A 72089-nucleotide genomic window follows, 5' to 3' on the forward strand; every position below is an offset into this window, starting at 1 on the left:
AAATTAAATTGTCTTATACCAAAAAAAAAAAAAGAAATTAAATTGTCATGTAGTTATACCAAAAATAAAAAAAAATCTTTTCTTTATCTCAACTGTCTCAAGTGCACCTAGTTAGCAAGATCATTAAGTTAAATAATAAATTTTTGTTAAACAAAGTTAATTGTTAAATGAGCTTTTGATCATATAAATAGTTTAAATTTTATTTTTGGTTCTTGTAAAATTTCAAAAAAAAAAAAATATTTTGTCGGTCAGATAGCCTAGTGGTTAGAAAATCCACCTTAAAGGTGAATAAGTGGAGTGTCCCGGGTTCAACCCGAGCTCCTGAGTGCGATGTTCCTACCAACTTAGCTAAGTTAACGGGGACAATTTCTAACAAGTTTCCGTTATAACTTTTATTACCGCTTTTAAATGATCAACTCATAATCCTCTTCGCATTTAGAATAAAGGTCTTCATAGTTCATACTCCCTCCGTCCCAAATCTTTAGTCTTTTTATTTTTTAGTTTTGTCACAAAACTTTAGTCATTTTAAGAAATCAATGCACATTTAGTCATATTTTATCATTTATACCATTACAAAAATTAAAACATTAATTAAATATATTTTCTCTTTCATAATAAAGTAATGATAAAAATGACTTTACTTATCATTTTTTATCATTTTATAATCTCCGTGCAAAACTCCAAAAAAGACTAAAGTTTTGGGACGGAGGAAGTATACCCTTTTTATACTAAAAAATATCAATCTTACATTATTTTTTTTTTAACCCCTCATGTCACATCTTTATACAATTTTTGCCATAATCTATTAAGAACAAGGTCTTCATATTCCCTTACACTAATAAAATAATGTTAAATGTATTTGGTATACATTTAACCTACTTAATGTACTGAAAATTAAAATATTTAATTTTTTAGATAAATAATTTTTTAAAATGGAATTCTTTCCTCAAAAACACTCCTCAGAAACACAAATTTAGGGGTGTATTGAATTGAGATTTCAAAGGATTTTAAAAGATTTTTTCTAATAAAAAAATCAGGTGGTATTCAATCAAGACTTTTATAAAATCTAAATAAATCTAGTGGTATTCAATCAAGACAATCATGATTTTTTTTTCCAGGGTAATGAAATATGCTGTTATTCGATCGAGATCTGTCAAGACTTATAAAATGTCTCTTGGTATTCAAAAATTCATAGATTTTAGTGGATTTTTGTATGTAATGGATTTTGTGAGACATTTTAGTTAAAAATACACTTGATAGACTTTTCCAACGATCTCACCAATAGCCTTGAGACTTTTTTGAACTCTTCACAACTTTTTACTTTCATCAGCATTGTATCAGGTTTCTTCTTCTTCTTCTTCTTCTTCTTCTTCTTCTTCTTCTTTTCTTTGTTCACTTATTCAACAAACTGACCAACATTTGAACTCTCCAAGATTTTTTTACTTTCATCATCACTGTACTAGTCCTTCTTCTTCTTCTTCTTCTTCTTCTTCTTCTTCTTCTTCTTCTTCTTCTTCTATCAAACATGTTTTTTATTTGCAATTTTAACAAATTCTACATCTTTTTTACAAACTTTTGATTTATTACAACTTTTGTACTCCCTAGTCCCAATTTGATTGACACATTTGACTGTTTCACGCATGCCGATGCATAACTTTGACGATTAATATTTTTAATTGTATAATAGTAAAAACTATAAAAATTTGATATTTTGACAATACTCATCGAGACGAATCAAACAACATATTATATGCTAATATTTATTTTTTTTATTAGTAGAAAAATAAGGTCAAAGCAATATGTGTGAAAAGTGCACAACAATCAACCATGTCAATCAAATTGGGACGGAGGGAGTACCTTTTTTTTTTTTTTTAACAAAGTAAATTTTGTTTCTTCAATTGTTTTTTTTACGGCAAACAGTTTTTTTTCTTCACATTCATCTGCTTTTGTTTCCCTTCAATGGTGGTGGTGATAACTTTTCCATTTTATTGGTGATTAGGAACATATACCTTAAAAAAAAGGGACATAGAGTTTTTCTATCGTAGGGTTTTTTTAAAAAATATTTGGATTCCCAAAAAAATATAATTTCTTTTATTAAAATTTATTGAGTTTTTTAAAATTTTCATAATATACAAAAGTTTCCTAATATATAAAGTATTATGAAATCTTGATTGTAAAAAGTCGTTCAAAAAAATCTCAAAATTCATTCAAATCATGTGATAAAAACTTTGATTGGAAAAAGTCTTTTGAAAAAAATTTCTTAAAATCAATATAATCTCACAAATTCATTTAAAATTTTCAAGATTTGTTTTATCAAAATAATCCATTGAAATCTTAGTCAATACTCCCCGTAAATTTAGTGGATTTGACTCTCTTTTTTTGGAGGGATCGGTAAGAGTCACTATGTTTTAATTTATGTGAATTTAACTCGATTGATAAAAATATTATATTTTATATATAAATATATAAAAGTCGGAATTTAAACTATAAATTTACATTCTATTTATTTACTTAAAATAAAATTATTTAACCACTAATTTACCCAAAAAAAAAAGTAGTCAGTACGTTATACATTTGACTCATGCTCTGGTCATCTTTCAAAAATAAATTGTCAACAATTCAATTCAAACATTGGGAATACTTGGAATGGAATATATAAAGAATAACACCAATGGAATAAAGACTACTAGTACTGTAAGAATTATCCCATTAATTACCGGTACATTGCATACTACCAAAATAAAAAGTGAAAATCCCACCACATTGAATGAATTTAAACTATAGAAAATTTTACACATTGTTTTCATCACAAATTTTTAAATTCACATGCAACCTCCCAATACATCACGTGGTCCAACTTTGTTGTCTAGAGACACTTCACAACGCGTAACAAAGAATTTAACGAACATCATCACTGCTATCGTCACCGTACACGTGTTACTCAAGTTTATCCAATTTTATGATCACACGTCTTAGAATTTACAAGTGTTGACTCAAATTTCTTTCACTCGTTTTTTCACACACACACTCTCACTAATATATATTCTCTTCTCACTCTCAAACGCAGCCAAAAAATAAACGACATAGATTCCTCTTAAAAAAAAAAACTTTGGTCTTTCGATTCTAACAACAAACGACACAACAATAAAAAAGAAACATCATCGTATTAAAAATATTTTAGTACATTACATTTTGGAGATTTTAAGAATGGTGAAAACAAATTCGGAGAAACCTACGGCGGAACGAAGTGATGCTTCATTATTCCGAGGAGTGAGGAAGAGAAAATGGGGAAAATATGTATCGGAAATTCGGCTGCCAAACAGCCGCCAAAGAATTTGGTTAGGTTCTTATGATTCCGCCGAGAAGGCGGCGCGTGCTTTCGACGCGGCGACGTATTGCTTACGTGGCAGTGGTGCTAAGTTTAATTTCCCCGGTGATCCGCCGAGTATTGCCGGAGGAAGGTCAATGACACCTTCTCAGATTCAAGAAGCTGCAGCCCGTTTTGCTAATTCGGATATCCATAATGAGAAATCGGGTCGACCCGATAATGTGAAAGTGGAATCTGAGTCGTCGGAGGAGGGGACTTTAATGTTGCCTATGGAATCACCGTCTCCGGCACTGTCAGATGCGACGGTTCAGACTGATTTTGACTCTAAGCAAAATGGGTTGTTTTCAGATTTGGTTGGTGTAAATGGGTCGGGTTATAGTGGACCCGATTACAATGTTTTTCCGGGTTTTGATGATTTTGGTGGAGATTTCTATGTGCCACCAAGTTATGATTATGGAGAAGAGAACATGGATGGGTTGATAATTCATGATTCCTTTTTGTGGAATTTCTAAGGGTTGATTAATGGGTTTAGAAGTGGCTCGGGTTGTGGATGATTTTATTATATCCAAAAGCTAATTCCGGATCAAGAAATTCGGGTTTGGGTTGGTCAATTTTTTTATAGGACCATGCCTTTTGCTAATTTAGTGGCCAAAGTAAAAAAAAAAATTACCGAGTGACTGACAAGGTTTAATTTAGTGGATATGATTTATGATTATATTAGGACCAAATTATATGAATCACTTGTAACTAAAAAACTTATGTAATTGTTTTGCCTTTCATTGAATCATAATCATTTTTCTTATTTTGTTTGGTAACTAGTTTTTAACCCGTGCTGTCGCACGGCCCACTGGATTTTTTTTTAACAATGGTCCATATAAATTTAAAAAATAGTTAATAATTTTTATTTTCTAGCCCAAAAGCACAACAAACCACCACTAATATATGTGTTTAACAAATACACTTAAGAGAATGGTTATAAATTTCATAGATAGGACATGTAACCGATATCTCATAAACACCATAGTGTTAAAAAAACAGCTATTATTATCCTTTTCATCAACTTAATTTTCAACAATGTCATCCTCTTCAAACAACTTTAATAACATGACTCATTAACATTTTCAACCGAGCCAAACCCAAAAATACCAATCAAAAGCTATAGCCACACAATCAAAACAGAAATAGTTTTAAAACATAGATGATGATTTTTATTTTTTGTTCCGCTAAGATTTTTTTTCTGCACACATTAGAAAATGAACCAAACAATGCCATGTAGATTTCCATAAGAGTCATTCTGGACTAAATGGGTGAAGAAATAAAAGGGTAAAAGACCAAATAAATTTAGTTATAATTTATAAAGACTAAAATAATTAAAACCCAATCAGAAACTAAAACGAATAAGATAGACTTAAGTTTAAGATTTAAAAACCGATTCAAGATTCACGATAACAATTAATCAATTCGTTTTTTTAGTGTCTTTTTAAAATAGTAATACCAATTTAATAAAGTGTATTTTTGCACCTTATCTTCCTATTATACCCTTATCTTAATTTTCCTATTTTTCTGCACACACTTTTTCTTTCCAATAAATTTAATATATTATGTATAAAAAAACAAAAATTTAATATGTTATTTACAAAAAAATACAACTTTAATTTTTCAAATATATAGCAATAATTAGTTTTATTGAAAAAAATATGAGTAATTGACAATGGATATAATTGACAAATAATACCCTTATAATATCAAAAAGGCAATTAAATAGGAACCCCGACGTTAAAAGACCATTAAAAAAACGAAGGAGTAATATTTAAATAACTTTTTTATTTTTAATAAATTTGGAGAAATATTTTTGCCGGAGGCATTTTGAAAATTAAGTGACATTAACTATAGGTTTAAATTTGTTTTTTTTTTTTTTACAAAAAATGGGGAAAAAATTGTATGGTTAAATTTAACAAAAATGCAATGTTAGACTTAATACTATTCACACCAGTGTTTTAGGAATACACCACTATATACAAAAGAATTGGCTCAAGCCCAATATTATTACTCACTTCAGTAACCCACAACATTCTCCTCCTATTTTATTTTCTTCATCATTCGGTAATGTGACGCTCTCCAATCTCTCCCTCTCCCTTCGTCGCCGCCGCCAGATTTCGTCTTACAACCACCGCAAGCCAATCCTCCTTTGACCAATTTTTTTTCGTTTTTTTCATCTTCTCAACTGTCTATCTATCTATCGGAACAAAATCACCAAATGAATATTCTTCTTTCTCACCTAACCATCACTGTCAAAAGCTCCATTTTTTAACATATTGGAGCTATTCCGCAGAGTTAATTATCGGATCTGTAATCCTCCTCATAAGTACTCTCTGTTGGACTGCATTATTTCACGATGTAGACACCGTTGTCGATGACCACCGTGTCGGAAGTCATCATCGCCGCCGCGAGGGTTATTTTTTACCTCATTTTTTCATATAAGATCGATGCATCATGAATCTTCCGAGGGTAAGTGTTACACCTTCATTTATATCATGCATCATGGATATCTTGTGATTCCAACAATTTTTCTTGTTAATTTTTCTACTTACCAAATTATCTTTTGATGAAACTTTTTAAATAAATCAAAGGATTTTTATTTTTATTTTTTTTGAAAAATTGCATAAAATCTTTTTTACTTCTAAATTAGTATTTAATGTTGTATATGTTGCACTATAAAACATGAAAATAATTCTGATTTTTCTTCTCTATTATTGTTTTGTTGCGCGATTCACTTAAGACGCGAAGCAAAGAATGAGTTAAAACAGTTGTAAAGCGGAGGCAGTTCAAGATTTTCTCCTCAAAGGTACTGCAAATTTAGATTCAAATCATACAATATTTTAAAAGAAAATTTTCAATATAAAAGACATAAATTTCAAAGAGAAAAGTTATCTTTTAATTTTTTCAGTTAGTTAACATTATCAAATGATTCGATATATGTCTACAATAGTTCTTTCTGAACATCTTTACATTATATGCATATGATATTATTAATTTTTATGCTGTGGTATACATTTTGGTATGTATGTGATCACAACTTTAGTGTGGAATTCCAAGGTTTATAGGTTTATGTCTTTTGAGTTAAGGGGAATGGAAGTCCATAGTTAGAAACCCTTTTTCTGATATTAATGCAAACACCAAAAGAATTTGATAACATAACTTCAACAGACCTTGGAGGTTACCTTGATTCCTTATTTTAAAATTATTTGTTTTCAAAACATAGAAGAGTTTCAAGTGTATTTATATTGGCATTTAGTGTTTATAACATATGGACTTTATATGACTTTGTAAATATATCACCAATCAAAGAATGGGGAATTTTAGAAGTATGAGAATGTCAAATGAGTGAGTAGTAAGGAGTTCAAGGATATTCGAATAAATAGTGTGCATATCTTTCTGCTCAAGTTTAAATAATTAAGGATGTTCCCAATAATTAAGGATATTCCAATAGCCTTTGAACTTTGTTCTCTTTTACAACACTTCTTCTTTTTGTGGGTTTTAACTTCCTCTGGTCCAATACCTTATGGATTTACATCTTTCTATAGAGTAGGACAACCTTTGAAGAAGGGCTTCTTATTTTTATCTTCAAATGTACCTGCAAAATCAATTCTATAGCATGAATTATAATTTTTGAAATCAAAAATCTCCATAGAAAAGGATATTTTGTTTAAAAAAATTCTGTTTTTTTGGACAGATTATATAAAAAATCTTATTTACTTCCAAATTAGGGAGGAAGTGATAACATACTTCAAGTAGTCTCATGAGAATTGCAACTGATCATGAAATGTCTATGTTAGGCCTTAGTTTTTGTCTTTCTTTTGTATTTTATAAATTGAACTTAATAGAAACTATATGTAATTAAGGGTAAATTCAATGAACTTTCTGACATTACTTAAAGTTTAGAACTAACAAAATACCATACCTGGATAAACCCTATCCTGGATACATGCAAAATGTGGGTGTAAAGTAGTAACATCAAACTTGCAAATTGACCAGATACAATGCATAATCTGATCCCTAACCTTAGCTGAGAAGAGTCTACTAACTTATAGCCCCACATATACAACCAGGGTGTAAAGTAGTATATAAGACAAAAAAAATTCTTCAAAATTGACAACTTTAAAATAAATAAGTAATTAAATAAAACGATATTCTGTTTATAAAAAGTTGTTATCCATGTGCAATATTTCTTCTCTGTGACCCTAATATTTGCAGATGTATATGGTTAGTTCTCTATGAATTCTAATCTCATTTATGTCACTTTTTAAATGGTTTACACATGTTATTGTTGTTTCAATGTATAGAATCTGGAGATTTGGTTCTAATTAATCAAAGTTCTAAACAATAAAAAAGAGTATAAATTTGTTCATTGTATGCAATTTGTTGGAATTAGAAAGGCACAAAGTGTGTAGTTTTAAAGTAAAACTGTTTAGGATAATGACCCAAATTTACATCTCCAAAATTTGGTTTTGCTTTTCTAGTTTGAATACCAATATTCTCTCATTATCGAATTCAAAAATGCCATTTTTTGTGATATTGATTGGATTGTTGTTTTGTTTCAAAGATTGGATTCGGTTTAAGTCTCAATATCAAAAGCTATAATTTTTATTTGATGTTCAAACACCTTTTTATTGTATAAATATAAAACTAACCACCTTGAACTCTTGAAGCATATATTGAAGCTTATAGTATTGGTTAAACTAATTTTATATTTTTTATTTCGAACAATGCAGACCCAACTTTCAAGATCAGTATTTGATGTTGATAATAGCCCGAAATCTTTGCTGCTTTTAAGTGGAATAACAATGTGCCTGGTTTATATGAATTAAAGGTAATTTAAGCTTCCTATCCAATTTTAATATTTCATTGAGCAAATGTAGTTTTAGATTTTATACCTGTGATGAGTTTTGAAGTAATATTCTTTTACTCTTAACTCATGATTTAAACAAAAAGATAATAATCAAATATTACGACTTTATTATTAACAATGGAAGAAAACATTATGAATTGAAGTAGTTACCTTTCTTTGGGTAGTAGTGAGCCTTATTTAGAAGAGAGTTAGATTGATTGTACCACAATTTTTATGTAACTGCAATTTCATTCATTAATGACATATTCATGTAATTATGCTTTTATAGAAAAACAACAATCCAAAATAAATACCAAACTTGAATTGATAGAAAAATATTGTTTTACCTTTGTGAATCACAAGCAAGATCCTTGAAAGAAGTATTACCTATAATAAAACACAGATCAAAATTAATCACAAAACTTAAGTCTCAAACAAAGTACCATAATAAATTGCACAAAGAAATAGTCCATGGCTTCATGCATGACTAAAATATTGATTGTGGATGAGATCTAATCATTTGAATTTATCATTTTCAGGCTCTAGAAATCATTGCAAAGATGTAACAAAAAAAAATCAATGCAAAGGAAGAGAATGGCAAGAGGAAATGAAGATTGGTCATTGAGTTCTCTGCCTAATGGTGAAGGAAAGAGGGCAAGAGAATTGAGTGAAATTGAAAGGAATGAAGGGCAATTTATATTGTTTAGATTTTGTACAAATAAGACCAAATTGTCCTTCTACTTGCTCTCCAAGTTTTGTATTAACATAATTTATTTATTAATTTTAAGTAATACATTGAATCTGGACAATATATGAGACTGCAAATTCAAAATTCAAAAACCATGTCCCTTTGATTGGGAGGGAAAAAATTAAACATTAGTTAAATCCTACCCAAGATAAAAGGAAAAAATAAACACCAGTTAAACCTGCACCAGTTGGGATTCAATGCATAAAGGACACAAAAAAAAAAGGCCAAGATACAATATTTGGGCCCCACACTTGATGCTGACGTGGCATGGCTGAATGAAATCTACAGTGCCCAAAAACCGTATTCTTTGTGTCAAGTATATGGATATATCATATTTTATTTTTTAGACAAATTACGTTTTTAGTTTTTTAACTTAATTTCAGCAGTTGGTTCAAAAAAAAAAAAAAACTTAATTTCAGTTAATATTTTAGTTCTTTATTTTTTTATATAATATTTTAGTCTTTTATCATGTTTAGATATCAATTTTAAGTTTCAAATTTATAGTTTTCTTTCTTTGCTCGCTTTTAATTATAAATATATTTTATTTTATAAAAGAAAATCATAAATTTAAAACCTGAAAAATCATACAAAAACATGATGAAATATCTAAAAGGGGAAAAAATGACATAAATAGTAATAAATTTTCATCTGAAATTAAGTTAAAGAGTAAAAAAATTTTGATAAGCAATTAAAGATTAAATATGTAATCTTGCATAGAGTTGTTAAAATGGGCCAGTCTACCGGGGCGGTCAATTAGCTCTGTATTTTAAAGAGCGTGCGGCCTCAAAAAGCGCCCAAAAAATGACAATGTCTTTTTGGACCGGCCCACCGGGCCTACATTTTTCATGGGTCCGTCTGAAGTGACCCACAGGCTTTTGCGCCAGCCCATTAAAAAACTAGTAATAAAATAGATGTTTTTGTAAGATAATTTTTTTTAAAATTAATTTTATTTTGGCCGAACAATTTTATAAAAGAAAGCCCAAGTCAACCAACCTAAACTTAAGCGACTCTCTCAAATTTCACAAAATTCGAAAAACAAAGAGGTCTCACTATTTTGTGGTTGATATCAGCGGGACATCAAATCCTTCTGTTTTATTTGCAATTTGCATTTGTTTTTCGGTTGTTGACTTATCAAGTTATCGTATATTATGAATTGCAGATATACCAGAAATAGAAAAGATATAATTGTATGCAAAATCAAGTGTTCAAGAGACTTAGGCCGATAAGTTACCTATAATTTATATTTTACTTTGTTATGTATTTTGAATTGTTAGGTTGAAAATTTAGTTTGTGATGTAAGTTTGAAATTTATTATCTTCGAGAGTGCACTTTGTGATTCATCATCCACGAATATATTCTTCTTTTGTATGTATGTTTTATAATATTTATTATCTCTCATCAAATCAAGACACCGACGTTTTTGAAGGATACTAATTTGTGTGATATGTACGTAGTTTTATTATTCATTAAAAAATTGTGAAAATTAGTCGGACTGGCATGTAACACCCAAACCCATTAATTAAATATTTCTACCTTTAGTAAAATCTTTTTCAAAATACGCAACGGAAAATTGCAATTTAAGTTATAGAATATTAGTTCTAGGTATTACACTCCTCTTTACAAAATAATACTAACATGATTATTTAATAAAAACTCGTTTTATACAATATAAATTCCCTTATAAAAGATACATTTTTCCAATCTAAATACATGAGTCATGAATAACTCTATATACTATATACAACCCTTTTTCCCATGTCACAATCAGAGCGGAGCTTCACCGACGACTCGACATCGAATACCACAAAATCCTGTAAAATCTGGACCCCCAACGGTCCAGCACATAACACATAAAAGAGAGTTAGACAACATACTCAAAATATAAGTGTAAGAAAAGGGTACTTAAACACTTCTCAATATTCATGCATATATCATACATCTACACATATTCACCAACATCTATCATTCCATTATAATCTACCAGACAAATTATAATTCAAACATCACTTATACGTCAACAATTATCACATAATCAATCATCCACAAAATACACCAAACATATAGTTTCACGTCGTCTCGGACAATACCAAAACATCAACAAATATCACATAACTCAATTACAAATAGGATCCTAATGTAATCTAACACCACAAATACATTGTTCAGATTATGGTCATGACGGACCCTGCGTTGTTCATTTTACAGTCATGACGGACTCAGCTCCTCACATACGGATTAACAATCAACATTTACCAAGTACGTGTCAAACATCATTTATCGTAAAATGCACACATAATTCCTAATGCAATCTAATGCTTCACATTCATGCTATGTCCTCTAGACACCTCTAATGCATGTGGTACCATCTTCTTTATTAGAGTATCTCACCTCTAATATCCTTCTTTATCGGATAAATATAATCCGATATCCTTCTTTATTGGAATATCCAATATCACATATATTCATGAATGCATGTATATGTTTTTCATGAATTCACTCACAATCATTTTAATTAGCATTAAGCTCTTCCTTTACTAATGTGGAACACTATCCAACATTACTACTTTATTAAGATAACACTATACCTTAATATACGTCTTTATTAGAATAATATAATTCTAATATCCTTCTTTATTAAGTTGATTAACACCTTAATATACTTCATTTATACTTCATACATGATTAACAATCAATTAACGATTAGCAATGAACATTATAAGCATCAACATGCATCAACAATCATGTAAGAATAAGACACTGATTTGAAACTACATGCAAAGGAAGATAGCAGATGAAAATTGTGAAATCTGCAGTATTTTCGCCTGGGGAGGAAATATTTACGCCTGGGGCGGAATATTTCGCCGGAGGCGGAAATATTTATGCCTGGGGCGGAAAAACTGCTGAAAGACTAGTTACTCTCTAATGGGCTTCATATAGCGCCCCCCTCTCCTTGTGCCAAGGCCCATTGGGCCTCAAGCCCACTAACTTGTCCCAACTCGCGTTAACTCTCACTAACTCGTGCGTTAACTAAAACTCTCGATAAATAACTTAAAGTTACTATCTTACTTAAAAACCACATCACCAAATAATTAAACACTTAAATAGTGAATAATAAATTTGGGTCGTTACAACTCTCCCCTACTTAAAAGGATTTTCGCCCTCGAAAATTACGCGTCTAAAACAACTCCGGTTAACTCCTGTATCCGACCCTCCAACGAAACGCTCAAAACACTACACATTACCAAGTTTGACAAAATTAGTTTATCCCATCCAACACAATTTTTGTCCATTTATCAACAAGAGATCAAGGACGGCCAGTTCCTCAATTTGTCGATAAATATTCAACAATCATGATATCGGCATAAACCATTCTTATCAAACCGCTAAAACGTCCACTTCGTACGAAACATCCATAGACTCACATTCTACGGCCTCACAACGTTACCCTAAAACTGGTACAACCAATTGAACACACTCCGAAAAGACGTGAAATACTCCACAACTCCCCAAATCCTATAAATCTTTGATTCCCTCATGAATCACTTAACCGTGTTACATCACTTATTCATATTCGAATCTTATTCCAACTTATCACTCGATATTTCAATTCCAACAATCACTTGATGACCAACATTCTCAAACTTCATTGACACATGTTAAAAACTACCGTCTCTAACCGTCAAATTCCTTTTCTCACATATCTCCAATCATTGAGTCGAATCCAATACGACTATTCCGTTCCCGAGTAATCTCTCATCCAACCTTTGCATTCCTTAACGCAACCATTTCCTAATACCACTCCTCATTAATTCCTTAGTAATTCGCTACTTCAAAATTATACCACCGCCTAAAATTGGTTCTCCAACAATCATCACTTCTATCTCATTGGTTCCAAAATGACATCTTCAATTCGCCCACAAATCATCTTGCATTGCAACAAGCATACTATTCTCTGTTTATTCACCCATCGGTTTCTTATTCACCTCCGACCTCTACCAATCATCATCTCTCTATGGATAGATATCTTTAAACTCCTCCTTTGTACATTCGATCCCAAAATCAAACTCTTGAATTAAATCTACAAGCTCCAAATATTCGCCATACGATCTAATTCTAATATGACATCTCTAGAAAATTTCTAAAATTCTCGTCCAAAAATACATCTTAAGTTTATTCACCAAATCACTACCGTCCCATCATCCATGATGAAACAATTTAAAATCTTTTATTTCATTGTCACCGACTACGACCATACTATATCAACATCCACGATGCATCTAACAAAACTAGTCTCTACCGACTCTTCCATTCCATGAATCCAAATTCCTTAGCAAATACTTACTCACTCTTATCTTTTGGGCACTACAAAATGCTCTCCGACACTTACCTTAGGCATCGCCTTTAACTCCTTACTATATGTGCTCAAACACAACATCTACTCACATGTGCGGTAATCCTTTTTCGCAAACTCCCACCTAACACAAGTCACTTCCAACATGCCTTCCTATTACTCATTCTCACCACGTTCTTCAACGGCTAACTTTCTTATTTCTAATCATTCTAAGACGTTACTACTCACTTAGCTTCATCTCAACCTCCAAGACTCTACGTTCTCATTCAACATGCGACACTAATTGTCCGGTCATTATCCAAATCCAATTATTCTCTCTTCGACAAGTCTCTCACAAAATCCTTCGAATCGTTATCCTACCTCCATCTTCGAATAAACTCGACTACTTATACAACTCTTACTTCCAACGATTCAACAAGCATACCAATCCTATTATGATATTTCTCAATTCCATTCTCATCTACTTTAAAACCTACTTCCTTTAATTTCCTCGATTAATTAATATCAACGGTTCACTGGTCTTCACATCTATATCTCTAGCTTCTCAAACTTCTTCCAGAAATCACTTCACAGACTAAACTTAGAATTCCAAATTGTTCAACCAATTCAACCTACTACCATATGCACGAATCACGTAAAACTTCTTACTTGAACATCCGCTACAACATCCGATCCACTTGGATGACAACTTACTTCAAAATCATCACCTCTAAAGAATCCTAATCACTCCCTCTTCTTCCTATTCGACTCCTTCCGATCAAACAGGTACTTCAACCTTGGTCCACAAAAATGATGCCTTCATACTTTTAGTGCAACACACAATCTCCAACCGTTCTGAATACTCTTCATCTCACTTACCCAATCTCACTAACGCCCACGACGAAACACTTGGTCCGACAACTTCTCTTCTAGTAGTTTCTCACAACTTGTTGCTCCCATTCATTCCACTTCGAACAACGTCACCACTTCCTGAATATTCCGCTTCAAGAACATCTCTACTCATCTCATCTTCTCACGTTCGAAACATCTCGGAGGGACATAACCTTCTCCCCCACTTATCTCAAACCCACCTACACTCTTCCACTATAACTTCTGGTGCTCACACCTAACGGTTCTATCGTCTCTAAACATATTCTTCCTAAGAAGAAACTAGTATCGACATTGTTTACACGCATGTCGCATACAAGGGACAAAACCTAACCCACGATACCTAAACACTCACACAAAATCATGCAAGCATCCAAGTAACCTATACTTCCCTCACTTCTCAAAGTTAGGAAATCAAAACAACAAAAGAAAAATGAACATTGCATAGCAATAATTCATATTCACATTTATTTCCGTCCTAACAAACACAAGACAAAAATTTCACATTCAATCAACTTAGGACAAGACATCAACAAAATAAATTTCTTGTCTGGCTCCCTCGCTTAGCAAAAGCTAGCGAGCGCCCGGCGAGACAAGTCAAAAACATTCACAGGATTTAGCAAGACTTAGCGAGACTCAGCGAGGTTCATTCTTCGCCTAGCGAGCACATCCAAAGATCAGGGTGCTCTGCTACGGTTTTGAACTTACGCCCACTAGAATCTCGTTTTCTCGACTCACCGATCCACAAAATTCAAAACTTCAAGCATATAACATCATTATAGACTTGAAAGTACAATTAGAATCATGCATCAATAATCACAACATAGAATTATGAGATCTTCATGTTTTTACTCATAAAACGCATGACAATTCAAGTTCCTAGTAATCATCTAACACATGTTATAAACAAAACATATAACAAACACATACTAGGACACATTAATATCCTACTCTTCTCACCATTTTGAAAATTTAATTTTCACTTGCCCAAAAGAAAATAACTCTATATTTTCACCAAAATCTTCAACAAATAATATTAGTTTTTAAAATTATTTCAAATCATTACCACATGAAGTTTTATATCATGCCGGATCGTCACATGCAGTTTTATATCATGCCGGATTATCACATGCAGTTTTATATCATGCCGGATCGTCAACAATTAGCAAATAAGCATCAATCAATCAAGTTTAAACTACACAAAGGTTAAACTCTAAGCATATACAACTATTATAAACATAGAAGTATAGCACTCACACCACTACTCAACAAAATAATGGATCGATTAATCCAATTCACACCACTCATAGTTCCTAAATGAACAACATAAGTGATTTCACAAAACAAACACAACAAAATTGTTAGACAAACACGACTGACACACAATACTCACTTGGTCTGACTGCACAGACCTGCTCTGATCGACACATAACCCACACAGTCCGAAGACAACGGGGCTCTGATACCAATTGTAACACCCAAACCCATTAATTAAATATTTCCACATTTAGTAAAATCTTTTTCAAAATACGCAACGGAAAATTGCAATTTAAGTTATAGAATATTAGTTCTAGGTATTACACTCCTCTTTACAAAATAATACTAACATGATTATTTAATAAAAACTCATTTTATACAATATAAATTCCCTTATAAAAGATACATTTTTCCAATGTAAATACATGAGTCATGAATAACTCTATATACTATATACAACCCCTTTTCCTGTGTCACAATCAGAGCGGAGCATCACCGACGACTCGACATCGAATACCACAAAATCCTGTAAAATCTGGACCCCCAACGGTCCAGCACATAACACATAAAAGAGAGTTAGACAACATACTCAAAATATAAGTGTAAGAAAAGGGTACTTAAACACTTCTCAATATTCATGCATATATCATACATCTATACATATTCACCAACATCTATCATTCCATTATAATCTACCAGACAAATTATAATTCAAACATCAATTATACGTCAACAATTATCACATAATCAATCATCCACAAAATACACCAAACATATAGTTTCACGTCGTCTCGAACAATACCAAAACATCAACAAATATCACATAACTCAATTACAAATAGGAATATACATAAAGTTCCTAATGTAATCTAACACCACAAATACATTGTTCAGATTATGGTCATGACGGACCCTGCGTTGTTCATTTTATAGTCATGACGGACTCAGCTCCTCACATACGGATTAACAATCAACATTTACCAAGTACGTGTCAAACATCATTTATCGTAAAATGCACACATAATTCCTAATGCAATCTAATGCTTCACATTCATGCTATGTCCTCTAGACACCTCTAATGCATGTGGTACCATCTTCTTTATTAGAGTATCTCACCTCTAATATCCTTCTTTATCGGATAAATATAATCCGTTATCCTTCTTTATTGGAATATCCAATATCACATATATTCATGAATGCATGTATATGTTTTTCATGAATTCACTCACAATCATTTTAATTAGCATTAAGCTCTTCCTTTACTAATGTGGAACACTATCCAACATTACTTCTTTATTAAGATAACACTATACCTTAATATACGTCTTTATTAGAATAATATAATTCTAATATCCTTCTTTATTAAGTTGATTAACACCTTAATATACTTCATTTATACTTCATACATGATTAACAATCAATTAACGATTAGCAATGAGCATTATAAGCATCAACATGCATCAACAATCATGTAAGAATAAGACACTGATTTGAAACTACATGCAAAGGAAGATAACAGATGAAAATTGTGAAATCTGCAGTATTTTCGCCTGGGGTGGAAATATTTACGCCTGGGGCGGAATATTTCGCCTGAGGCGGAAATATTTACGCCTGGGGCGGAAAAACTGCTGAAAGACTGGTTACTCTCTGTTCTGCCGTTTCAGGCGAAAATTCTTGCGCCTGGGGCGAAATACTTGCGTTTTCTACACAAAAACGCCCAAAAATCCCATTTTTCATGTTATAAATCCCAAAAGAATTTGTATTCAAGCATAACAAACATGGATAAACACAAAAGGACAGTTCATTTCTCAGATCTACATCAAAAACATCGAAAAAGTAAAGATTGAACAGTTTTTCATCAAAACTCTCAAGAACACAAAGTTCTTGAGTTTAATCTTTCATAAACTCGTTTTTTACCATTAAATCCGTTCATTAATCATGTTAAAAGCATGTTAAACATATTAAGAACCATAGGAACGATTTCCATCAAGAAAATCCGTTCTAAGCTAAAACGAAAATGGGGTGGAGGAAGTTCGGGTGAGGAGAAATCGACATTCTCCCCTTCCTCGAGTCACCCACGAATATGAAATCTACTCTCTTACCTTGGATCGACGAACTCACGAAGATTGCTCCTCGAATCCCTCCTCCAAGCTCTTGCTCTAGCTCTCCCTTCTCTCTACTTCTCCCAAGAACAAGAAAAATGAACTCTTTCTCTCTCTAATGGGCTTCATATAGCGCCCCCCTCTCCTTGTGCCAAGGCCCATTGGGCCTCAAGCCCACTAACTTGGCCCAACTCGCGTTAACTCTCACTAACTCGCGCGTTAACTAAAACTCTCGATAAATAACTTAAAGTTACTATCTTACTTAAAAACCACATCACCAAATAATTAAACACTTAAATAGTGAATAATAAATTTGGGTCGTTACATGGCACATCTGGTCAAGTAGTCCATTGCTTAACGGGCCGGGCCCAGTTTAGCAGCCCACGAAGCTAATGGGCCAACCTACTTTTTATTATTGATAATTGAAAATTGTTTTTTAAACCCTGCTAGTTGCTCCGAAACCCCCCAAAAATTTCAAAATGCCCCTGAATTTTGGTCCCAGTTTAGTTTGGATTCTATCTACCGAATTCAAATTTGTTTCGTATTGAAAAATCCGAAAATGCATCTTCCAAAAAACACATTTGTCTGCTGCTAACTAATTAATGGCTTTCATCTTCCTATCACACCTTTTATTTTCTTTCACTTTCAACAAGATTACAAGACCTTTGTCTAATGCTTCCATCTTCATCTTCTTAACTTGTTATGTTTTTATTAGTAGCACAAATTTACTAAAAACGACAACCAAACATTATGTTTGCCGGGAGATAAGTACAAACATTGACGGCAAACCAATAATAAACAACAACCCAGACCCCTCAAACAACACTTAAATGAAACAACAAGCAAAAACAGTACAACAGAGGAACACACATGGCAAATAGGTCGTCATCTGTATTTGGTTCTATCTACCGAAAATGCTTGGATTCGGTTTCGATCTACCGAAAACGCTTGGATTCGGTTTCTAACTTCCGAAGTTGATCGAACTGCTTAGATTCGGTTTCTATCTACCGAAAACGCTTCGATTCGGTTTCTAACTTCTGAAGTTGATGAATTTTGCTTCCTGGAATTGCAATTATGCTTCCTGAATTGCAATTATGCTTCCTCGAATATCATTGACTTTTTTTTTTATCAATTATTGATTTTGCAACATGTAAGGCATCTATTTATCATCCCATATTAGTTTTACTTGAATAAGATCCAGATTTTTACAAAAAAAAAAAAAAAAAAAATTTGAGACGAGAGTGTTGTAGCTGCAAACTGAAACGCAAGAGAGACACGAAAATATAGAATTGCAAAATGCTCATTTGTTCTGACAGGGATGAAAATATGTTGATGCTATTTCTTTGGTAATTTGTGCAATTATCGAATTCGTTTTAATGGCAAACTGGTCAAGATGGGGGCCTGAAGTATTATAAGGGGGCCTAAAAAGGGGCCTAAAAAGCAATTTTCTTGATAATTAAAGTATGGTTTAATTAGTAAAATAGTCCCTTAAAGATATTTTTGGTTTTAGATTGGTCCCTTAAAGAAAAAAAAGGTCCAAATAGGTCCCTTATATAAAAAAAAGTCCGAATAGATCCCTTAAAGACATCTCCGTTAATCAGTTTGGTCCTATTTAGACCTCTTTTTAGGAAAAAATATGCACCATAGATTAAGCATTATTCTAGATTGTTGCAAGTGGAGTGTGTGAGCAAATAAAGAATGAATGATTGAGGATATTTCTTATCCAAATTTGTTGTTTTTGTGATTTAGAGTGATGCAACAACATCAGCATCACTCTTTTCACGTGTTCCAAATCTTTTGTCTCCAGTGCCGCGTATGCAACATCATCACAACTCTCCTCCTGAGTCTCCTCATCTTCTTACACCTGTACAACCAAACACGCCTTCCAACTACGTTGACTCTTCAAAACCAGTCAAATTTCTTCACTCGCTACACTCCATACTAACACAACATATAAATTCAGCCGCAAAACAAAAACACTATCAACTCATTTCCAAAACATCATACAACAACAGAGATCATATTCCTCTTAAAAAAACAAAACCTTTTAAATTGTTTCTGTACTAATACTAACTTAGTACTTTGTCTGAGACCATAAATAAGGAGTAAATATGGTGAAATCAAACGTGGAAAAAACTGCGGCGGAAAGAAGTGATTCTTCATTATACAGAGGAGTAAGAAAGAGGAAGTGGGGAAAATATGTTTCTGAAATTAGATTACCAAACAGCCGCCAAAGAATATGGTTGGGATCATTTGACACAGCCGAAAAAGCGGCGCGTGCATTCGACGCTGCTACTTTCTGCTTACGTGGCAGTGGTGCTAAGTTTAATTTCCCTAGTAATCCGCCGGATATTCCCGGGACAAGCTCCATGACCCATTCTGAGATTCAAGCTGCTGCAACCCGTTTTGCATATTCGGAGCCCCGTAATGAGAATTCGGGTCGACCCGATAATGAAATTATTGAAACACCGTCCTCGTCTGAGGTAACTGCATTGTTGCCTATGGAGATGCCGTCTCCTGCTCTCTCCGAGACAACGGTTCAGACGGAGAGTGACGTTACAGATAATGGGTTGTTCAAGGACCTGTTTTCAGAAACTGGGTCGGGTTACTCAATGTTTCCGGGTTTTGATGATTTTTGTGGTGAATTCTATTTGCCTGAGATGACAAATTTTGATTACGAAGAAGAGAACATGGATGGGGTGATAGTTTTGGATACCTTCTTATGGGATTTCTAAGTAATTCCATACGGTTGCGGGTTGTTTTAGTATACCCGAAACTATGAAACGTTGTCAAGTTTTTATACAGAGATTAAGGTTTTAATTTTTGTGGATATCTTTGAGGATATATATATGAATCATGAAACAATGTAAAGTGGTCTGATGATGTAATTTTTTTTTGTTCCATTCTTTGATTTATAAAGGGGCTGCTAACTTAGACCCAGTTGGGTCTAACACTATGTTTGGATGTCAAAGAGATAGGGAAGAGAGAAATAGTGAAGAGAGAAATAAGTGAGAAGAGAGATAGAAGAGAAATTGGATAGAAATTTTATATGGTTTGGATGAATAGAAAAGTGAGAAGAGAGAAATTAATAAAAATGAGAAAATAACAAATTTACCCTTTTCTACAAGAAAATAAATTAGTTGAATGAGGGTATTATTGTAAAATTGTTTATTTCACTTCTTGTCACACAAATCTCTCCTAATATGGAGAGATTTATTTTTGGCAGTTATTAACCATTATATTTCTCTCTTTCCTTATTTCTCTCATCATCCAAACCATAGAAATAGCTAATTTCTTTGCTATCTCTCTCTTTCTTATTTCTCTCTTTCGTAAATCTACCTAAACAAACACAGTGTAAGTTAGCAAGGTGCACCTTTTCAGTTGGACCAAAATACCCATTCTTTTTAATTAATTAACCAAATTACCATCAATGGACGCGGATCCAGTGTCGCGCGCGTACCGCAGTACCATGGTTACAGGCCGTTGATTTCCATCAGACAGCCAAGAACTGATCTCATCAAGACAGTCTGATCAATCAGACAGCCCAGATCATCCGAATCCATCAGATTCCAGCGCGTGCACCACACTGGATTACACCCTGGAGAGAGAAGAATCTACTTTTTAAAAGCAGGACACGTGTCGCTGTCTGATTGGCTGAGCGTGATTTTTTTTCCATTTAATACTTTGAACTCAATTATTTCGTTGTAAATTAATTTTTTATTTATTTTTTTTATACCAAAATTCATAATTTTTTTTTCTCTACAAATAGAGACTTGGTTCGTTTGATTTGGACACAGAAAAAAAAACCCAATTTTTCACTACCTTAATCTCATTTTTCACTACCTTACATCAACTCACTGAAACCATTCTACCAGCAAAATGGTTTCAGATTACAACTCTCTGAAACCATTGTACCAGATAAATGGTTTCAGAAGCAAACACAATTAATAAATTACTCACTGAAACCATTCTACCAGTAAAATGGTTTCAGAATACAACTATGTGCAACCATTCTACAAGCTAAATGGTTTCAGAAGCAAATAACTAATAATCAACTTACTGAAACCATTCTACCAGCAAAATGGTTTCAGATTACAACTCTCTGAAACCATTGTACCAGATAAATGGTTTCAGAAGCAAACACAATTAATAAATTACTCATTGAAACCATTCTACCAGTAAAATGGTTTCAGAATACAACTATGTGCAACCATTCTACCAGTAAAATGGTTTCAGAAGCAAACATTATTTTTTAATTACCGTTTTATCTCATTTAATTAACTAAAAATAGTTTCAGGTCTCCAAAAATTTCATAAAATATACCAAAAGTTCCAGAATATTATCAACTATTTTCCTGGTATAATGGTTTCAGTGAGTTGGTTGAGTGGTGCGTGTTAAATTACAACACACAAGTAACGTATTTAGTAGACAAAAAATGAGATTAAGGTAGTGAAAAATTGCGTTTTTTTTTCGGTGTCCAAATCAAACGAACCAAGTCTCTATTTGTAGACAAAAAAAAATTATGAATTTTGGTATAAAAATAAAAAAATAACAAATTAATTTACAACGAAATAATTGAGTTCAAAGTATTAAATGAACAAAAATCACGCCCAGCCAACCATTGTGTGACACGTGTCCTACTTTTAAAAAGCAAATTTTTCTCTCTCCAGGTTGTAATCCAGTGTGGCGCAAGCGCTGGAATCTGATGGATCAGGATGATCTGGGCTGTCTGATTGATCAGACAGTCTTGATGAGATCAGATCTTGGCTGTCTGATGGAAATCAACGGTCTGTAACCATGGTCCTTCGGTACGCGCGCGACACTGGATCTGCGTCTACTAATGGGTATTTTGGTTAATTAATTAAAAAGAATGGGTATTTTGGTCCAATTGAAAAGGTGCACCTTGCTAACTTAGACCTAACTAGGGTCTAAGTTAGAAAACCCCAAAGGATTAAAAAGATATAAAAATTTGTTCTCATATTATATTGATTTGAGTTTTTATGGTATATTGATAATTAAAGTGGATCGATATATTAAAAGTTTAATTTAATAAATTAAGGATTATTTTTTTATATATGATAAAAAATTATTTGTCAATTATTGTATTATAGAGAAAGTTATTTCTTAAGAAAAAATACAATTTAATTGTTTATAATTATTATACTAAATTCATAAAAAAATGTATAATTTAAATTGTCGAACGTACCATATAAATTATCTTATATTCAAGACATTAATTGTTTTTTAGCTCTATTTAGAGACATATTATTACTTGAATTAAGGTGTACCCAAGAGCACTTAGATAAGATGACATTGAGTTTGTCATTCATTTGGATTTTACAAGGCTTGAAGAATATTCTCAACTGTTGCGCACAAAAGATATTGATGGCAGCCAATTATATGATGTTTTTAGTAATAGGTTAGAGTAGTTTTTATAGTAATTAAATACCAAAAGCAAGCAAATATCGAGAAAAGTGAAGACACAATTATCAGAAGCAAGAAAAGTGGAAAAAGTTGCAAAAAAAGGCAAAAATGGAATAAAACAGCGCATCATCGTACCCACGATGAGTCTCAACGTGGCGCGATGAGAAGACGGATAAAATTGAAGAAAATCTGTTAAAAATCTTTACCATCGTGGCACGATGGCTTGTCATCGTGGCACGTTGATGACTTGAAAAATAAGCAGAAAATCCTGATCAAATCTTCCATATCGCACAACGATAGGATCCACCGTGGCCACGATGAAACAAAATTACACGCCATCGTGGCCACGATGGGTGCGATGGATGCGCAGAAAAGGCCCAAACCCAGCTGTAAAACTATAAATAGAGTCTTCCTCCTTCACAATTATTCTTTCAAAAATATTAAGAGTTATTCAATATTCACTCTAGAGTAGAAGTACTCTAAGGAGGAGCCAAGGAGGCCAAGGAACTCCAAGGCCAATAAAGTTCTTTTCTTTATGTCTTTGTAATTTATTTTTCCTAGGTTAAGTGGAGTCGAGAAACTCCCTTACGAATGCTTGGTTTTACTATTTATATTAGTTATTTATAAATTCAGTTATTTCTATTTCAAACTCTTTCAATTGTCTGGTATTAGTTATTTTAATATTGATCACATTAGAATAAAATTTAAGACCTAGTGGATATCGCATAGGAAACTAAGCTAGTAATCTCGAACGAAAAGGACAGTGTGCTAGGGCCTACATGAGAGCATTATATTCAGTATATGTCGTCTTAGTATAGGATTGAAAAAGAACGTTAATTTCTACCTTAAAGAGTATGTCTGTGGGTAGGTGACTAGTTTTAGGCACATGTGTCAGCTTATAATTAAGGGGTCCCCAAGGCGATGAGACCAAAGTTTTAACGAAAAAGTGGAATTCTGGATCATGGTGTGTAAATAAAGTAGGGTAACCTTTAACTGTGCTTTGTAGAAGCTTGTAATAGAAATAGACACAAATAATAAATACATCGCACCTATTTTCAATAGTCTAAATCCTAGAAGAGGGAAATAATTGAGCAACCAAGCAGGAGTAAGGGAGGGATCCGACCACGCTTAATCACCCTGTGTAGTCACACACATCTTTTATTTTCCAGTCCTTTATTTTCTGTCATTTAATTTCCTGTATTTACTGAAGTACCCGCAAAGATACCTTCTTAAACAAACGAAGCGAATGCAACTATCCATATTCTTAAGCGAAACTAGTAACCTTGGCACAATTCCTGTGGAGAACGATAAACTTATCACTTTATTACTTGGTAGCGATTCTGTGCACTTGCAGAGCCGACCGTCAGATATCCAGTTAACGACAAAAAAAATATGAATTAAGGTGTAATATTCTGTTATTCCTAATGATATTATTGATCATGCTATTTAATTTGGAGTGACTCGTTCCTTTAAAAAGAGATATTAATGTATTATTCTAGGCTATTTTTTTTTAAGAGGCTAAAATGGAATATATTTTAAAAACAACCGAATAGTCTCCTCAGCACAAGATGTACCGAGATAGACTACGACAACTTACAAATGTATCAAATCAGAAAAACAACATGAACGATAACAATTAGACGATACCCAAACATAATATACTAATAAGTTTCAGGAAAAAAAGAAAAGAAAAGAAAGAAATGATGGTGGCATGGAATCGAAGAGAGTCCCAAAGAAAATAAGCTTCGCATGCTTGTTAAAAGTAAGTAGCTATTATCTCCTTTAATGCAAGTACTTTTTGGCCATATTTTCTTCAATAAAAATAAGCTCTTCTTACTTAATTTAAAATGTGTTTGACCTAACTTATACTTAAGATTGAAAAAAAGTAGAAAAAAAGTCCGACCAAAGGGTATTTTATATGGTTAATCATGTGTGTCACATTCCACAAAGAAAAATATTATGACTATGGGCATGTCTTGCTAATTAAATTTTTTATGAAAAAAAAATTACCGACAAAAATTAAAGCACAAGACGAGAGAGAAAGAGAAAGCATTAAAATTGTGAAGATGAAGATCTAGTGCCATAAAAATGAGCGCAAATGAAGCTCAAATACTGAAACAATACATTGAAGGTGAAAGTAGGTGCAAATTGAGCCTAACAGGATAAAAGTTTTATTACTCACAAATGAACACAGTTACAATGTCCCTGAATCCGGTGAAAGAAAATCGTTGCAATGTATTAGTTGATCTATATATATAAGATTTTCACCGGATTCACACTTATATACTATGTGCGATATCAAGGATCAACTAATACATTGTAACTGCCTTTTTTTTTTCAAGGAGGATCATGAGGAAAAGAGGATCATGAGAAATGTGTAAATCCTGAAGCAAGTATTAAATCCATCAACCTTAACATGTTGCTTGTGCCAATGCGTGATATTCAGCTTCTGAGGAAGAACGAGATACCACTAATTGCTTTTTGCTTTTCCAACTAACAAGAAAGTTACCAATGTAGAAGCAAAAATCAGTTGTAGACCTCCTTGTGCCAGGACAAGAGCCCCAAACAGAATCAGAGAAGCCTTTAAGGCTTAGAGACGAAGAAGAGCTACAAAAAAAGATGTTTTCTCTTCCCACTCCCCGCGAATCTTTTATCCCCCTGAATTTCCAATTTTGCCCTTGAAAAAATTTCGGTTCGTAGAAACCAAAGTTTTTTTTTGCCTTGAAAAAAAATTTCGGTTTCTAAAAACCGAAATTTACTCTGAATTTGCACTAGTAAAAATTCGGTTTCTGCGAACCGAATTTTTCTGCAAGGGCAAAATTGAAATATTGGAGGGTATAAAAGATTCACGGGAGATTGGGAGAGAAAACATCAAAAAAAAAAAAAAAATCATTTGCAAGAGTTGTTTTTGAGATACAAGCATATATGTTCATCAGTAGGGGTTGAGATAAACTAGCTGAGCTTACTTACTGCATAAGTAAATGAAGTTACTCACTTTTTAAAAGTGACCTCAGTTTTAGCTAATTTCCACATTTTATTGATATCTCAACATGTATTAAAAAATTATCATAAATGAAATTCGTAAAAAAAAAAAAAAAAGTCAAAACATTAAGAACATACCAAGCGACATATGTAACTCCTTGTATTTGTGACAAGGATTAAAGTACTATCAAGACTATTCTATTGACAAATTAAGTGCACACATAGATCAATGTGTGTGTTTGTTCACCTCTCTAGTTTCCTACTTCTCTGGTGTCATGTACCAAATAAAAAAACTCACATTTCTTGAATTTGTTTTATGGAGAAATGTTTATGATTATTATGTTTTTAATTTTGATAATACTGTAATAATATAAATTGAATTTGAAGGAAAGGGATTATCAATGGTAATGCAAAAGTATTGATGTTTTAAGTTCTGTGTTGCGGTGACCAACGGTATTGACTGGAACACGGGGTTTGGGTGGTCTTTTGGAAGATGACAATGGTGCTGCTCTGGTATGTTCTTCGAGTTGTTCATCAAAGTTTTCTTCTAGAATAGGAAGTGTTGATGCTATTTTCAGTTCAGTGTTGCGGGTAGTACTGGTATCGAGTGGAACACGGGGGTGTTGCTGCTCTTTTGGTAGAGGAGAGTTGTGCAGCAATGGGTTCTTATTGAATATGAGGTATTGGTGGGAGCTTTGTTGGAGTAACAGTTTGATAAAATTCAGGGTCATGTTTAGAAGTAGCGGAAACACCTTCCTGTATAAAGTCATTAGAATTTAGTTAAACCGTATATAAGAATATAGTAATTGATGCAGAATATAGTAAAGAGGTAGTTACTTATGGTAATGGATGGTAGTGTTTCGAAGTGGGTTCGAAAGCGTGCAATACTTTGAATTTCATCATGACAGTCTTGGTTGTCTATGAAATTGACAAATGAATTACCTCCAACATTGAGCTGCAAGTTGATATCAATCAATGAAGTGATGATTAAACACTGGACATATAGTTTAAGAGTGAAAGTGATAAATAACATAAAAAGGAAATAAACCTCATCCTTAAGCAATTATGCTTGCAGGGTCTCAACCATGAATTTGCTATCCAAGCAAGCTAAAACAGAACATTGTTTCCAGTGAGATTGCCAATTGACACGGAAAGCAAATGTTCGTCCCATGAGATCATCGATGTCTTTACGGTAGTCAGAAGTATCTGTAAATCCTAGCTGTACATAGAAAAAAGAATAGAAATGTTACGGAAAATAGTTGGATATGAAATGATATAGGGAAATGGAAAATAAATAATGAAGTCATACATCAAGCATCTTTTGCCTCAGCTGTGACGATGTTTTACCCAATAGATCAATACAAGTATCATCCAAGAAGATAAATTTTGCTGAATCATCGCCATCGAAGATTTGAATATCGATCTTATATCTGAAAAATAATTTGAACAGACATTTGAATTTTAACAGACATAGAATAGAAAATGTTGACAATTGAAAAAAATATAATAGTTCAGATATAAAAAGGAATACAACCTTAGAATTGGTTCATCAGTTGGGTGGCCATCCTTACATTCAAACGGTGGTGTTGATCCATAGCATTGTTTAATACAATCTTTGCAACCAGGAAAGGACCAACCGTTAGCAGAAACTCGGATGTGAGGTTGTTCCAACAATGACACATATTTGGTCCTATAATAATGATGGATAATAATAAGTAAATGTGCAGGAATGGAAAAAGGCAGAGTTGAAGTAAAAATGAAACCGTATAAAACCTTTGGAAGCTTGATGATGTGTTTGATTTTTATGACTGGATGACCCAAAATGAACTTATCTTCTGCAGATCGGTTGAAACCAGAAAATGAACTTTGTGAAATCATTTCGGATGAGGATTGAATGATGTTACTTTGTATTTCATATGTGTTGTCAGCAGACAATCTATAAGTCAATAATAACGAAGGTTAATGGTATAAACATTGAAATTAAGTGCTCCCCAATTTGAAGAGAAAATGTAATCAAACCTGTTTTTGAAGTCATTGATAGGAGGTATGTCATCATTAATGAGCAAGAAAGTTCTATTCCAAGCATTAGTAGTGTATAATGAAAACATGTAATACTCAGAGACCATTAGTACAAACATATACCATGTTTTGCAGGTTTCTCAAATAAGTCTCCCATGCCAGTAAAGCAGCCAATGGATTGAACTATTCACATCATGGTACTTTAATCAAGCATATGTAATGAACTAAAAAGAGAATTATAATCAAACATAATAAGACATACATAAACATAAAAGAGAGATGAATCCAAATTCATTGTAGTCAAAAAAGTGAATGAAGTAAGTAGCTGATAAATCCAAATATCATACAAATATACATACTTGAGCAGAGGATCATTAGTCTTATGTCCCTTTTTACATTCATAGCATGATGCAGTTGCTTCAACCTTTAATGGGCATTCATGACAGCCAAGAAAATACCAACCTTGGTTTGAAACCCTAATGTGTGAAGTGGTAACAACCCTAACACAAAAAGTTTCTTGTAAAAGTATAGGCTTTAACTATATCAGTTTACTATATGATCAACTTAAAAATTAAAAAAGGCATAGTTCAAAAGTAAATGTAGATAACAAAAAAGACTTAATTTGTAAGGTTGAGAAAACATATTTACTTTCGACAAAAAAGCATTTTTGTTTAATAAATTTGTGATAATGAAAAATAGACATGAAAAGGTTAGTTGTTGGGTTAAACTTGCTCATAGACTTACAATAAGTGAACTTATACTTCCCTATGTTAGTATAAGTGAAGTATTACTTTGAAAACATAAATGTTCTTTTGGATTCTGTTATAGTTACAAATCCTGCATATGTTAATCTCTATAAAAAATGTTTAATCTTCATCTCAAAGGTAATCCGACTCATATTATAAAAAGAGTAAAAAAATAAATGAAAGGCTGCAGCACATAATGAAGCTTATACCTGTTGAACTTGTTCGGTGAAAGTTTGAGATGTTGATGAAGCTTTGACCTGTTGTGTATCAGCTTCGACAGAACATATACCAACCTTTTTCTTCATAACAAATCAAATATCACTTACTTTAACAGAAATAAACTGGATACATAAAGAAACTATGTAATCTAGGAACAAAATTGATAGAAAAAACATGTTAAAAGTAAGGAATTTGTCGCTGAAAAATTACCTTTTGATCTTTGGCCTCTATTTCGGCTAGCTTCATTCAATGAAAAAAATGTCAAAATTCAAAGTTGAACACTTTCGTACAAAATGTCAAGAAGAAAGAATAGAAAGGAGAAAAACAATGCTTACCACGTGGAGAGAAACAATGCTCACCTAATGAAGATTTTCTGCAAAATGAGGTACAATATGAGATTTAGTGGATTTATGTAAGCATAAAAAGGGTAAAGCACAAGGCATTAACTAATAAAAGTTTATAGAAATCCACTCTAATATAGTAATGTTTCAAAAGACATGTAAAAAATATAGCAAAGGGTAAAGCACGTAAATGGCCTTTCCATTCCAACCTCTGTAGTGTCATTGATTTCATTTTCATTAGCAGTAGTCTGCTTTACCTGATAGGATTTATTCTCTTATATTAGTTAAGCTTGGTATTTCAAACTTTATAGATAAACATTCCAATATACTAAATAAAAGTTTATAGAAATCGCGTCTATTATTGTTATGTCTCAAAAGACATGGAAAATTTATAGCAAAGGGACATAATGATTGCTAAACATAGTAAAGTTTATAGATAACCATTCATCTATTGCAAGATTGAAGTTTAGATAATGAAAAGTGAACATGAAAATGTTACATAAATTAAAAGACCATAAAAAGAACATCTACTGAACTTGTATTAAAAGATCAAAAGATGAAAAATCAGACCTTTTTACCACATAAACGATGGCATTGAAAGATTGTAAGTGTGAAAACATCGATTTTAAGCGTTAAAGCTAAAACACAGAATTTAATCGTCGTAAAACTTACGAAAAGATTTAAAATCAGACTTTTTTGTACCGTAAACGACGGCAATGAAATATTGTAAGCGTTAAAACATAGATTTCAATTCAGCGTCCATATCAGTGTCCATACTTATAATCAATTATGGACATAACTAAGCATTAAAAGGTAACATTTGGGTTAAAGATGTAGATAAGAAAAATGATCAGTATGGACACAATAAAGGAAGAGCTACCAAGAACTTGTATGTATCATAGTTGATTATGAGAAAGATAATCATATTTTACCTTTTGTAACTCACTTTCCATGGAGAGCTACCAAGATTCAACTTCATAGACATAATTTTTTTTTTTGTTAATGTCATATTGGAGAAAATATGTATATAAAGAACCTGCATTAAAAGCAAAGTTTGGTTAAATGTTAAACAAAAATGCATATGTAAAACAATCTCTTATCTTCTTTAGCTCCATTTGCGCAAACTTCATTCCAAAAAAAATGAAAAGTTAAATTTTCAAGGTTTAAAATGACAAAGGAAAGAAGAATGAATGAAAGGGAGAGAAAGAAACCTTACCTAGTAAATCAATTTTGCAGATTTTTTTTTTTTCAAAGATAGAATGAATGGTTAGGTAAATATACAATTAAAATGGTAAAATAAAATCATCTTTTTGCACCATAGCTTCTAATGTTGATGGGAAGTCACAACAACATTTAATCAAACACATGGTGTGCATATAGAAAATGAAAGTGATGAGTAAAATAAATAAACAAAACAGAAAAATAAAATAAATAAAGAAGAAGAACAACAACTAAACTATGTTTGATAACCCTTTTCTAAGTTCTGATTGAAAAATTGAACAATAAAAAAGAAAGAAAAATCAAATACCTAGAATGAACATTTTGTCAAACACATGGTGTGTATTCATAAAACTGAAACATGACAACATAAAATTGCTAGGTAAGTAAATTCCAACGTAAACAAATAAGAAGATTTTGTAGTAGTAGATAATTTCACATAAAGTAAGGAATGTTTTGAAAACAATAAAGAAAAAAATGTCTTCAATAAAGAAAAAATTATAGAGAAAATCACTAACCCATGTTACATTCTTCTTTCTTCCTGATATTCTTTTTCTGCTATGAATCTTCTTCTTTCTCCCTTCTTCAGCCATTGTTGTTTTCTTTCTCATCTTTGTTTGAGCGTGGAAAGGTGAGACAGGGCAAAAACAAATGAGAAATTAGAAGAAAGAGAGATTTGAGTATGAAAGAGAAAAGATAGGATTGAAAAATCTAAAATTTGAAATTCAAATTAAAGTGAATGAGTTGTTGGGAGATGAAATATTATGTTGGGTAGTGTGAATTTTCTTTTGTGAAATTCCAATATTGGTCAAAGTTTTGCTCTTGTACCAAAAAAGTGTTAGAGTAATCAGTGAAGGACAATGAGGTAAATGCGCTTTAAGGTGGGGCCAGAAGCAATGAGAAAATTTGAGTCATCTAATACCAATATTGCCCTTATTTTTAGTAGTAACAAAAACGGAAAAAAAAATGCCAAAAGGGCAATCTCGGTTTTTTGGTGGTATCTTCTTTTCTTAAATTTACTAGTTAAAAACCCGTGCGTGCGCACGGGACGCGCCTTCGGCGCGTTATATTGTGTCGGGGCGTTAGGTCGTAAGGGGTCTTCACGCGCCTTCGGCGCGTTAAGAAGTTGGTTTCAACGAAGTTAATTTTATAAATGAAAAGAATTAGTTGATTTAAATTGTTGTGCTATAATTTATTGACACAACGAACAATTTAATTATTTTATTAAAAAGTGTATCAGTGAAACAAAAATTCAAAATATTTTTGCTTTACTTATGATCATGTTAAAAATAATATTTGTCTGCAATAATACTTAGAAGAATAAAGATTAACAAAATAATTTCAGAAAACAATTTCCCATAATACAGGAAGACAGTACAATCAATTTAATTTAAAAGACAATACAACTGCGTAGTCTACATAATACATAATAAGGAAGGCAGAAAAGTTCAGTCATATCTATTATCAATTGAACTAATAGTTTTTTAAAGAGAAATCTAAATTATAGTAACCTCACAAACATTGAATCCAATCTCCTTGAATTCAACTAAGTATATCTCTCAATTCAATATTGTTGTCAAAATAGAAGTTTTTTCCATCCTCTGACAATCTTGACACTCTCCGATAGATTATTTGGATATTTTAAGTGAACTGTTGAACTATTTTTCGTTGGTACTTGTAGAATCAGATTATAAAAATTGAATCGCCTTACTTAATCGTTAAATTCATATAGTAAGGTCTACAGAAAATAGTGTTAGTTATGACATTATAAGTATAATAAAAATGTAAGTATCAGTAGAATCAACTAAGGTTTAAGAGTAATAACAACTTACAATTTGGGTAACTTTATTTAGGTCACCAAGTGTGAATTCAAAAACATGTGATCCAGGAGTGAACGATTGAATATAGAGATTATCAGTACATTGAGGTATGTTATTGTCAGGAATTAAACTGTTTTCATCTGTTATAATTGTGTCTTGACTATTATAATTGTCGTAGTTTTTAGCATAGTCATCTAGAAATTTTGCATGAAGGGGAAGGAGTGCAAATAATTCATAGTAGTAAAAATATTATTCATATTAACTTAAATAGGTCTCCCTAGTAGGCTAAAAGGCTTTTTTAATGGCCTGCAGCCTGACCTATTTAACTAAATAAACTTATAAAAATATCTCGGCATGAGCCTATGCTAGGCCATAGGCCCGTGTAGGTAAATTGAGGGCTTATATTAATTACGACATCGGCATATTATCAAATAACTTTTTATAAAATAATTCTTTCTTTTTATATTATTAACTTATGTGTATAATAGTTTTTTTAAATTGTTTTATCAAGAACAAATTTTCTGTGTATGATAAATATTATAAATTTTTTAATAGTTAAAATTATTAATTTTCTTATCGTTAAGCATGAAGGAGAATGAGTACAATGTGTTTTTTTTTAAGCAAGAAGGAGTGCGATGTTACCGGTTTTGTTTCTTCCTAATGCAGGAGAGAGGAGTAGTAGAGTGAGACTTTAACTGCAACAACTCACATCATGTGAGAATTTTTAATCTTATCATAAAAAGTTATATTTTAACTATATATGTCATCATATTTCAATTCAAGTTTATAATAATACATTTATATATGTGAAAAATTTATGTAGATTAATAAACTTAAACTACTGAAAAAGTTAATAAATTTATAATTTAATCAAAGTACAAATTTTAATATATAAATAATTATAGTAGTAAAAATATTATTCATATTAACTTAAATAGGTCGGCCTAGTAGGCTAAAAGGTTTTTTTAATGTCATGTAGCCTGACCTATTTAACTAAAATAGACTTATAAAAATATCTTGGTCTGAGCCTATGCTAGGCCATAGCCCCATGTAGGTATATCGAGGGCTTATATTAATTACGACATCGACATATCGTCAAATTTCTTTTTATATTATCAAATAAATTTTTATAAAATAATTCGTTTTTTTTTATATTATTAACTTATGTATATATTAACTCATGTGTATATTATCAAATCACTATTTTAATTGTATAAATTTTATATAATTAAAACTTTAGTTTCAATGTGTATTTGAAGATCGTAAAACTTTGCTGTTCTTTCTGGCACACCTTGTGTTAGCAGGGCTCTCTTTTGGTGTATAATTAAAAATTCATATAATATTCGATTTTGCAAGTATATTTATATAATTGTAACACTACAAGAAAAATTGAAGACAGCGACGGTCCATTTGAGGCGGTATCAAGTGAACTGCCGCCGCTCATGTCAATACTGACGTTTAATGCGGCATTCATTCAACCGCCGTTGGTCTGTGTAAATCTCGGCGGTTCCTGTGGTAAAGCGGCGGCAGTTTTATTGTGTTCCGCGGCGGCTGTATTAGAAATAAATGTTCGTTCACGATTAGGAATGAGTACCCCCCTCTCTCTTATTCTCTCGCACGAAAATTTCACAACCCAGTTTTAGTGTGTATCGCACGACCCCTTGTTTTCAAAAAAGAAAGCTTCAACACTTCTCTTCTCTTCTCTGCTTGTTCGACCCCTTGTTTTCAATTTCAGGTGATGAAATTTTTATATGAATTGAGACAAATTTCTATATTTTTTCTATTTTTTGTCTTTGATTATGATGATTTAGAGTTTTTAGTCCATTTAGGGTTTTGAATTTTATCAATTGATTGTTTAGGGTTTTTGCTAGTTATAGTCATTCACTTAGTTTTGAAATTTCAATTAGTATTATGAAGGGTTTGACGGCACATGCTATATTCCTTATGAAATAATTTATTGCTAGTTTGCTTATGAAGGGTTTGATCTGATATTGCTAGTTTGCTATTAGTTTTCTTAACATTTAAATATATTCTGATGAATATTGTTTTTGATATAGTCATATATTTTGTTGGACTGAAAGCAGTAGTAAGTGAAAGTGTGCAGCAACCACTACTCTGCTATGACAACTTGATCAGGACAATTTTTCTATTTCAAGAAGGTAACTTTATTTGCTTTCAACTAATGAGTTTGTTGGTCTGCATGCTTGGGTTTAACCCCCAACATGTGTGTTTGTGGATTGTCTTGTACATTTTTAGCATAAGTTGTTTATCCTTTGGTATTTGATTTAGAACATGATTTGAAGGTTAACTATGTTTATTTAGGATATTGTGTTTTCAAGGCTTACTGTCTTTGATTGGCGTTGATTACGGCGTTGGGAAAAGTACTCTATTGTTGTAGGTATGACTTTAGTTAGATGATTTACTTGCTTCAATTTAATATCACTATTTTGTGGACTTTTTCTATATTACCCAAAAATTAGGAAGTAATATCAACAATATATGCTCCTCAGATCTTAGGATGGACCAAAATTTCTTTAAAATATTACTATAGGAATTTAAAGTATCAATATAACCAAGAAAAGTTATGAGATAGTATTAATATTATAGTGCATTATATGTTCTAGTGTTGATGCTTCATGGATTTATTTTGTTTGGATTGTCAATTAAATTTGACTTTATCTCCTATTGTTGATTTTCATATGCAGATTCTACTCTTTTTGTGCCTGCAATTCTGCAGATAGTTGTATATATTATACATAATATTTTTTTGGCTTGCACAACTCTTAGATTTTGGTACTATCACTCAATTTTTATGTTTTAATGTGTTTTACATGAGAAAGCTTAGTTCTAGATTTTATTTTGAGTAAATGCACTGTTATAGGTGGAGACATGACAAAGTGTTATCGTTAGTTCTATGTTTGAATACATACTCTTTCTTGAGTGAATTTATAGGCCCTTTACGTGTGTTGCTCTAGTTATTGAATTATTTACAGATTCTTTACTTGTATGTGTATGTATACATGTCTATTTATTTGACGAAACATAGATGCTTTGGATGAAACAAAGATGCTTGGACCAATGAATTTAGTATGTTTGATTATCTCAACAAGAATGCTATCTTGCTAACATGTGTTTATTATGTGTTTGTTAAATGTATCTTTTGGATAAACTTTGAGATTGATTGACCTTTTGACTGCATAGTATATGTTTTCGATGCGGTCTTTATTATGTTGATTTGGTTCTTTTGAATGTTATTTTGGTTCCTATACTGCTTGTCATCAAGTGCCGGTGAAGTTTAGTGCAAGAATTATGTATTGATTTTGGTCATGATGTTTGTAGACAAGGGGTAGTAGGAAGCAAGTGCCATAGACATGATCGTGCCAGTAGGATTGAGAGAATCTTAAGCTTTTCATGCAGCTGATGGCAATGCTGAACTGGTCTTGTCAATGCAGGTAAAATCATTGTTAACTATGATAGTAACCCAACTCTCGTGAAGGAAAAAGAACTTAAGCATCTTGGTAATGGAGATGTCAATTCTCATGTTTGTAAAGTGTATTAATTCATTATATTGTGTTTCCTCACTAATAAAGTTTGATATTAGTTTTTTATGGAATTGTGGCATATAATTGATTTGAAAATAGGAACAGCAGTACATCACCAAAGGGGAGCAGCCAATTGAATTTCCATGACAGCAATGTTTCTATTCAAAGCTATTGGCCCTGCTGCTGGTGGTACAATGTGAGTCTGAATTTTTCTTTTTATCTCAAAATCTACACTACAACAGAGTAGTGAACCTTTAATAGCTCAAACTATTACATTGACTATATGGTTATATGGTATAAGGCATTGTTTATCCAATATATAAGCTTTAAGAGCCAGGGTAGTGTGGTCTCTTCCACTTTTGGTTGGCGTTCTTATTTATGCTTCATGTTAGTATTAATTTTCTGCATACTTTTAGTTTACCCTTATGTGACACTAGTGGCAGTGCAGCCTCTAGGCTCTTCAGTAACATTTTTTAGTAACATTTCTACACTTCTGTTATGTTAAGCTTTGTAATTCACTTTTCTCCAACTATAATTGTGCAGGCACAAATAACTTCAATATTGAGGATGGTCCATTATTGTGACAAAGTGCATGTGCTTAGGGAGACCATTAATATCCTGTGGAAATCGAGCATGGTCCATTATATATTTTCTTTCTTCTTGGTAATAATTCTGAATTATTGAGCAATGATTTCTGTTTCATCTCACCACACTGATATTGATATTAAATTGTGGCTAAATCATTGTGTTCAGAACTTCTCCTTTAAAAGTTTGATTTTCTGCTCAGAACTTCTCCTGTGGAAGTTTGAGGAAAGGAATCTTCATTGCTGAAGCAGTTTTCATCTTTGCAACCATGATTCTTAAAGTATACTACTACATGTACTTCACAAAGGCAACCACAACTCCACTTTCTCAGAAGACTAACAGGGTTAGTTCGTCAGTTGGAATGACTGGAGATACATGATGAATCATGGATGAATCATGAAAGGGTAACAAATTTTGAGTATTCATTCTAATGGATGTTCAACTCAAAGGCAAGTTATTGTACCATTTAAGTTTAGGTGAAGGGGATATACTAAGTTAAATTTTTGGAAGCATGTGTCATATGCAATGAGGTTTCAGATAAACTTTATATTGTATTTTTTACTATTAATTAATTATTTGTCTGAGTATTTTTTTATTGTGACTTAAATAATTTTTTTTGGCTACTTTGTATGAGTATATATATTTTATTTTTGATTTTTTTGCAGGAAACCAAAAAAAATAGCGTTTAAAAATTGCAGGAAAAAAAGCGTTTAAAAAAATTTGTGGGAAACAAAAAATAATTGTTTTTTTTTAAATATAAAAGCGAATAGCGGCGGTTACATCCGACGCTAAAAGCTTAAAAATAATTGGAAAATAATTACAAAGAGCGACGGTTTGAAACCGCCGCACAATCAATACAACCGACGCTAAGGTCCATGCGGCGGTTATTCCAACGGTTTACTGGAAACGCTGCTGTATATGCTCTAGCGACACTGCTTGTTGCGTCAGTTGTCCAACCGCTGCATTAGTCAATTAGCGACGGAAAAAACCGACGCTAATCCTTTTTTTCAGTGGTCGCCGCTTTCCAGCTTTTTTGTAGTGTAAATATTTTAGGAATTAATATAGTCAATAATTCTTTTTAAAAAAAACCATCTAGTTTAAAAAGACAAATTTGGTTATCTCCCCGTGTATAGCAGTAATTTTAAATTTTTATCTGCGATAACTTGGTTCGTCACATTAGTTTGAATCATAAATAGTCCAATGTGAATTAGTAGTATTTAGCTTGTCCAATGTATAATAGTTATTTTAAAACCATTATCAATTTGTCCTATATATAACAGTAATTTAAAAATTGGTAAGAGGTATATTTTATCTAGTGTATATATATTACTTAATTTAAAATTTTATTAGCTTCTCCCATGTATGAGAATTATTTGACAATTTTTATTAGCAATAATTTGTCTCATGTGTAATAGTTAGTCTAAAATTTGTTTCAGTAACAACCAATCACGTGTATCATAGTGTTTTTAAAATTTTATCAACGACAATTTGTCCCGTGTATAGTAGTGATAATAAAATTTTAATTATTTTAATTAGTTTATATAATCGATAATAGAAATTTGCATATTAGTTATTTTTTTTAAAAAAAACCTCAATTTGTCTTGTATATAATATTTATTTTTTGAAAAAGAATTAATATCATATTTCATCTCTTAAGTTTATTTTAGTTTTCAATTTGGTCTTTTACGTTTAAAATATTTCAAGTTAGTCATTTTAATCAAATGTCTATTAAAATCATCCACGTGGCTAATAGATTTGACTATCTACATTTTCAAGTTTTTTTTATCGGTGGATAACTCTCCATTGTAAGTGCAATAGGTGATTTGTATCGTTTTTAAACACATTGCAATCACTATTTTAATTATATAAATTTTATTTAGTAACAAACATTGCATTTTGGAGCTTTGCCCTGTTTTTGTACAAAAAAAAAAAACATTGCATTTAAAATAGTTTGGACTGATCGATTGACTATCAACATTTTCAAGAGTTTTGATTGGTGGATAACTCTCCTATGTAAGTGCAATTGATTTATTTCGAATACATACATTGTTCAATCACTATTTTAATTGTATAAATTTTATATAATTAAAACTTTAGTTTCAATGTGTATTTGAAGATCGTAAAACTTTGCTGTTCTTTCTGGCACACCTTGTGTTAGCAGGGCTCTCTTTTGGTGTATAATTAAAATTCATATAATATTCGATTTTGCAAGTATATTTATATAATTGTAAATATTTTAGGAATTAATATAGTCAATAATTCTTTTTAAAAAAACCATCTAGTTTAAAAAGATAAATTTGGTTATCTCCGCGTGTATAGCAGTAATTTTAAATTTTTATCTGCGATAACTTGTTTCGTCACATTAGTTTGAATCATAAATAGTCCAATGTGAATTAGTAGTATTTAGCTTGTCCAATGTATAATAGTTATTTTAAAACCATTATCAATTTGTCCTATATATAACAGTAATTTTAAAATTGGTAAGAGGTATATTTTATCTAGTGTATATATATTACTTAATTTAAAATTTTATAATAGTTAGTCTAAAATTTGTTTCAGTAACGACCTATCACGTGTATCATAGTGTTTTTAAAATTTTATCAACGACAATTTGTCCCGTGTATAGTAGTGATAATAAAATTTTAATTATTTTAATTAGTTTATATAATCGATAATAGAAATTTGCATATTAGTTATTTTTTAAAAAAAAAACCTCAATTTGTCTTGTATATAATATTTATTTTTTGAAAAAGAATTAATATCATATTTCATCTCTTAAGTTTATTTTAGTTTTCAATTTGGTCTTTTACGTTTAAAATATTTCAAGTTAGTCATTTTAATCAAATGTCTATTAAAATCATCCACGTGGCTAATAGATTTGACTATCTACATTTTCAAGTTTTTTTTATCGGTGGATAACTCTCCATTGTAAGTGCAATAGGTGATTTGTATCGTTTTTAAACACATTGCAATCACTATTTTAATTATATAAATTTTATTTAGTAACAAACATTGCATTTTGGAGCTTTGCCCTGTTTTTGTACAAAAAAAAAAAAAAACATTGCATTTAAAATAGTTTGGACTGATCGATTGACTATCAACATTTTCAAGAGTTTTGATTGGTGGATAACTCTCCTATGTAAGTGCAATTGATTTATTTCGAATACATACATTGTTCAATCACTATTTTAATTGTATAAATTTTATATAATTAAAACTTTAGTTTCAATGTGTATTTGAAGATCGTAAAACTTTGCTGTTCTTTCTGGCACACCTTGTGTTAGCAGGGCTCTCTTTTGGTGTATAATTAAAATTCATATAATATTCGATTTTGCAAGTATATTTATATAATTGTAAATATTTTAGGAATTAATATAGTCAATAATTCTTTTTAAAAAAACCATCTAGTTTAAAAAGATAAATTTGGTTATCTCCGCGTGTATAGCAGTAATTTTAAATTTTTATCTGCGATAACTTGTTTCGTCACATTAGTTTGAATCATAAATAGTCCAATGTGAATTAGTAGTATTTAGCTTGTCCAATGTATAATAGTTATTTTAAAACCATTATCAATTTGTCCTATATATAACAGTAATTTTAAAATTGGTAAGAGGTATATTTTATCTAGTGTATATATATTACTTAATTTAAAATTTTATAATAGTTAGTCTAAAATTTGTTTCAGTAACGACCTATCACGTGTATCATAGTTGAAATTCTGGTATCACTAGAATGATGTTGGCTAAGATGTCCCAACAACTACTTTGTGAATAATGTTGTTTTCTATTGTTGGCACATCTTATATAACATATAAAAACTGACAGAAAATAAATAAATGACACAAGTAATTGTTAACCCAGTTCAGCCAACTGCCTACTCTGGGGGATACCAATCCAGGAAGGAAATCCACTAATAGCTCTAGTTACTAAGACCTCCAGCAAACCCTAGGATTTACGCCTTACACTAAGACCTCCAGCAAACCCCTGGTTTACGCCTTATAACCTCGACACTACTTATGCAACTTCTGCCTAGGAACTTCCTAGACATGAGATCCCATCTCACTTCCACTCACACAACACAACCTGTGTTGATTATACAATGTTAAGAATGATGTGGCGACAACTTGCCAAGACAACACTTCACTTTTGCTTAAAAGCTTCAAGTGAATCACACACGGTAAACTCCGTACTTCAAAGCTTAGGAGTAACCTTAAAATAATAAACTCACTTCTTAACTCGTGTTATAGAATCCACAAGCAAGAATTACAATCAAACAATAAAAGACTCAACAAAGACTCAATATGTGAACTAATATTTTTCCAATGAGATACTTAGTCTTGAGCTTGGTCTTCGTATTTATAATGATCAGGCACGCTCCTCTTTCTTCACAAATGCTCAGACGCTCCTTGAGAATCATAAAGGATGATCTGATTCTCTTTTGATCTTTCATTAAGAATGTATAGAAACTTTCCAAAAGTGTTTAAGGACTTTATAGGATAATTGGATCATACCGTTGTACCATTAAGTCTTATCTTATCCTTAAAATACCTGATCAGATCAAATCTCCATTGAGCGTGCTCTTTAAGTGGATTTCCATATATAGCAGATGCTCTCATAAATGCGCGAGATTTCCTTGAATAAATATGATGTTGTAACATGTTTTCCAACATCTTGTTAGTATATTTGTTTTAGCAAAATTAAGCCAATTCAAATATCCAACAATCTCCCCCTTTGGCAATTTTTGGCTAAAACAATTTCGGGCCATTACCTTGAGAGATATAAAGAGCGCAATCCTTCAAATCACCATGGTCACACAAAAGAAGGAATGTTAGAGCATCATTTAAACAAAATTTCACATAGGTGAAAAGTATATGCATCAGAGGCAGCAGCAGCGGAGATATCATCAAATAGCCTCGAGCAAAAATTAAAACGTGGTATCAGAGCAAAACATATATCATATGTCATCTAAGATGTTGTGACATATGGGAGCACATCTTCTAGCACATGTTCGTCCAATCAGGGCAGCATCCTTCAGTAGCAAACTCCCCCTGACTTCATCAGCTTGTGCAACATCTCAGGGTAAAAAAAATTACTCCCCCTGAATACTTGCTTACTGCTACTTAACAACATGTCATAACAAAAGACACAACAACATGTAGCAGAAACAAATCAAAAAGTACTACTCCCCCTTTTTAGCCACAAAATGTGCCAAAACAGGAAAGTGAAGTATCCAAAGTGCAGAATTAAACAAAATACAGACCATGCACTCAGAAGGTGCTAAAATCCAGGGCACAAAACACCCACAAACCAAATAACAAAGTACAGTAAAACATTAAAACAGATTACAAGATCATTCATCATCACTACTGTCAGAGGCTTCATCCTCATCTGTAGCAGTAGCATAACCTTCATCCTCATCTGCATTGTTTTGATCACCTGTAGCAGCCACACTTGCACTAGCTTTCACAGGTACCTCATCAGCTTCCAATCCTTCAATCATCTTCAAGAACACATTCTTCCTTTCCTCAAGCTCAGCCTGCTGTTTATCAATGTCCTGACATTGAACCTTCAAACTAGCAATAATTTCCCTTTTGGTCATAACACCAGCTCCAGCAGCAGATGTCCCAACATGATCAGTGACATTATGATTACCAAAGAGCTTATGATGAAAAGTAAAACCAGATTCCCTTTTCTTGGGAGTGTCAGTCATAACCTTAATGTCTGGATACTGGGCCAAAATGATTCCACATAGTAGTGATGGAAATGCTATTGGCATCTTCACAGCAGTTGATCTAATATGCTTAATGGTTTGATCAAAAATAAAGGTCCCATAGTCATAGTCAAACTTGGTTCCTATAGCATAAATAAATCTACCCAGGTTTGTAGCAACATTGGTTGCATGCTTGGTTGGTACCCAATTGGTTGACCCTATCCTATTGAGGATGGCATATTTGACATTCAATTTACTCGTGGGAATCAGCTTCTTTGTAGGCCAGACCTTAACCTTACCACCAGTTATCTCAGCACTCACAACATCATTAGCAACCTCTAATTCAGCCTTAGGTTCTATAGATCTTCCTAAGTAATTATTAATCACAACAGGAGAAAAATTGATACATTTACCTCTGACAAAAACTTTGTGGTAGTCCTTGCTCAGTGGGTTATCACATTCCTCAGGGATGTTCACCAGAAATTCTTTCACAAGCAGCTCATAACAGGGACTGAAGTCACAGACTGTCTTCATCAGACCAGCTTCCTTGATGTAGTCAAAGATGTCTTGACATTTGAGAGCATCTTTGGTCAGTTCCCTTTCAACAGCCAATCTCCTTTGGTAAATGTAGTCCCATCTCAGTGCAAAGGCAGCACGATGGAAAGAGATGTTATCACATGGGGCTTCTTCAACACCTTGTGGAGCCTTCTTCACAGTAGTCTTCTTAGGATTGGCAGAGGAGATGTTAACAACATCTTCAGCAACATCATAGTCTGAGTCACTAGATGACTCCTTCTTTCTCTTCAGAGTTTCCTTCTTCTTGGCGTGAGGGGAGAGAACTTTGCTCCAACCCTTGACTGGTCCAACACCTTTTGTTTTCACTCTTGGTGCAGGAGTCTTGCTTGCAGTGGCCACAGCCTTCCCTGTACAGCTTCTCAACCTTTTAGTTATACCACCAGTTGATTTTTCAGCAGTCTTGGTGGTGACATAATCATCAACATCAACAACATCTTTCTCTTTCTCAGCTTCTGCAGGCTTGTCAGCTTCAACCTCTTGCTCATCTGTAGGGATGGACTGGTTGCTCTCTTCAGATTGAGTTTCCTCTTCATCAGCAGAAACTCCTTCATCAGCAATTTCAGTCTCTTCATCTGAGGTTTCAGATGTTGTGGCAGTTGTCTCAACATCCTTTTCAGCAACAGTTTCCTTCACATGTTCTTCCTCAGCAGTTGCAGTTTCAACTTCTTCATTCTCATTCAAGGATGTTTCAACATCCCTCATAACAACTTCTTCAGTAACAACAGGGGTTGATTTTTCAGCCACCATCTCAGCAATAGTTGGTGATTTCTCAGCAATATTAGGCTCACCCTCTGTAGGAGTGTCTTCCATCTCCGTATCAACAGGCATATTATTCAGATCTCTCTTCTCAGCATCAGATCCCAAATTATCTTGATTAGGGTTACCAGCAATTGAAATAAGTGTTTCAACAACTTCAGAGACAGGTTTAGGGTTCTGAGATACTCCTTCGTTGGTTTCAGATGTTTTCTCAGATGTGTTAACATTCGAATCAAACACCAAATCAGACATAGACAGAGAAAACTTAGATTTGTAATCCCTTCTTTTCCTTTTAGAACTTCCTTTACTAGATTTATTACCCAGAGGAGAGATAGCATCACTTACTTTGATGATTTCTTCCTTTTTCTCAACAGATTTTTCTTTTCCTTTCTTCTCAGCGACATTTGTTTGAGCTTTGGGTTTGGTAGCACGAACAGTCGTAACAGGAACGACGTCCTTGATGATCTTTGAGGAATCGATCTTCGCCTTTGATCGAGTAGAACGGCCAGTCTTTGTAGTTTGTGATGATTCAGACATGTTTGAACGAAGGTTTTTGAAGTTTGAGAAGTTGAATGGATGAAGGTTGTGGTGAGAAGCAGTTGAATAGGGTTCACGATCAAAAATTAGGTTTTTAATGAAAGTGTATTGATTGCGTGTACAGACACATTTAAGGGAAGTTTGTAATGATTTCCCTAAATTAGCGTGCATTGAATGATGGGAGAGAAACCGGTTTCCTTTTGCACGCCTCAACTGCTGTAACTGCTATGCTTCTTCATGCAGGCAAATTCCCAATTTGCCCCTTAAAAATTCAAATTGATTAGCATCAAGCGCCTTTGTAAAAATGTCAGCTAGCTGTTCACTTGTACCAATGTGCTTGAGTTCCACACAATTTTCTTCAACAAGGTCTCTGATGAAATGGTGCCTGATGTCTATGTGTTTGGTTCTTGAGTGTTGAACTGGATTTTTTGATATATTGATTGCACTCAAGTTGTCGCAATATAATGTCATGACATCTTGGTCGACATTATATTCTTTCAGCATCTGTTTCATCCACATTAGCTGGGAACAACTGCTACCTGCAGCAATGTATTCAGCCTCTGCAGTAGATAGAGACACACAATTCTGCTTCTTGCTGAACCATGAGATTAAATTATCACCCAAAAAGAAGCATCCTCCTGAAGTGCTCTTTCTATCATCAGCACTTCCAGCCCAATCTGCATCACAATACCCTATCAAAGTTGAGTTCTTGGTCTGGGAATACAGAATCCCATAATTACTCGTGCCCTTAATATATTTCAGAATCCTTTTGACTTGTACAAGATGGCTCATCTTTGGCTTGGCTTGATATCTTGCACAAACACCCACAGCAAAGGTGATGTCTGGTCTACTAGCTGTAAGATACAATAGACTGCCAATCATGCTCCTGTATAGGCTTTGATCAACATCAATGCCATTTTCATCTTTGGTTAGCTTTAGATGAGTAGCAGCTGGTGTTCTCTTGTGTGCTGCAGTGTCCATTCCAAACTTTTTGATCATGTTCTTCGCATATTTGCTTTGAGAGACAAATATGGTGTCTTCCATTTGTTTTACTTGCAGACCAAGGAAATATGTCAGCTCACCTACCAAACTCATTTCAAACTCTGATTGCATTTGTTGTACAAAATGTTGCACCATCTTTTCAGACATTCCACCAAATACTATGTCATCAACATAAATCTGGGCAATCATCAGCTTCTCTTCTTGTTCTTTAACAAACAAGGTTTTGTCATGGCCTCCTTTTCTGTATCCTTGACTAACAAGAAAATTTGTCAGCCTTTCATACCAGGCCCTTGGAGCCTGTTTCAGTCCATAAAGAGCCTTCTTTAGCTTGTACACATGATCAGGATTAGCAGGATCTACAAAACCTTTTGGCTGCTCCACATAAACTTCTTCATGTAAGTACCCATTAAGGAAGGCACTCTTGACATCCATTTGGTACAGCTTAAATTTGAAGATGCATGCTATACCAAGAAGTAGCCTAATAGATTCCAGTCTTGCAACTGGCGCAAATGTTTCATCAAAGTCAAGTCCTTCAACCTGAGTGTACCCTTGAGCCACTAACCTTGCCTTGTTTCTTGTTACAACACCATTTTCATCTGACTTGTTCTTGAACACCCATTTTGTGCCTATGACATTAACACCATTGGGTCTAGGAACAAGATCCCACACATCACTTCTTCTAAACTGAGTTAATTCATCTTGCATGGCTTCTATCCAGAACTCATCAGTGAGAGCCTCTTTTACATTTTTAGGCTCAACCTTTGATACAAAACATGAATTAGTAACCACTTCATTTGTCCTTCTTGTAGCAATTCCCTGGTTAGGATTTCCTATGATGAGATCCTTGGGATGGTTCTTCTGTATTCTTATTGAAGGAACTTTACTCACAGGGTGAGGTGTAGGAATGGTTGATTCATCATCTGAATCTGATTCCTTCTCTGCTACAGCTTCTTCAGATGTTGGCAAAGTTGTTGCAACATCATCTTCAGTATCAGATGTTTTAGCAGATGTCAAATCATCTATCACAACATTGATAGATTCTACTATTACCTTAGTTCTCTGGTTGTAAACTCTGTAAGCCCTGCTGTTTGTTGAGTATCCAAGAAACAATCCTTCTTCACTTTTAGGATCCATTTTTCTTCTGTGCTCCCTATCAGATAGGATATAGCACTTACTTCCAAACACATGAAAGTGTTTGACAGTTGGTTTTCTACCTTTCCACAGCTCATACAGTGTAGTAGAAGTTCCAGTTCTGAGTGTGACACGATTGTGAATATAACAAGCAGTATGCATAGCCTCAGCCCAGAATTGATATGGAAGATGTTTTGCATGCAACATCACTCTGGCTGACTCTTGTATTGTCCTGTTCTTCCTCTCAACAACACCATTTTGTTGAGGTGTGATTGGAGCTGAGAATTCATGCTTGATTCCTTCAGAGATGCAGAATTCAAGAAAGCTTGCATTCTCAAACTCTTTACCATGATCACTTCGTATCCTAACAATAGCAGAGTTCTTTTCTCTTTGGAGTTGAAGACAAAGTTCTTTGAATGCATCAAAACTTTCAGATTTGTCTTTTAGAAATTCAATCCATGTGAACCTTGAAAAATCATCTACCATGACAAATGCATACCTTTTTCCTCCAAGGCTCTCTACTTGCATTGGCCCCATCAGGTCTATGTGCAGTAATTCTAGAACCCTTGTTGTGGTCAGATGTTGCAACTTTGGATGCGACATCTTTGTCTGCTTCCCTATTTGACATTCTCCACATATACTTCCTTCTTCTATTTTGAGCTTTGGAAGTCCTCTGATAGCCTCTTTAGCTATTGCCTTCTTCATGCCTTTAAGGTGCAGGTGGCCAAGTTTTTGGTGCCACAACTTTACCTCATCTTCTTTGCTAATGAAACATGTTGCTACATCTTCTTCTTTAGGGATCCAGAGATAGCAGTTGTCTCTTGACCTTACTCCTTTCATTAACAACTCTCCTTGCTCATTTGTAACTAGACATTCAGCTTTCGTGAAGTTAACTTTCATGCCTTGATCACAAAGTTGGCTTATGCTGATTAGATTTGCTTTAAGCCCTTTTACAAGCAGCACATTATCTAGCTTTGGTAAGCCATGATTTGCAAGTTTACCAACTCCCTTGATCTCCCCTTTAGCTCCATCTCCAAAGGTTACAAAACTGGTAGCATATGACTTCAAGTCTTCAAGATAATGTTCAACACCTGTCATGTGTCTAGAACAGCCACTATCGAAGTACCAGGTTTCTCTTGAAGAAGCTCTCAAGGATGTATGAGCTATTAGACCTGTGATCTTCTTCTTTTCTCTCCATTCCTGTCTTGTCGTAACATTGGGAAAGACAGGAGTATAGAATTCTTGATGAACTCTCCTTGGATATCCGTGCAGCCTATAGCAGAAAGGCCTAATGTGTCCTTTCCTGCCACAATGATGACATGTCCAGTTATAGAACCTGGGCATAGAATGTCCCATCAGATGTTGCGACAATCCTCCTGACACAAACGTGCTACTGATTGGAGTATGTATAGTAGCATTGTTGAACTTCATCTGCTGCTTTACTCTTTCATGTTCAAAACCAATGGGCTTAGGTTTCCCATAGTTTTGTCTCTGTAACATTTCCTCAAAAGCATCAGTACCTTTGGTCATCATTTTAGCCACTTTTGTGACTTGATCTAGATCAGCATTTAATTTGGTTACTTCTACATTCTGTTCAGCAACTTTACACAGGAGGTTAGACTTCTCCATTTCCAGCTGTTGAATTTGACTACTCTGATCTTCAACCTTAGCATTGAGATCATCAATGTTTATGAGTAAGTCATTTTTCTCAGCTTGTAGTTTACCATTGATCTTCTTTTGTTTCTCTAATGCTTTGCAAACTTCTATACTTCTAGTATGAAGATCTTTATAAGTAGCAGCTAGTTCCTCATAGGTTACCTCCTCATCACATGACTCTGAATCAGATTCACAGACTCCTGTTAAAGCATTAACATATTTGGCAGATTCTTCCTCCTCTGAATCTGTATCAGACCATGAAACAACAAGACTTTTCTTTTGCCTTTTTAGAAAGGTTGGACATTCAGGTCTGATATGGCCAAAACCTTCACATTCGTGGCATTTCACTCCTCTTTCATCTTCATTTGTCTTTTTCTGAAAGCTGGACTGTTTGTTGTTGTTGAGTCGACCATTTGGCTTGTGCCTTTGATCCACTTTCTTCATCAACTTGTTGAACTGTCTTCCAAGCATAGCCATAGACTCAGCTAAGCTTTCTTCACCTTCAGATTCAATTTGTAAATCATCAGCAGCACTTTTCGAAGCAAAGGCTAGATTCTTATCTTTCTTTTCATTTCTCCTGTTTAGACCAATTTCATAGGTCTGAAGTGATCCTATGAGTTCATCTAAATTTAGACTTGAAAGGTCATGAGCCTCCTCAATAGCTGTTACTTTCATATCAAATCTTTTAGGCAAAGATCTGAGTATTTTTCCAACTAGCTCCTCATCTGAGATAGGTTTTCCAAGTGCATCAAACGAATTTGCAAAGTCAAGCACATTCATTTGAAAGTCATGAATGGTTTCTTCCTCCTTCATTCTGAGATTCTCAAAATTGGTTTTGAGCATCTGAAGTTTAGATAGCTTAACTTTTGATGTTCCTTCATGAGCTTTTCTCAGAATTTCCCAGGCATGCTTAGCAGTAATACATCTCTTAACAAGCCTGAACATGTTTGCATCCACACCATTAAAAATTGCATACAAGGCTTTGGAGTTGCCAAGTGCCAGATCATCCTCATCTTTAGTCCATTCATCATTTGGCTTCTTGACATCAGTTTTATTGCCATCTTTGTCAAGAACCATTGGTGGTTCCCATCCGCGTAACACAGCCTTCCATGTCCTGCTGTCAATTGATTTTATGAAAGCCTCCATTTTAGCTTTCCAATAATCATAGTTCTCAGGACCTGTCAGTAAGGGGGGTTTAGACACTGACCCTCCTTCTTTATCCATTGTACCAGAAAGTACTCTCCCTGGAGCTCACCCAAAATAACAGAACAGGGTGCCTGCTCTGATGCCAATTGAAATTCTGGTATCACTAGAATGATGTTGGCTAAGATGTCCCAACAACTACTTTGTGAATAATGTTGTTTTCTATTGTTGGCACATCTTATATAACATATAAAAACTGACAGAAAATAAATAAATGACACAAGTAATTGTTAACCCAGTTCAGCCAACTGCCTACTCTGGGGGATACCAATCCAGGAAGGAAATCCACTAATAGCTCTAGTTACTAAGACCTCCAGCAAACCCTAGGATTTACGCCTTACACTAAGACCTCCAGCAAACCCCTGGTTTACGCCTTATAACCTCGACACTACTTATGCAACTTCTGCCTAGGAACTTCCTAGACATGAGATCCCATCTCACTTCCACTCACACAACACAACCTGTGTTGATTATACAATGTTAAGAATGATGTGGCGACAACTTGCCAAGACAACACTTCACTTTTGCTTAAAAGCTTCAAGTGAATCACACACGGTAAACTCCGTACTTCAAAGCTTAGGAGTAACCTTAAAATAATAAACTCACTTCTTAACTCGTGTTATAGAATCCACAAGCAAGAATTACAATCAAACAATAAAAGACTCAACAAAGACTCAATATGTGAACTAATATTTTTCCAATGAGATACTTAGTCTTGAGCTTGGTCTTCGTATTTATAATGATCAGGCACGCTCCTCTTTCTTCACAAATGCTCAGACGCTCCTTGAGAATCATAAAGGATGATCTGATTCTCTTTTGATCTTTCATTAAGAATGTATAGAAACTTTCCAAAAGTGTTTAAGGACTTTATAGGATAATTGGATCATACCGTTGTACCATTAAGTCTTATCTTATCCTTAAAATACCTGATCAGATCAAATCTCCATTGAGCGTGCTCTTTAAGTGGATTTCCATATATAGCAGATGCTCTCATAAATGCGCGAGATTTCCTTGAATAAATATGATGTTGTAACATGTTTTCCAACATCTTGTTAGTATATTTGTTTTAGCAAAATTAAGCCAATTCAAATATCCAACAATAGTGTTTTTAAAATTTTATCAACGACAATTTGTCCCGTGTATAGTAGTGATAATAAAATTTTAATTATTTTAATTAGTTTATATAATCGATAATAGAAATTTGCATATTAGTTATTTTTTTTAAAAAAAACCTCAATTTGTCTTGTATATAATATTTATTTTTTGAAAAAGAATTAATATCATATTTCATCTCTTAAGTTTATTTTAGTTTTCAATTTGGTCTTTTACGTTTAAAATATTTCAAGTTAGTCATTTTAATCAAATGTCTATTAAAATCATCCACGTGGCTAATAGATTTGACTATCTACATTTTCAAGTTTTTTTTATCGGTGGATAACTCTCCATTGTAAGTGCAATAGGCGATTTGTATCGTTTAAACACATTGCAATCACTATTTTAATTATATAAATTTTATTTAGTAACAAACATTGCATTTTGGAGCTTTGCCATGTTTTTGTACAAAAACAAAAAACAAACATTGCATTTAAAATAGTTTGGACTGATCGATTGACTATCAACATTTTCAAGAGTTTTGATCGGTGGATAACTCTCCTATGTAAGTGCAATTGATTTATTTCGAATACATACATTGTTCAATCACTATTTAAATTATATAAATTTTATATAATTATAACTTTAGTTTCAATGTGTATTTGAAGATTGTAAAACTTAGCGGGCTCTCATTTGGTGTGAATATATTTCAGTTTTGCTTGTTCAAAAAAAATTATATAAATTTTATTTAGCAAAAAATATTGCATTTAAAATAGTTTGGACTGATCGATTGTCTATCTTCATTTTCAACTGTTTTGATCGGTGGATAACTCTGCCGTATAAGTGCAATTGATTTGTATCGTTGACACACAATATTGCAATCACTATTTTAATTGTATAATTTTTTTTGGACACAATTTATATAAATTTTATTTAGTTATAACATTGCATTTAAAATATTTTATGAACTGGTCGATTGGCTATCCGTATTTTCAAGTGTTTTGATTAGTGAAAAATTATCTTATATAAGTGTAATCAATTTATATCATTGAAACACATTGTTGCATCATAATATAATAATATTTAATACAAAACATAGTTACAATGTCAAAATATATGGTTAACTCTAAACTATTACTTCAACCACTTAGTTATATATATATTGATAAGACTAAAGTTGTAAGATTTGAGGACTTTTTAAAGTCTATGAAGTTACTATTAGCTAGCTTCTACTTGTATGTTTCCAACACGTATATATACTTGTAAGTTTGTATGATTTGATTGAAGCCCAATATTTTACAATTCCTCTACCACTCTTTCTCAATAATCGGTGTAGCAGTACCACCAAGCTCAACAAAATTGACTTTTGCAACTCTATACCCTGCAGAAGTTAAAATGAGTTGTATTGATGTCACTTAATTGAATTAAAGCAACAAATAAGTGCAATAAAATATTTTAGTCCCTCAAGACTCAAGTGACTAAGATAGTGCCAAATAACAGAGTTTTATTGATTCAAAAGGAATGGAGTGTTACAGATTATAGGAAATGCGAATGTAATATGAACTACCAGAGCCAAGCTCAGTAAAGCAAGCACTATGCTTGCTTCCACATTCTCAACAGAAGAATAATCAAAAGGTACCTTCCCTTTTCCTACACCTTCTCCTTATATCTTGGAAACTAACTCACCTGCCCCCTTTCTCTCTCTCCCACGTCATGAGAGTCTAACTAACTTTTGGCATCTTCCCTCTTCTAGAATATACCTTCCAAACTCTAGGGCCCACTGATGATTGCACTAATGATGAGTCATTATTATTGTTGCTAACAGACTGAGTTCTATCAATACTCCCTCCTGTTTGAACTGCCTTGTCCTCAAGGCTCAATTGAGGAAACTGACTTTTCATCATGACACTATCTTCCCATGTAGCTTCCTCAATGTTCTGCCCTTTCCATTGAACCAAAACCTGCTCAATGGCTTCATTCTGCACTTGCACAATTCTTCTAGCCAACACCACTTCAGGTTCAATGACAATCCCACTTTCCCCCTCTAAATCTGGTAGCTTATCTTCTCCATGGTAGTTGCCCACAGCTTTCTTCAATAGTGACACATGGAACACAGGATGAACCTTAGAACCTTCTGGTAATTCAAGTTTATAGGCTACTGCTCCCACACGAGCTACCACTGGGTAAGGACCAAAATATCTTGCTGCTAGCTTAGCATTTATCCTGCAGACAACAGATTGTTGTCTATGTGCCCTTAACTTCACAAAAACCCACTCACCCACTTCAAAGGACCTGTCACATCTTTTCTTGTCAGCAAAATGTTTCATCCTATCTTGTGCCCTTACTAGCTGCTCTCTGAGCTGTCTGAGAGCCTCATCTCTGTCTACTAACTCTCTTTGCACAGCAGCTACCCTTGTCTCTCCTTGAACCCATCGTGTAATGACTGGTGGACTCCTTCCATACACAATTTCATAAGGTGTTTTTCCTGTGGCTGCACTATAACTGGTATTAAACCAATATTCACTCCAAGACAACCAATTAGACCATGTCTTTGGTTGATCAGAAATGAAACATCTTAAATAAGTTTCCAAGCAACGATTGACCACTTCTGTTTGACCATCAGACTCAGGATGGTAAGAAGTACTCATTTTTAACTTAGTGCCCTGTAACTTGAATAATTCCTGCCAAAAATTACTCATAAATATGGGATCCCTATCACTGACAATTGATAATGGAATTCCATGTAAACGAACCACCTCTCTGACAAAAACTTCTGCAATAGATCTAGCTGTATAAGGGTGCTTTAAGGGTGTAAAATGAGCATATTTTGATAATCTATCAACAATCACCAATATAGCTTCATATCCTTTGGATCGCGGAAGATTTGTAATGAAATCCATTGATATATCCTCCCAAATTCTCTCAGGAATGGGAAGAGGTTGTAATAACCCTCCAGGAGAACTAGTTAGGTACTTCTGCCTCTGACAAATGTCACAAGCCTTCACATATTCCTGCACAGTGTTTTTCATACCCACCCAATACAGGTTTGCAGCCAACCTTCTATATGTTCTATAGAATCCAGAATGACCTCCTTGAGGGGTGGAGTGAAATTCAGACAACATAACAGGAATTAGAACAGATTTTGCAGACAGAACTAACCTGCCTTCATAAAGTAGCACTCCTTGCTTATATTCATATCCTGGTCTAGAATGAATATCAGCTTGTAAGTCTCTAATGATTTGTTGTAATTGCTCATCTTTTTGATTTTCAACTTTTACTATCAACTCATCTTTCCACTGAATACAACTGATTCCTTGACATAGTTCTCCTCCTTCATCAATTCTAGAGAGAGCATCTGCTCCCCTATTAAGCTTGCCTGGTTTATACACAATTTCAAAGTCATAACCAAGTAGCTTAGCAGCCCAGTTCTGTTGATCAGCTGTCACCATTCTCTGCTGTAACAACTGCTTTAGACTCTTCTGATCTGTAGAGACAGTGAATTTCCTCCCAATGAGGTATGGTCTCCAATGTTGAATAGCTAACACCACTGCCATTAGCTCTTTCTCATAAGCAGACTTAGCAAGATTTCTGACCCCTAGAGCTTTACTGAAATAAGCAATGGGTCTCTTTGACTGCATCAGAATAGCTCCAATTCCACCTCCAGAAGCATCACACTCAATAATAAACTCCTTACTAAAGTCAGGAAGTGCCAAAACTGGAGCAGTAGTAAGGCTCTTTTTTAAAGATTCAAAAGCCTTGTATGCTTCATCACTCCACACAAAAGCATCTTTCTTTGTAAGTTCTGTCAGAGGCTTAGCTATCTTCCCATAATTTCTGATGAATTTTCTATAATAACCTGTGAGTCCCAAGAACCCTCTCACACCTTTCACATTCTTTGGAATGGGCCAATTAGTCACACTCACCACTTTATTAGGGTCTACTGCTACTCCTGTACCATTAATCAAATGACCCAAATATTCTATTGATTGTTGACCAAATTGACACTTCTTTTTGTTAGCCACCAGTCCATGCTTCTGTAAAATCAGTAATACCTGCTCCAGGTGCATCACATGTTCTTGCCATGATTCACTATATACCAATATGTCATCAAAAAAGACCAAAACAGTCTTTCTCAATAAAGGTTTGAAAACTTCATTCATTAAACTTTGAAAAGTAGATGGTGCATTCATGAGACCAAAAGGCATTACCATAAACTCATAATGGCCTTCATGTGTGCGAAAAGCTGTCTTGTGCACATCTTCCTCCTTCACTCTCACTTGATGATAGCCTGACTTTAAATCAAGCTTGGAAAAGTATTTGGCTCCATGTAATTCATCAAGTAATTCCTCTATAACAGGAATAGGAAATTTGTCAGGTACAGTAGCTTTATTCAATGCCCTGTAATCCACACACATCCTCCAACTCCCATCTTTCTTTTTGACTAGAATGACAGGACTTGAGAAAGAACTAGTGCTAGGCCTTATGATCCCTGTAGCTAACATTTCCTTCACTTGTTTTTCAATTTCATTCTTGTGATGGTGGGGATATCTATATGGCCTAACATTGACAGCTTCATGTCCATCTTTCAAGGCAATCTCATGTTCTTTCAACCTTTTGGGAGGCAATCCTTTAGGTTCCTGAAACACCCCTGCACACATACTCAACAGTTGTTCCAGTTCCCTTGATTGCTCCTCATCTAAGGAATGAAAGACACCTCTATTTACCTTGTTCATTTTCCAATCCACAACCTCATTCCTCCATGGCTTACACACCACACTATGTAATGTCTCCATATTGCTCAACTGACTATCCACCCCCTTCATAGTGATCCATTGTTTATTGTACCAAAAGCTCATAGTTTGCTTTTGCCAGTTTACTATCATGTCTCCAAGGGTACGGAGCCATTCAATTCCTAACACCACATCAACACAACCCAAGTCAAAAATCTGTGCATCCACCCTAATTTGCAGCTCATCCATCGCAATTTCCAACTGGGTGCATACCCCATTAGTTTTGGCACATGAGCCATCACCTAATTTGATACTCATTGCAGGACCATCAATTCTTTCCCAATTCATTTTTTGAACCAATTGTTGAGAAATAAAGTTGTGTGAAGCTCCACTGTCAATTAGTATCACCACTGGAACTTCGTGAATGGAACCTCTAACCTTTATCACTTGCGGTTTCGAGCTTGGTTGATGGTTAATTTGGTGCAGTTGTCTCAACTCCAGTACACTCATCTCACCATGAGCTTCTTCTTCTTCACTGTCTACTTCGACAGCTATTAGCTTCCCTTCTGATTCATCCTCATCATCATCAATCACCAACACCTTGAGATGACGTTCAGGGCATTGATGCTTGAGGTGATTAGCTCCACCGCATCGGAAGCAGAGACCTTTCTTTCGCCGTTCCATGATTTCATTATACGAAAGAGAAGAGTATCCTCTGTCGCGATTTTGGCTGCGTCGTGGATCATTTGAATTGGGCCGGTCTTGCTTAGGCCCACCTCCTCCTTCCTTAGATCCATCACCCGATCCATTTTTAACAAAAACCCAATCAGACCGGTCCTTTTGCGAACCACTAATTCCGGTTCGGTTGGACCCATGAACCGGCTTATGTGGTCTATTAAACCCTGGTCCATCTTTCTTCGTCTCCCTTTCAACGGCACGTGCAACTTGCAGAACCTTCGATCTCGTTAATTCTCCCACAACCGATAAACTACGCACCTTCCCTTTAATTTCTTCCTTCAATCCATGTAGAAAATAGCCCAGAAATTGTTTATCTGGTAATCTCGGAATCTGAGCGGTGAGATACTCAAAGTCGTTGATATAATCATCAACGCTCCCTTTCTGACGGAGCTCTGTCAACTGTTCGTAAACGTCACCTTCTCCTTGTCCACCATATCTCTCCAACAACTCCTGCTTCAACGTCTCCCAATCCAAGTTTTCATTTTCATTAATCAATGAATTGAAGAAGTGAATCGTTCCTCCTTCCATACATAACTGCGCCAAGTTCACCTTTATCTCCGGTCGAGTGTTCTGAACACGGAAATACACTTCTGCTCTTGAGATCCATCCAGCTGGATCCTCACCGTTGAACATCGGTAACTCAACCTTCTTCACCGATCGACGAAATTCAGCTAAAGAATCGTCATCGAGATGATTACTGCCCGAGTGAGAATGGCGTCGCATCGATCCCTCAATGGATTTCTTTGCTGGATCTACTGCGATTTCATCTTCGACAGCAATCGATTTTCCAATACTCTTCTCAAACAACGCTATGAGACGCGCTTGATTCTGCTCCATATTGTGTAGAGTTGTTTTCACTCCACTCAACTCTGCTTCTAACGAAGCGATCTTCTCATCCATGTTTCGAATCAACTGAATCTGGGTTGTATTCTTAGGCATTCACTGATCCTCTTATCACGATCCGGCAGGTCGGACCAATTTGTTAGAAACCAATCACAGTAAAACAGAATTTGGAAATAACAGGGCAAAATAACAGAGTTTTATTGATTCAAAAGGAATGGAGTGTTACAGATTATAGGAAATGCGAATGTAATATGAACTACCAGAGCCAAGCTCAGTAAAGCAAGCACTATGCTTGCTTCCACATTCTCAACAGAAGAATAATCAAAAGGTACCTTCCCTTTTCCTACACCTTCTCCTTATATCTTGGAAACTAACTCACCTGCCCCCTTTCTCTCTCTCCCACGTCATGAGAGTCTAACTAACTTTTGGCATCTTCCCTCTTCTAGAATATACCTTCCAAACTCTAGGGCCCACTGATGATTGCACTAATGATGAGTCATTATTATTGTTGCTAACAGACTGAGTTCTATCAATAAGTGACTAACATAATAGTAGGAGTATTCTCCCTAGTCTTTTTGTGACGTCGATTCTCTCTAGTCTTATTTATAAGCAAAAGTTAAGAAAAAGTTTTGGCTTTAAATATATAAGTAAAAGTCACCATATTCAATCCTATTTAATGTTATTGTTCTAAAAATACCTCTCATTAATTAAACCTCATTTTTCTCTTTCTCTAGCCGGCCCTATTTTCTTTTTCTCTGAGTTTCTTCTTCCTCTATTAGTTAGGGGTGATTTTAGGTCATATTTGGCCTAAAATCACCCCTCTTCACCTTTTTTCTTGTTGTTTTCAATCTAAATAAGTGATTTTTCACATAGATTAAGTTTTTTAGTTGTTTTTCTTTTTTTATTTGTGTGATATCGTCGTCTGAGTGCAGCGTTTGTGTTGATCGTCGTCTTGGTACGACGTTGTTGAATTCTCCGTCTTGTTACGGTGTTCGTTTAGTTCATATTGAAAGATCATCTTCAATCAATTGCAGATTCAATCAATGATTTGGGCATCAACGTTGCAGATCCGGAAGCATGGATATTTCGGTGACTTTAGTTTTATCATATTATTATTTGCAGGCATTTTGCCGTTGTATGCTATTAACACGGATGCTGTGAGTTTGTTCGCAGATTCATCCTTTTTGTTTTTAGCGATGTTGAATGTGTATTTGGATCTGATGTACTATATCAATTATTGGAATGAATGAATATCGTTATCTTTTTAGTCAAAAAAAAAAAAACCTCTCATTAATTACTAACATAGTGTAGCACAAGTGATAAATATTTGAGTCCCGTAACCCTTTGATCCTGGGTTTGATCCGCTGTCGCGCACGGGTCAAAAACGAGTTTAAGAAAAAAAGTAGTGTAGGGAAGCGACACTCGAGTATCGTATCACGAGGACTCTTTATCAATAATTAGCAGTATCAGATTCAAGCAAAAATTGTAAATTAGGGGGTTTCGGTTTGTGAAAACAGAGAGCAAAAGTGTGAAATTTAATAATAACAAAGCAATCAATCCATTGGTTACGTCAAACTTCGTTCATTATCTATCATAGGTTCACGGAAGAAATATTTCTTTTCAGTTTCTATCCTTGACTGATCATAAAACTAACTAATCAAGCGCCAATTGGTTTTATATGAATTCGGACTGTTTAAAAAGCTTATAACAGTGCGTATGATTAATTATGACAGAGCAAACAAGCGTTACAGAATCACAATCAATACTATGCAAACCGCGAATTCAATCAATCCTACAACAAGCGTATAGACTCTGTAAATTCCTAACCGAATTAAATTAAACAAGCGATAACTTAATTCGAATAACCTCGTAGAAACTTGCAACCGAATTACATACAATTAAGCATCAAATGATAAACGAATTGCAAGTCATAAAGCAAGAGAAAGGCAGCGAAATTTACAGAGAAAGAAATAGAAACATGAATTGAAATTGCATTAGAATTCAAACCTCAAGATAATGAACCAAAGTGTCTTAACCAACGGATTGATCTATAGTTCTTAGTTCTCCATTCAAAGAGGCTGGCTGCTAGGGTTTGTTTATTTCGTGAATATTCAGAATTGATCAGCCCTAGGCTGATTTTTCAGTTTTTATACATCAAGTAAAACGGGCCGTAAAACAATTGGGCCGAAAAACATAAGTCATGTTGGAAAATAATTAAATCTTTGTAAGTCTGAAACTTGACGAGTAAATATGACTCCTTTGAGCTCAGAATTGGCCTTCGGCTTCAACATAAAAGTTGTGGCATTTTTACTTATCTTTCCAACGCATATTTCCGCGCCTCAATCCGATATCCGAAGCTCCAGTTATGATCTGTGCAAGGAAAAGTGTCAAATTACTGTTTATTACGAAAATAAATAGCAAAAGTTAAATAATAGCAAAACTAGACTCTAAATAGAAAACATTATAAAAACATTAAAATACTAGGAGAAGTTATAAAATTGCCATAGCATATGATGAATAAAAGTGCATTAAAAATGCACTGATCAAATTCCCCCACACTTATTCTTTTGCTCTCCTGGGCAAAACTCAAGAACAAAGCATGCTACTTTGCTGAATACATCAAGAATCTCCTTGTCTTCTTCTGCCTTATTCTTTTTATTTTTCTGCACCCTTTGAGGAAAAGGGATTGGTGGCACATATGCTTTTTCAGTCTCAGCAGTCTCAGCGGTCGCAGAAGGTTCAGCAGGTTCAGGAACAGATGATGTTGCAATGGTTTTTTTTCTTTTCTCTGGAGCTGGAGCTGGTTCGGTCACTCTTCCGGATCGCAAGGTAATTGCACTCACATTCCCATTTGGGTTCGGAACTGATTGTGCAGGAAGGTTACCGGAGCCTTGAGCTTGTAATTGGCCTATTGCATTGGCCATTTGTCCCATCTGTGTTGTCAAGGTCTGAATGCTAGCATCGGTCCTTTGTTGGAACTGGAGGTTGTTCACGGACATTTGTTTAACAAGATCCTCTAAGGATGGTCCGGAAGGTGTAGAGGCAACAGCTTGAGGTGGATTTTGTTGTTGGCTGGTTTGTGGGTTTCCATATCGAAGGTTGGGATGGTTCCTCCAACTGGGATGATATTTGTTGGTGGATAGGTCAGGAGTGTTGTTGTACCTGTTTTGGTTGTAAAGGTTGGCTGCATAAGCTTGTGGCAGCTCAGTAATGGACTCGTCTCTCAGAATGGGACAGGTGTCGGTCGGGTGCTCAGGAGAGGTACAAATACCGCACAAAGTTGTTGTTTGAGGTTTTACTAATGCCAACTGCTTGACTAAGGTGGTGAGATCGTCAAGTCTGGTCTCTAGAGCTTTGTTGGAAGAAACCTGCATTTGATTCACGCTTTGAACAGAATTGTCTCTAGTGGTAAACTGTTGAGAATTAAGAGACATGTTTTCAATGAGGGCTTTGGCAGCGGCTGGAGTTTTATCGACTAGCGCTCCACCACTAGCAGCATCAAGAATGTTCCTGTCCATTGGTAACAACCCCTCATAAAAGTATTGGATGAGGAGTTGCTCGGTAATCTGGTGTTGAGGGCAGCTAGATACCAAGTGTTTGAACCTCTCCCAATACTCGGTCAGCGACTCATTACCTTGTCTAACGCCACAAATCTCCTTTCTTATTGAGGCAGCTCTGGAAGCAGGAAAATATCTTTCCAAGAACACTTTTTTCAGGGCAGTCCAGCTTGCAATTGAGTTTGGCTCGAGATAATATATCCAATCCTTCGCTGCACCCTGCAATGAAAAAGGAAAAGCTCGAAGTTTGATGTGATCTTCAGTGATCCCTTCAGGCTTAAGTGGTGTAGAACACACCACTTGGAATTCTTTCAGATGTTTGTGCGGATCCTCACCTGCAAGACCACTAAACTTGGGCAACAAGTGTATTAAACCTGATTTTAATTCAAAAGGAACAGCAGCAGCATCATATTCAATACACAAGCCATTATAATTCACATCAGGAGCAGCTAATTGCCTTAAGGTTCTATTATCAGCCATTTCAAAATCAAGTTCAGAATCCGAAGCAAACAAGTTATGCAAGTAGTCAGGCTCAGAATCAGATATAGGGTTAGAATCAATGTTACCGGAATGCACGCTATTAGCTCGGTTGAGCCTCTTGCGTGCGTGGAGTGTTCTTTCTATCTCAGGGTCAGGAAGCACTAATTGGAACTGTCCAGCAGACCTGGTCATGCAAGAAGTGATAAACAACAATTACGGTAATTCCAACTATGTCCCTACAACGAAAATAGGTGAGTAAAATAGAAAACAGGTCAAACTGAATGAGAAAAAATCTAAAAATACCACGAAAATTCTAATTAACTAAAATAAAGATGACACAATTTTTTTTGGATTTTTTCGAAAATACGAAATCAGTAAAAAATTAAAATAAAATAGAAAAACGAGGAATTTGGGGCTGAGAGGGTGGTGTCCCGTATTTTGTCCCAAAATAGGGGATTTTGAACCCTGATTTTTTTCTGAGGGAATGGGATGGTCGAAAAGCAGAACAGACGCAAAATCAGCCCTAATTCGTCTCTTAATTTTTGTACGGCAAACACGCAATAGTAAAAGAAACAAGCAATTCTAATACTGATTAACACAATTATGAGTCCCCGGCAACGGCGCCAATTTGATCCGCTGTCGCGCACGGGTCAAAAACGAGTTTAAGAAAAAAAGTAGTGTAGGGAAGCGACACTCGAGTATCGTATCACGAGGACTCTTTATCAATAATTAGCAGTATCAGATTCAAGCAAAAATTGTAAATTAGGGGGTTTCGGTTTGTGAAAACAGAGAGCAAAAGTGTGAAATTTAATAATAACAAAGCAATCAATCCATTGGTTACGTCAAACTTCGTTCATTATCTATCATAGGTTCACGGAAGAAATATTTCTTTTCAGTTTCTATCCTTGACTGATCATAAAACTAACTAATCAAGCGCCAATTGGTTTTATATGAATTCGGACTGTTTAAAAAGCTTATAACAGTGCGTATGATTAATTATGACAGAGCAAACAAGCGTTACAGAATCACAATCAATACTATGCAAACCGCGAATTCAATCAATCCTACAACAAGCGTATAGACTCTGTAAATTCCTAACCGAATTAAATTAAACAAGCGATAACTTAATTCGAATAACCTCGTAGAAACTTGCAACCGAATTACATACAATTAAGCATCAAATGATAAACGAATTGCAAGTCATAAAGCAAGAGAAAGGCAGCGAAATTTACAGAGAAAGAAATAGAAACATGAATTGAAATTGCATTAGAATTCAAACCTCAAGATAATGAACCAAAGTGTCTTAACCAACGGATTGATCTATAGTTCTTAGTTCTCCATTCAAAGAGGCTGGCTGCTAGGGTTTGTTTATTTCGTGAATATTCAGAATTGATCAGCCCTAGGCTGATTTTTCAGTTTTTATACATCAAGTAAAACGGGCCGTAAAACAATTGGGCCGAAAAACATAAGTCATGTTGGAAAATAATTAAATCTTTGTAAGTCTGAAACTTGACGAGTAAATATGACTCCTTTGAGCTCAGAATTGGCCTTCGGCTTCAACATAAAAGTTGTGGCATTTTTACTTATCTTTCCAACGCATATTTCCGCGCCTCAATCCGATATCCGAAGCTCCAGTTATGATCTGTGCAAGGAAAAGTGTCAAATTACTGTTTATTACGAAAATAAATAGCAAAAGTTAAATAATAGCAAAACTAGACTCTAAATAGAAAACATTATAAAAACATTAAAATACTAGGAGAAGTTATAAAATTGCCATAGCATATGATGAATAAAAGTGCATTAAAAATGCACTGATCAAATTCCCCCACACTTATTCTTTTGCTCTCCTGGGCAAAACTCAAGAACAAAGCATGCTACTTTGCTGAATACATCAAGAATCTCCTTGTCTTCTTCTGCCTTATTCTTTTTATTTTTCTGCACCCTTTGAGGAAAAGGGATTGGTGGCACATATGCTTTTTCAGTCTCAGCAGTCTCAGCGGTCGCAGAAGGTTCAGCAGGTTCAGGAACAGATGATGTTGCAATGGTTTTTTTTCTTTTCTCTGGAGCTGGAGCTGGTTCGGTCACTCTTCCGGATCGCAAGGTAATTGCACTCACATTCCCATTTGGGTTCGGAACTGATTGTGCAGGAAGGTTACCGGAGCCTTGAGCTTGTAATTGGCCTATTGCATTGGCCATTTGTCCCATCTGTGTTGTCAAGGTCTGAATGCTAGCATCGGTCCTTTGTTGGAACTGGAGGTTGTTCACGGACATTTGTTTAACAAGATCCTCTAAGGATGGTCCGGAAGGTGTAGAGGCAACAGCTTGAGGTGGATTTTGTTGTTGGCTGGTTTGTGGGTTTCCATATCGAAGGTTGGGATGGTTCCTCCAACTGGGATGATATTTGTTGGTGGATAGGTCAGGAGTGTTGTTGTACCTGTTTTGGTTGTAAAGGTTGGCTGCATAAGCTTGTGGCAGCTCAGTAATGGACTCGTCTCTCAGAATGGGACAGGTGTCGGTCGGGTGCTCAGGAGAGGTACAAATACCGCACAAAGTTGTTGTTTGAGGTTTTACTAATGCCAACTGCTTGACTAAGGTGGTGAGATCGTCAAGTCTGGTCTCTAGAGCTTTGTTGGAAGAAACCTGCATTTGATTCACGCTTTGAACAGAATTGTCTCTAGTGGTAAACTGTTGAGAATTAAGAGACATGTTTTCAATGAGGGCTTTGGCAGCGGCTGGAGTTTTATCGACTAGCGCTCCACCACTAGCAGCATCAAGAATGTTCCTGTCCATTGGTAACAACCCCTCATAAAAGTATTGGATGAGGAGTTGCTCGGTAATCTGGTGTTGAGGGCAGCTAGATACCAAGTGTTTGAACCTCTCCCAATACTCGGTCAGCGACTCATTACCTTGTCTAACGCCACAAATCTCCTTTCTTATTGAGGCAGCTCTGGAAGCAGGAAAATATCTTTCCAAGAACACTTTTTTCAGGGCAGTCCAGCTTGCAATTGAGTTTGGCTCGAGATAATATATCCAATCCTTCGCTGCACCCTGCAATGAAAAAGGAAAAGCTCGAAGTTTGATGTGATCTTCAGTGATCCCTTCAGGCTTAAGTGGTGTAGAACACACCACTTGGAATTCTTTCAGATGTTTGTGCGGATCCTCACCTGCAAGACCACTAAACTTGGGCAACAAGTGTATTAAACCTGATTTTAATTCAAAAGGAACAGCAGCAGCATCATATTCAATACACAAGCCATTATAATTCACATCAGGAGCAGCTAATTGCCTTAAGGTTCTATTATCAGCCATTTCAAAATCAAGTTCAGAATCCGAAGCAAACAAGTTATGCAAGTAGTCAGGCTCAGAATCAGATATAGGGTTAGAATCAATGTTACCGGAATGCACGCTATTAGCTCGGTTGAGCCTCTTGCGTGCGTGGAGTGTTCTTTCTATCTCAGGGTCAGGAAGCACTAATTGGAACTGTCCAGCAGACCTGGTCATGCAAGAAGTGATAAACAACAATTACGGTAATTCCAACTATGTCCCTACAACGAAAATAGGTGAGTAAAATAGAAAACAGGTCAAACTGAATGAGAAAAAATCTAAAAATACCACGAAAATTCTAATTAACTAAAATAAAGATGACACAATTTTTTTTGGATTTTTTCGAAAATACGAAATCAGTAAAAAATTAAAATAAAATAGAAAAACGAGGAATTTGGGGCTGAGAGGGTGGTGTCCCGTATTTTGTCCCAAAATAGGGGATTTTGAACCCTGATTTTTTTCTGAGGGAATGGGATGGTCGAAAAGCAGAACAGACGCAAAATCAGCCCTAATTCGTCTCTTAATTTTTGTACGGCAAACACGCAATAGTAAAAGAAACAAGCAATTCTAATACTGATTAACACAATTATGAGTCCCCGGCAACGGCGCCAATTTGATCCGCTGTCGCGCACGGGTCAAAAACGAGTTTAAGAAAAAAAGTAGTGTAGGGAAGCGACACTCGAGTATCGTATCACGAGGACTCTTTATCAATAATTAGCAGTATCAGATTCAAGCAAAAATTGTAAATTAGGGGGTTTCGGTTTGTGAAAACAGAGAGCAAAAGTGTGAAATTTAATAATAACAAAGCAATCAATCCATTGGTTACGTCAAACTTCGTTCATTATCTATCATAGGTTCACGGAAGAAATATTTCTTTTCAGTTTCTATCCTTGACTGATCATAAAACTAACTAATCAAGCGCCAATTGGTTTTATATGAATTCGGACTGTTTAAAAAGCTTATAACAGTGCGTATGATTAATTATGACAGAGCAAACAAGCGTTACAGAATCACAATCAATACTATGCAAACCGCGAATTCAATCAATCCTACAACAAGCGTATAGACTCTGTAAATTCCTAACCGAATTAAATTAAACAAGCGATAACTTAATTCGAATAACCTCGTAGAAACTTGCAACCGAATTACATACAATTAAGCATCAAATGATAAACGAATTGCAAGTCATAAAGCAAGAGAAAGGCAGCGAAATTTACAGAGAAAGAAATAGAAACATGAATTGAAATTGCATTAGAATTCAAACCTCAAGATAATGAACCAAAGTGTCTTAACCAACGGATTGATCTATAGTTCTTAGTTCTCCATTCAAAGAGGCTGGCTGCTAGGGTTTGTTTATTTCGTGAATATTCAGAATTGATCAGCCCTAGGCTGATTTTTCAGTTTTTATACATCAAGTAAAACGGGCCGTAAAACAATTGGGCCGAAAAACATAAGTCATGTTGGAAAATAATTAAATCTTTGTAAGTCTGAAACTTGACGAGTAAATATGACTCCTTTGAGCTCAGAATTGGCCTTCGGCTTCAACATAAAAGTTGTGGCATTTTTACTTATCTTTCCAACGCATATTTCCGCGCCTCAATCCGATATCCGAAGCTCCAGTTATGATCTGTGCAAGGAAAAGTGTCAAATTACTGTTTATTACGAAAATAAATAGCAAAAGTTAAATAATAGCAAAACTAGACTCTAAATAGAAAACATTATAAAAACATTAAAATACTAGGAGAAGTTATAAAATTGCCATAGCATATGATGAATAAAAGTGCATTAAAAATGCACTGATCAGGGTTCGATCTCCGGCCGGTGATATTGAGAAGCATTTGTTGGGAGATTTCAACTCCTTAAATAGATCTCAGTTATCTCGAAATGATTAGTCTCTGCAGTTGCGCGCGAAAAATACCTTTGAAAAAAAAAAAACATCTCATTAACTACATAGTCCAAGGGCGGACCCACAACGATGTCAGGGGTGCACTTGCACACCCTCAACTTTTTCAAATTTATACCAATATTTTCAGTTTTATTTAATTTGCACCCCCTCAACTTTTATGTTTTGCATCCATTGCACTCTCTTCTCTCCTCAACTTTACACATATACTCCTATATAGCTAAGCTTACACTTTCCAATGTCTGTTGCACTCTATTGAAAATTCAGTATGACACATTCCTATGGCTGAGCATCACGCATGTGAGGAAGAACACTTTATATTAATTAATTAATGCATTTAATTTAATTATAATAATTGAAATACAAAATATTATTGCTAAATGACATATGTAATGTAATGTAGGTATAGAAATTGTGGGCTGAACTCCAGAGTAAAACGATCATTTGGGGAATTTGTGGTACATAATAATAATAATAATAATAATAATAATATATTTTTTGTGTTCTAAAATATAAGTAAAAATATATCAATAAAAATTAATATATGTGGTCTAAATTTACACAAAATATATTAATTTTTTTCATTAATTTTCACTTATATTTTAAAATAGATGGAGTATGTATTTGTTTTTCGCTTTTTAAGGGGGTATGTATTTAAAATCAATGAAAAGTAAAGAATATTTTATAAAGTTGTAGAATTTTTAACTGGTGAATAATAATAAAATTATAATGTTCTAATTATAGTTGCAAAAAAATTCAAAAATTGAAACAATATTGAACCAACAATAGCGATCATTTGTGGAGCCAAAAGTATTTCAGAGGATCAATTGTAAATGTTTTTAAATAATGAAATAATGAATTTTTTCCAACGTATATTTTTAAATAATAGTATTTTTAAATATTGAATAATGAATTTAAAGGAAAAGTGTAAACTTTAAAAGGGCATATACATTGAAAGTAAAAATAGAACAATAAAATTTTATGGCAATATCAGTTTGTCCTCTACAATTATTAGCCAAGGAATAAATAGATAAAATTATTAAACTCCTTATAATATGAGAGGAAGGGAGTAAGTATTTTTATAACATTATTAAATAGGTTGTAAATACTAAATAGGTTACTTATCAATATCAATAGAGTTGGAATTAAGTTATACCGAGTTAGGTTTTGTCAGGCTTGAGTGTGACCGATTAAAAAATTAAAGGTCCGAGTCTGACATTTTAAAATTCTGATGTGACTTACATCCCAATTTCACAATGTTATGAATAAGCAGTGTATTGGAAAATCAAAATCAGATCATCTTTGTTCCTGTGTATGAGAATTAATTAAAAAAATTTATCAACAATTGTGACGTAAAAATGTAAAATATTAAACCTACTTGGGTTGATATGATGGTATTGGCTTGAGACCTGAGAGTGTGCTCTTTCTTAAGGTCTTGGGTTTAATTCTCTCTGGTGCCAATTTAGGTAGGATAATTTAGTTTTTTCAAAAAGAAAAAATAAATTGAACGACAATAACTTTTTCTTCATGTATAATAGTTAATTTAAATATTTTTTATCAGCAACAACAACATAATTCCCGTATCATTTAAAATTTTCATCACCAACAACTTATTTCCCGTATATAATAGTTAGTTAAATTTTTTATCAATAATAATTTGTTTCTTGTTTACAATAGTTAATTAAATTTTTTCATGAGAAAAAAATATTCTGTATATAATAATTAATTTAAAATTTTCACCGGTAAGTTCTAATCAAATAATATAATACTCTCTAATCACTTTTTAAATGTACTAAAAAAACTAAATTTGTTTATAATAGTGACCGGAATGAATAATTGATATCATCAATTTGAGAAATGTATGATACTCCCTTCGGTATTCTTTATATTTTTACTTTCATCACCAGTTTAATCTGATTCAGAATCAATTCTAAAATCAAGTGATTTCAATTCTTTTCCGATCGTAGTTGCATAGATCCAACTATCAAAAGATCTTATAATAATAATTGTTCTGGACTAGACTAATGCTAGTCCACCTAGACCCTCACAAAGTCCCCATGGCTTGCCCAACCACCTCCATGTCAGCATGGCACAACCTCTCCACCAAGATAGGGTAAAATTACTACTCTACCCACTATCTAAGGGTAATATCTTGGCAGTCCCTCTTAATGGGCCTTGGCTAGTCCAGCCCATTAAGAGGACCTTTGGCCCAGAGCTGGGGGCTATAAATACTCTCCCTCTTGGGAGAGCAAGGTAGAACATTATTCATTATCACAATTACTCTCTCTCTCTAACTTCTCTCTAGTATCTCTTTTGCTCTCTACCTTTACTGACTTAGGCATCGGAGCACCTGCAGGTACAACCCCCCCCTCCGTGGATCATCTGCTCGGACCTGCTGCCTATCACCTGCTCAACGGACTTCCAGCTGGCCTTCTACCTGTTCTGATCAACAGTTAAGATCAGTGGCGCCGACTGTGGGGACCTGAGTTCTCCCCTTCTTTGTTTCGAGCAAGTAAACCAAAGAACAAAACCAATCAATCACTTTTTCATCATGGCCAGTTCATCTCATTTCAACAATGACGTTGAGGACGCTGCTCCTCCATCTTCTCCCCGTCTGTCTCCTGCTCTCATCACGACCTCCAGGCCCTCCCCGAGTCTGACCCTAGAGACGGGCAGGAAACTTCCTGGACTTCTGAGGATGGCGACTTGGTCGTCTTGACTGAGAAGCAGGCAGGGAAGCGCCCTCAGTCCGAGCAGGGCAAATCAGCAGAGACCGACTTGTCCACTGCTTCAGTTACCAATGCTGAACTAGCAGCACTCATAGCTGCCCTAAAGCAAACCACCGAAGCTCTCCAAGGCCAGAATCGCCGAATGGACGAGCAGAATATGAGACTAGATCGCTTGGAAAGGAATCAGCGACTCTCAAGGAACAACTCTCCCCCGAGGAGAACTCCCACTTCTCAATCCCCTCCTCGTCAGGAAACTGTCAGGCAACGACGACCTGCCCTTGAGAGGATCGAGCAGCCTGGCAAGAAAAGAGACCATGTCTCCCCTCCCCGCGAGGGTATATCTTCGCCAAATGTCAAAAAAGGAAAAATTGTGGACCGAACACCTCCTCGTCGTCATTCTCCCCAGGGACTCAGCTTGATGACCAAACAAGGGCAGCCAGTAAGCCGCAGCCATCACACTGACCAATTCTCCAGGAGCCCAACTCCTGATCGGGAGGGATCACCTCCCCTAAACTCACATGAGAGTGACGAGGATGATCCCCGCTGCCCTTTATCTCACGACATACTTCAAGCACCCGTTCCAAAGGGATGTGAGCGACCACCTCCTCTCCCAGCTTATGATGGACTTTCTGACCCAGATGAACACATCGCATCAGTCAATGCTACCCTGAACTTCTTGAGGGTCAGCGGAGCAATTAGATGCAGAATATTTCCAACTACTCTGAGAAAGGGAGCTATGGCTTGGTACCACAGCCTAGCTCCTCGCTCCATAACCTCATGGATGGATCTATCCGACCAATTCCGCAGACACTTCACTGCTTCCCGCAAGCAACCAAAGACTGAAGCAGTCCTGGACGCCATCTTCCAGGCTGATAATGAATCTCTCCGCAGTTTCATAGAGAGGTTCAACAAAGAAGCCGTCCAGGTAGAAACAACTGATGACATGAAGAAATACCTGCTCCAAAGGGGCCTTAGGCCAAACTCCGACTTTGCTAAAGCCGTTGGAATCGAAAAACCGCGCACCTTTAGCGACCTCCTCCTCAAATCTCAACCCTACATCCAATATGAAGAGCAACAAGCTGCAGATGCTGCCCGTTATGGGCGAGCAGGAAACAGTCAACCTGCTCCTCGTTCAAATGCTGAACAGTCCAGCCAAGGAGGAGGGAGACGAAGAGGCGAAAGGCCTAGGGAACCCCGTGGACCTCCTAGCACGTTCAGCAACTATACTCCCCTTAGCAAAACTCAGGAAGAAATTTGGAAAGAGTGCAACTCAGCTGAGTTCACTAAAGCAGGAATTAAATTTCCAAGACAACAACCCACAAAGCCTGGCCAAGACAAGAGCAGGTACTGCAAGTACCACAAAGGTTACGGCCATCTGACTGACGACTGCATCCAATTGAAGGATGCCATTGAAATTTTGATTAGAAATGGGCAAATCAAACAATACGTGAAGAGGGGCGATGCTCCCCGGGCAGAAGCTGCTGAGACCAGCAACACTGAAGAAGCTGCACCAGAAAAATCCGGGCACAAGCCAGTTGCCCTTGCCATCTCCAGAACTGAAGACTTCTTTGTCCCCGACTACTTGGACGACACCTATGTTGCTCCCACGCTGAGCAAATGGGACGCACTTGCCCACGCTATGGTCATCTCTGGTGGAGGTTTTGATAAACAGACTGTGGGATCCATCAAGAGAAAATTTGAAGAATTGATAGATGGCTCCTCCAACCTGAGTGCAACTTTGGATAAACCGAAAGGGCAATCAAAGCCCTTAGCCTTCTATATGGAAGAGCTGCCCGGTGGAACTGCAAACTCCCAGATACCCCTGCTCATCAGAGTGGACATGGCAAATATGGACGTCCGCAGGGTACTGGTCGACCAAGGAAGCTCCTGTGATATCATGTATTCCCAACTTTTCAAGACTCTGCAACTAGATGAAACCTACCTCACTCCTTATTTTGGATCTGATCTCTCCGGATTTAATGGAGCAACAACTAAGCCATGGGGCTATGTGGACCTGCTAGTCACTGTTGGCTCTGAAGAAACTGCAAAAACTATCAAAGTGAAATTCCTGGTAGTAGACTGCCCTTCTCTCTACCAGTGCATCCTGGGCCGAACAGCTATTGCTGACTTAATGGCTGTCCCTTCAACCGCCCACCTCAAGATGAAGTATTATACTCATAAAGGCCAAGTTGCGACACTGCATGGAGACATTGAAGCTGCAAGGAGAGTCTTCAATGCATCCTCCAAAGGAAATGAATATATCGGGCAGCTCCCCGAGTCCAAGAAGTCCAAGGCAACAACTTCCCTGCCCTTGCCAGAAATCAGCTCCATAGACCTCGACAGCCGCTTTTCCAAACAGGAAAACAAAGATGAGAAGAAGCTCCGCAAGGAGAAGAAGGAAGACGACGAGGCAAGCCAAGAGCACCGTCGTCCAGTTCCAGACGGCGAGTTCGAGCTGATGCCCTTCGGAGAAGACCCGAACAGGGCAGTGAAGATTGGGACCGGGCTCCCCGAACTTGCTAGGAAGCAACTTGAAGCCTGCTTGAAGGAAAATGCTGATCTGTTCGCCTGGCACGCTTCCGAGATGCCCGACTTGGACCCCAACATAGCATGTCACCAGCTGACTATTGATCCCACTGCACTTCCCATTGTACAACGTAGGCGTAGGCAGTCTCCGGAGAAATCGGAGGCTGCAGAAAAATGTGTAAAGGACCTCCTAGAGGCAAATTTTATTTCGGAGGCCAGGTATACAACCTGGCTGTCCAACGTTGTACTCGTCAAAAAATCTAATGGAAAGTGGAGGATGTGTTGCGACTATACCGATCTTAACAGGGCTTGCCCTAAAGACTCTTATCCCTTACCTTGCATTGATAGACTTGTTGATAATTCTTCTGGCTTTAAATTATTGTCTTTTATGGATGCTTATTCAGGTTATAACCAAATTCCAATGGCAGTAGCAGATAGAGAAAAAACAGCTTTCATGACCGAGTCGGGCAACTATTACTACAACGTAATGCCCTTCGGTCTCAAAAATGCAGGAGCTACATACCAGCGAATGATGAACAAAGTCTTCCGAGGACAAATAGGAGACATGCTCGAGGTATACATGGACGACATGATCGTAAAATCCCCCGAGGAACTCGACCATGTCGTGCACCTTCGAAAGGTGTTCGAGCAGGCCAGGAAATACAACATGAGATTCAACCCAGAGAAGTGCACCTTCGGGGTCCGAGCAGGTAAATTCCTGGGATTTTACCTAACCGAGCGAGGAATTGAAGCCAACCCTGACAAGTGCAGAGCTTTTGCCGAGCTCCCCACTCCGAGCGATAAGAAGTCCATACAAACTCTTAATGGAATGCTAACATCGCTTTCCAGATTTGTATCCAAATCAGCACAACATGCACTCCCCTTTTTCAAACTACTAAAGAAGGAAGCCGTCTTCGAATGGACAGATGAATGCGAGCAAGCTCTCCAACATCTGAAAAAGGCCTTATCAGAGCCACCTGTCCTCTCACGACCAAGTGACGAGGAGGTATTATACCTGTACCTTTCCGTCGCCTCAGAGGCTGTAAGTGCAGCTCTTATTCGTGAGACAAATGAAGGGCAGAAACCAGTATACTTTACGAGTAAAGCCTTGCAAGGTCCTGAACTAAGGTACCAACAAATTGAAAAAATAGCCCTTGCAC

General features: G+C 35.0%; 5 protein-coding genes and 3 long non-coding RNA genes across 23 annotated transcripts; 4 read left to right on the top strand and 4 right to left on the bottom strand.

The window, feature by feature from the left end:
• Positions 1-3071: 3071 nt before the first annotated feature.
• LOC123921877 (ethylene-responsive transcription factor ERF017-like) lies at positions 3072-4143 on the top strand. Its single transcript, XM_045974581.1, has one exon. It carries the CDS (start codon positions 3208-3210, stop codon positions 3838-3840), a length of 633 nt encoding a protein of 210 aa, XP_045830537.1. The 5' UTR covers positions 3072-3207; the 3' UTR covers positions 3841-4143.
• A 1533-nt stretch (positions 4144-5676) lies between these two features.
• On the top strand, positions 5677-9025 carry LOC123919649. The gene is made up of 4 exons (XR_006813288.1): positions 5677-5836; positions 6108-6173; positions 8101-8198; positions 8756-9025. It is a non-coding gene; the product is annotated as an uncharacterized LOC123919649 (long non-coding RNA).
• Positions 6736-7425, bottom strand: LOC123919650. Its single transcript, XR_006813289.1, has 2 exons — positions 7290-7425; positions 6736-6962 (listed from the first exon to the last, which is right to left on the bottom strand). It is a non-coding gene; the product is annotated as an uncharacterized LOC123919650 (long non-coding RNA).
• Positions 9026-19510: 10485 nt separating the features above from the next.
• On the top strand, positions 19511-20798 carry LOC123921936 (ethylene-responsive transcription factor ERF017-like). The gene has a single exon (XM_045974672.1). It carries the CDS (start codon positions 19653-19655, stop codon positions 20274-20276), a length of 624 nt encoding a protein of 207 aa, XP_045830628.1. The 5' UTR covers positions 19511-19652; the 3' UTR covers positions 20277-20798.
• Positions 20799-26073: 5275 nt separating this feature from the next.
• LOC123923966 lies at positions 26074-31285 on the bottom strand. Of its 15 annotated transcripts, none has more exons than XR_006814542.1 (13): positions 31009-31268; positions 30801-30844; positions 30205-30308; positions 29267-29304; positions 29142-29171; positions 28326-29011; positions 28090-28149; positions 27721-27883; positions 27482-27637; positions 27257-27377; positions 26996-27166; positions 26785-26902; positions 26074-26703 (listed from the first exon to the last, which is right to left on the bottom strand). XR_006814542.1 is itself a non-coding variant. In XM_045976716.1 (6 exons), exons 1-6 carry the CDS (start codon positions 31099-31101, stop codon positions 28393-28395), a joined length of 441 nt encoding a protein of 146 aa, XP_045832672.1. In that variant the 5' UTR covers positions 31102-31285; the 3' UTR covers positions 28011-28392. The 15 variants fall into 15 exon arrangements, 1 of the variants encoding a protein (XP_045832672.1); XR_006814543.1 differs by lacking the exon at positions 30801-30844 and having other exon boundaries at positions 28326-28466; positions 28922-29011; positions 31009-31263; XR_006814545.1 differs by lacking the exon at positions 30801-30844 and having other exon boundaries at positions 27295-27377; positions 31009-31271.
• Positions 31286-33692: 2407 nt separating this feature from the next.
• Positions 33693-36862, top strand: LOC123923789. 2 transcript variants are annotated; one of them, XR_006814492.1, is made up of 7 exons: positions 33693-34045; positions 34368-34469; positions 34633-34708; positions 35650-35762; positions 35952-36048; positions 36396-36515; positions 36606-36862. It is a non-coding gene; the product is annotated as an uncharacterized LOC123923789 (long non-coding RNA). The 2 variants fall into 2 exon arrangements; XR_006814493.1 differs by having other exon boundaries at positions 34395-34469.
• Positions 36863-58953: 22091 nt separating this feature from the next.
• Positions 58954-60639, bottom strand: LOC123923035. The gene has a single exon (XM_045975687.1). It carries the CDS (start codon positions 60637-60639, stop codon positions 58954-58956), a length of 1686 nt encoding a protein of 561 aa, XP_045831643.1.
• A 1623-nt stretch (positions 60640-62262) lies between these two features.
• LOC123923036 lies at positions 62263-63948 on the bottom strand. Its single transcript, XM_045975688.1, has one exon. The coding sequence runs from the start codon at positions 63946-63948 to the stop codon at positions 62263-62265; it is 1686 nt and encodes a 561-aa protein (XP_045831644.1).
• Between the last annotated feature and the right edge of the window lie 8141 nt (positions 63949-72089).

The sequence above is a fragment of the Trifolium pratense genome, linkage group LG4, assembly GCF_020283565.1.
Source record: "Trifolium pratense cultivar HEN17-A07 linkage group LG4, ARS_RC_1.1, whole genome shotgun sequence".
Taxonomy (NCBI): domain Eukaryota; kingdom Viridiplantae; phylum Streptophyta; class Magnoliopsida; order Fabales; family Fabaceae; genus Trifolium; species Trifolium pratense.

Excerpts from the sequence above, each read along its gene's own strand:
- LOC123921877 (XM_045974581.1), top strand. The coding sequence starts at position 3,208 with ATGGTGAAAACAAATTCGGAGAAACCTACGGCGGAACGAAGTGATGCT.
- LOC123923036 (XM_045975688.1), bottom strand. The coding sequence starts at position 63,948 with ATGACCAGGTCTGCTGGACAGTTCCAATTAGTGCTTCCTGACCCTGAG.
- LOC123923966 (XM_045976716.1), bottom strand. The coding sequence starts at position 31,101 with ATGAGAAAGAAAACAACAATGGCTGAAGAAGGGAGAAAGAAGAAGATT. Across the intron at positions 30,309-31,008 it reads GAAAGAAGAATGTAACATGG|GTTCTTTATATACATATTTT; the intron begins GTTAGTGATTTT and ends CTTTTAATGCAG. Across the intron at positions 29,305-30,204 it reads TGGAAAGTGAGTTACAAAAG|AAAATCTTCATTAGGTGAGC; the intron begins GTAAAATATGAT and ends CTCATTTTGCAG.
- LOC123921936 (XM_045974672.1), top strand. The coding sequence starts at position 19,653 with ATGGTGAAATCAAACGTGGAAAAAACTGCGGCGGAAAGAAGTGATTCT.
- LOC123923035 (XM_045975687.1), bottom strand. The coding sequence starts at position 60,639 with ATGACCAGGTCTGCTGGACAGTTCCAATTAGTGCTTCCTGACCCTGAG.